Here is a 72,089-nt window from a genome sequence, read left to right as displayed (position 1 = left end):
GTAGACTAAACGGTTCTCTCAAAAATGGCAGATAACCAAAAACAGTCATAAGTGGGTTTTGAGTGAAATGCAAATAAACTGTTCTCGCGTCTTTTTATGGTTTTATTGTGCTGTGAAGTAAATCCATTAATCATCGTGGGTTTATCCTAGGGTTATAATATAATTACGACTATTTCAAATTTCAAGTACCTATTAGTACCTATACCAATGAGTCATCATGGGTTTATTTTATGGCATAATTATCGACCAGTAAAACGACCTTCAGTCAAATTTAAACAATACAATAATTGGGAAACTTAATTAACCCAAATTTAAAAGCACCACTAATATTTTAGCCAAATATTTGTATTGTCCCCGAAAAATTGAGACGAAAAAAGAAGAAACGAGACTGAATAATTGCTGCGAGACACTGAAAGGTCTCTCACTATATCAGCAGAAGAAATTGATACCTACCAAATACTAAAGGCAAAATTTAAAAGTGCCTTGGAGAAAATTGAAGCGAATGGTCCAACATCACAGTTGTGGGTCCAATACTTTCGTATGACCACTTTGATAAAACTATTCATCCAGGCAGAGCGTGCTGGTGATTGGAACCTTCATTTGTACACTGTCCACAAGATGCTCCCTTTTTTCCACGCAGCTGGACATTTTTTGTATGATAAGAGCGCGCACCTCCACCTTCAGGATATGATGGCTCTACAAGATCGGATGGATAAAAGTGAATACGACATGTTCACAAAAGGATCCTTCACCATTCGCCGGTCTGACAAGTTTTGGTCTGGGTTGTGGTCAGACCTAACAATTGAGCAGAAGCTGATGCGATCCATGAAAACCTACGGTGGGTTGGACCCAAGGAAGGGGAATCTCCGAAAGTGTTCTGGCAAGGTGGACAACAGGAATGGTGTTTATGTTGAATATTTGTGAAGAACTGGAAAGTTTTTGCAGCTTATCATGTCCTACTGGAGAGCAGCATGTAGACATGAGACCTTCTCGAATCATCCGAGATAATAGTGATGTGGAAAAACTAAAAAACTGGTTTGCTCTCCACCCTCCATTTCCCAAAACTGACAGTTTAATTTCTATCAGTAGTGATTTACTGGCAGGTCCTGACATTAATTGCCACACAGCCCAGAGAGTTGGAACGGAAGGAGTGATGAAAATTGCGGGGAAAATGTACGACAAGGTAGTAATAAAACGGAAAAATAAAGTTACCACGCTGGCATCAATCACCTCAACCGTTAAACTGCCGGACAAAAATAGAAGAGTGGCTGTGGATCCGCTCACAATTTTTCAGCGAGTATTGCAAAGAAATCTGAACAGGATTTACAGGATGACTTCAAGTATGAGTTGGCCCCGTTCCTGATGTCTCTGTTCAATGAACAAGGGATGCGCAAGGGCACAAAATCTACTCTGTACTCTGCCTTCACTCCTCTTTCCATCCACACGCCGATAGATGCCAGCACTCACGTCATTTTGAATGGTGGCTACCTCTTGCACAAGGTCGTGTGGCAGCGGAAGAGCACGGTTCGAGCACTTTTGGTGCGTTATACCACCTACCTCCGAAACCACTTTGGGAATAACGTCTCCATCGTTTTTGACGGCTACCCCAAAGATGCTACCAAAAAAAACACCAAAACAGCGGAACGACTCCGGCGCTACGACTCAGCTCATTCCAGCTACGAATTGACGTTCGATGAATCCACAGTAATTCAAATTGCTCAAGAGCATGTATTGGGCAATGAAAACAATAACAGACGCCTTATAACTCTTCTCTGTGACGCCTTTCAGAAGGAGGTAGTAGAAGTGGCTGTTGCCGAAGAAGATGCTGATCGAGAGATCGTCATGATGGCGTTATCAAAAAGAGCAGATGCCGATCGGGTCGTCATAGTGGGAGAAGATGTCGACCTGCTAGTTGTTCTCAATGGTTTAGGCGCTGAAGAGACAAACGTCTATTTTCAGAATAGCACGAAGGGTGAAGCTGGTTGCTGTCACTACTCTACGACCCCCTACAACACCCAGGACTCCCGACAATTACCAGGAACGGTACTATTTACCCACGCGTTTGCCGGGTTCGATACCACCTCAGCACTGTTTGGCCAAGGAAAGACCAAAATCAGCACACTTCTGAGCAAGAGTGAACCACTTGCTGAGCAAGTGGAGGTCTTCCTTCGGCCAGACTCTACCCCACAAGCCGTGAGTGAAGCAGGCATCAAATGCTTCGTGGCTCTATATGGGGGTGACATCGCGAGGGATACTTTGGATTTCCTGAGGTATAAGACGTTTGTCACTTCAACAAACATAAACCTCGCCCGTTTGCCACCGACGGAAGATGCTGCAGGCCACCATGCAGCAAGGTGCTACCTCCAAGTGCAGAAGTGGCGGGGAGTCAACTTGAATCCCACTGAATGGGGGTGGAAGCTGTCTTCTCAAGGACTCACCCCCATCCCCACCACGATGGATCCCGCACCTCCTGCCCTTTTGCGAAAAATTTCATGTAAATGCATGAAAGGATACTCTGGGAGCTGCTCGTATAGAAAGGCTGGGCTCCACTGCTCAGTCCTCTGTCAGTCATGCGGTGGCAAATTTTGCATTAACGTCCCGGATGTGGAGCTGAAATGCTCGGACGATAAAGATGACCCGACTACAGACTGGGAGCCTCTCCCAGCTAAGATAAAAAGAAAGACATGATTTGGCAACCAAGACACAATACCTACATGATTTATATTAGTTTTATTTTTTGTGTACATGTAATTTGTCCTTATAGTAGGTACCATGATGTTTGTACAAGCATTTTAGTATGTAGGTATATAAAACAATGTTTGAAGATGACGTAATTCCCGATAGATGTAATATCTTTTCTTTTTTTCATCAAAAATGTGTTAACTGTTTGATAAATAAAACCATAAAAAGACGTGAGAACAGTTTATTTGTATTTCACCCAAAATCCACTTATGACTGTTTTTGGTTATCTGCCTTTTTATAGAGAATCGATACTGATATAAACATGAAATAATTGTGAAATAACTCCTACGCCAAGCTCAAGAGCTAGCACTCTTCATTGAAGTAGAAATTCAAAAACATATGTTTTTCACTATTAACTATTATTACTTACCTAATTTTATGTACAATGTAACAATGTTATAAGTTAAACAATAAAAATAAAAACATTTACACACTTTGACATTTTTTAGATTTACATATTTTTACATTTTACATGAACATTTTTCGGGCAGTTTATTTAATTTTATCACAGACATATGAATATTAATAGACGAGAAGTTAAGACCCGGCATTTTCAATTTCTACCGATTTTATATCAAGTTTCTCGCTAACTCCTTAAGTCTTGGAGTTCCAAAAAAAAAATTTTGTTTTTGAAGATAATATCCATACATTTGTTTTGCCGAAACGTTAATTATTTGAAATTCCCTCGATAGAAAAAAATCGCAAAGTAAGCTCCGAAAATTATTAAAAATACGTTTTGTTCTGTTATTTAATATGTTATAAGCACGAAAAAATTCAGAGTGTATGTTTAAATGCAACTAAAGACATTGGAGAGAGATTTTTGCTTTATTTCAAATGAGTCGTGTTTCATAAAATATTTTCACAGCAGTCGCTTACGTCTGTTCGTTCCAATCCTTTTAAATATTAGCGCGCTCTCTCTAACATTCTGATTTACATAAGACCATTTCAAACATTCATCAGTCCCGCGCAGTCGGCAGGCATAGTGGACGTGTGTCAGAATTTTTGGCATCTAAAATTACGTGATTTACTGTAAATAATATTTAATTTAAAATATTTGAATAGCTTATTTAACGTGAATATTGCATTTATCGGTTAAATAATATTGTTTTTCAAAATTGAAAAATAATTAACAAACATAAATTAAATGTCCCAAAGCCGCGGCTTGTGTACAAAAGTACTATTCGCCAAAAATTCGTTTGCCACAAGGCGATATAAGCTGATTGTTCTAAAACTGTGAGATTATTTCTTGAATGAATTCCGCAGTCGTTTTTTGCCACTCTGGAAATATTAGAGTAAAACACGTCAGGTGTTTAACAAATACTGGTTATTCAGACTTTGCCGAACATTTAATTAATACTAACCATACTTTTGATAAAAATACAGGAGTCAAAATTGTACATAAAAATAAAATAGGAATACGCCTTAATAATATAGAAGCATTAGAAATAGTAGTAGATTGAGATCAAACGAAACCGGTCGACGTGTATAGCAAAATAAAGTGGTTTAAAACAACAACAAAAAATATTTTGAATAACATATTTAATTAAAATGTATCTATCACGTATACTTTTATAAAATTTACAAATATCTTTATGAAATTCAATTTTTATTTAAAAAAGAAAAAAGTGAAGTAAAGCAAAAAATAGAGTATTAGAAATTATCCTCAAGGGACAACTCTGTATTACAAAACATATTCAACTTTTTCAAGTTGTTTTTATAATTTTATACTTTATATTATTTTTTAGATTGCGTCCATTTAGACATATTTAATGCATTGATAACTGTAAAAACCGAGTAAGTTTGTTTTGTATTGGCCATTAAATGATGATGATGTTTTTGTTACGTAACTCCACACAGGATGCAGGTAATTCTGCGTGATTATACAAGTAAAAAATGAAATGTTAATATTTCGAAATTCCAACGCTTTAAGGTCGATTTCAGGTAAGTAAGTTAATAAACTAAAGGATAAATAAATATTTTTCTATTGAAAAATATTGTTCTATAGGAAAAAACACAATGGATTGTTAACCCTAAACGAACTCTATGACAAGTAAAAGTGGTGGGCGTCGCCCATCTACAATTCGAAATGCAGAATGCCGCGTCTTAAGAGGAAGCTACAAGCCAAAAATATGTATATTCTTTGTTTGCCTTATTTCGTGACGTATACACAGGTAATAGGCATTAAAATCGCTTGGAAAACGGATTCAAGAAACACTCGATTTCATGCGCAAAAGTGGTTTTTATTTATTTTGTATAAAAATTTATAAGTACGCAAAAAATTAATCAAAGGAAACTGTCACAAATAATCTTACCCATAATATGTTATTTTTTAAAAGTTGATTCATTTGTGCATTCATACATTTGTATTGAATAAATACATTTTTTAGTAGGTTACATTTATATTTTATATGAAGTAAATAATTTTTTCATTTGAATTCTCCTCAAGAGAAAAGATAAGAAAAGCATCAATTTATATAAAGCATTTTATTTGGTACTCATAATGTAAACAAATTCGTTATAAAGATTAATGGAAAATCACTATTTAGCACTAATTGAGCTTCGCCTTAAGTCTGAGTTCTGTTGATTTTATTTCCGAGTAGAGCCGATTTTCCGTCAGCACATATACGTCGTAATGCGGTAAAATATGGTAGATTGTAGTTCATAATGTTATAATGCAAACTTATTAGATAACTATTTAAAATTATTGTACTGTTTAAATGAATAAATATATAATTACAAAAAGTCTTCTGTTTTACAAGTCCTTAGGAAGAACCTAGAGTTCAAACCCTGTTGATATAAAAAAGCTTAAAACAATTAAAAGTATTTTTAAAATATGTAATTATTTACTTATGTATATACTTTTATAAAAGTATATAAATATGTAATTATTTACTTATGTATATAATTTTATAAAAGTATATACATAAGTTACATTTTAATTTAATATAAAAAAGATTTAATTAATTAAATCTGTAATATCCTTAGTTTGAGAATTGTAGACGTTTTAAGTCCCGCGCGCGTCCAGTTCAAGTAACTTCGCTAGTATTTGTCCACCGAAATAAAAGTTTATTTATCAAGTACCAAATACCTAACGACCGGCGGACTCCTGTCGACCCTTACTACGTGTTGCCGTTAAATGCACGGCGAATTTGGAGAGTATGTCCAACTTTTGGTAAAATTAATTTTAGTTCTCAATAATATCAACAGATGTAGCAAACGCAAGAAGTGAAATATAATAAATTGCTATCTTAGCGACAATCAAAACCCTATGCGCAGTTGTGAAAACTAAAAAAGGAGGGTGTTACCCAAATCGCAATTCCAAACAGCGTATGCTGAGGCTTAAAGGCGAGGGGTTAAACCATGAGTTGCGGGACGCAGAGAAGAAAGCTGACTGTGATTCTTCAATAAATCAATCTGACAGTAAATAGACATCTCGCATTATAATATCACCATTTAGTTCTTAAAAGTAAAATCTGCTTTTGAATGAATAGACATTTTTATATGGGAGCGCAAATTACTCGCCACGTTATGAACAAATTTGCGAAGTCCAAACTCGGCAAAATAAATTTCTTTTATTTTCAGAGTCGAATATATTGTTTACGTATTTAGTTAAGACACTTTTATAAATGTTCATAATTTACTTCCCAGCCACCAACCATGAGCACACTTGAGAATCGCTACATTCGACCAATGTTGGAGGGTTGTCACAACCGCTCTGTTCCTATTAATAATAAAATCTTTAAGAAAATATATAACATTTCACTTTTAAGAAGATAATAGAAATGTAAAACAACTAAAAAAACAAATGAAATTATATACACACAGCTTTTACCAGCGATTCCTAAGAGTATTTGGAGTAAAAATTTGGACATTATTTTGCCGTCCGATGACACTTTTTCAATTAAAAACAAAAACATGTTTTTCTATCACACATTGCCACTCGGTATAACCTGGCGCATTACGTGATATGCACTCCTTCTCGTTCCAGCAGTACCGTACATACGAAACAAGCGCGTACCTAACACGTGGTCCGTTGCGACGTGTGATAGTATAATCCAAAGATAATATATGATCGGTGGTGACGTGCGATAGAAAAATATAATATTTTTTAATTTTAATAGATAAAAAAATATCATCGGACAGCAAAATGACACATACATTTTTCATTCCAAACATGCTCACTGTATCTACATTTTAATTCCAAACATGCCAATTTTTCACAATTGATAACCAACCATTTATCCTATATTAAGTGTTGTTTATGAGTTGTGTAAAATTGAAAACTAGTTTAGTAATAACGCCATTAAAGTGGAATAAATTTAAAAATGATTGGTTTATTATCCTTTATTAATACGACGGAGTTCCAAATGATACTATTATGTATTTTATCAAAGCGCAAAAGGCGAAGGCACATCCCTGATTCTTGTGCACGGCTTTGTGTTTCGCGTCCATCGCGTGATAGTATATGTTTCTAAAACTGATCCATATTATACGATGTGCACAAGCTTAAAATAAAGTAAAATAATGCTTATATATGGAATGTAATACGACAATTGGGTTTATTCTCTTTTTCACATCTATTTTTACAAGTTTTCATAGCACAAGCCACCATTTTGCCGTGTTATTTCGTAAAATGAACCGATGATGCCTCGACCATAATTCGCACAAGAATGATGACGTCACGTTTTCTAAATTCACGGGAGGCCATACGCGAGCACAGCCGGCTCCAATGGAACCGGTATGGGGAGTGGGGAATAATACGCTTTTAATCACTTAGGGCAGGTCTACTAATATTCATATGTCTATGAATTTTAACAACAGATTTTAATATGGGGTGACCACGGCCGAGCCCGGAGCAGTACGTCCGTTACAATAACAAAGAAAATTGTTTTAATTTAATTCTTTAATTTTTCACTCGTCAAAATTTAATACTGTACTATGTATGTGTAAAAAAAACAACTTATCTATTTAAATGGCACTAGTGCCGTAAATTCTAAATAAATAAATAAATAATACAGGATGTAGATTTGATAATCTAGTCTCCTTGAACGGAAGCAAACATTCCAACAAGCCTTACATTGATATGCTTTGTGTAACTTTAAGTGACCAGCTAAAGCGCGGGGGCTCCATCGAAGCCAGTCAAGTTTGCATCGGGTGCTTAAACAGTAAATAGTATAGGTTTTCAGAATTTGCAATACATCTAATAAAACTTAAGTTTTTTTAGGTGTGTTGTTTTTCTAACTATGTATATTGTTTTATTCTAATTGTGTATATTCACAAAGCGTTTGCTACATGTGAAAAATTCATAATTATTACGCTTGTTCAATGCACATAACCTCAAAAACTCGTGCGATGCCTACACTTTTTTTATTTTTTTTTAAATTTAATATATATAAAGCGGGTACAGGATAATATGAGATAATATGAGTACATAAAGAATATATTTACATTACAAAATATATTTATGTTCGCCATCTCACCAATGAAGAAACTGGTTCTTGTGCTTGGTGAGAGAGTTACACTAATTATAAGAAAAATAGAATCATTATGCTATAAGTAAGTATATATATGATAGGAACAATATATAAAGAGACAAAATCTTAATACAGTGGAGATGAGTATAGACTGATAATAAATATCAATGAAGGGAAAAACAGGCAATTATTTAGTTGATTATTTCTGAAAGAGTAACTTCAGTTTTAGTTTAAGCATGTTAATATCCTTCAATTTCTTTATTTCAATCGGAAGGTTGTTGAAATACTTTATTCCTAAATATTTATAGTTATTTTGCATTTGTTTGGTATTACATTTTGGAATTTTAATTTTTTTTTTTTTTTTTTTTAAAAGAAAGACAAACATTCCCGGGTTACGAATAACCCAACAATGTTTGAAAATCTCCTACTACCACCACAGAAAGCCGAAAATGTTGCTTGTGTTGTGATGGAGGACTTAGCCAGCCGAGTATTGTATTGATATCTTTTAGATAAGTGGGTTTCAAATTTTTTGATTATATTATCTTTATAAATTTGGATAATTGCATTTTTCTTGAACATATCTTCTACTCGGGGCACCCCGAAATCTGTAAATAGCGTTTCTGTTGGATACGTGGAGGGTTTCTTAAGAATTACTTTGAGGATTAGCTTCTGGACCACTTTGATCGGGGTAAGATTCTTATTGTATGACCCCCCTCATCCAATAATTCCGTATTGAATTAAAGACTGGATTAGTGCGCAGTATACTCTTTTTAGGTTATTTTTTTTTAAATATTTCTTAATCTTATGAATACACTACTTGTCAATAGTTTTAAATGGGTTTATAGTAATAATTATTACTATACTGGAATTAATACAACCCTGAATAGACAAGCCCTAAAAAATAACCCATACTTCTAAAGTTTTTTTCGCGTATCAAGTAAAAACGCGTGATTTTAACCAACACATCAATGATTATCATGTGCCAGGCTCGTGCCATGTCGTATTGTTTATATGTATTCGTTAAAAGTGTATAACACACTGCACGACGTCATGATTGTGACTAGTTTGAAAGATGACGTCAGAAAATTTACTTGTCAATAGTGAAAATCTATTAATTTCTGATATTCATAATGCTCTGTCTTCAAACTATCTATAAGGTACTTATATTTTATTGTATTCAGATAGCTGATTACATTTTCTAAAATAAAGTCCTCTATAGGTACAATCTAAAATATTTGGAACTGGGTTATTTTTGTGATTGAAAAAATGAACTTGTCAAGCATAGCTGACAAGCAAAATTGCTTAACTCTAGACCAACAAAAGGTAAAACGCAATGCACAGTGCCCATTTCGCGTTGCGACACAATGCGTGCGCCTTTTCATAAATGTGCACGTGAACCAAACCAAAATTGTGTTGTGGGTTATTTTTCAATGGCTATGCCGTGTCAAGTCGTATTTAGTTATGGTGTGAAAGCTATTTATAAATACAAAACATCATTTAAAGAGTAATGGCTCTAAACATTTATTGCATAAAAGTGAAAATATTCATGACAATAATATAAACAGTAAATAGGGCTGAGTGCAGGTCGGTTTAGAAGGGATCAAATAATGGGCTTGACTAAAGAAAACAACAGTCGGAATGGCGAAACCATGGTGAAACTTGGGAAGTGGCGATGTGCGGGTTGGGGTGCGAGGGTAGTGTGTTGATTTTGATTTGACTGAACTGCACGCCTGACCCGGACCCAATACGAACTAGTGGTGAGTCCAAAAACGACAAACACGTTTGCACAACATGTTTGGAGTTAAAAAATGCCCAAACTGTTATTTATAATTCGCACAAACAGTTTGTCCGTTTTGTCGACTCTTCTAACTTATATCAAGAAAGCACGAGTATGAATGAAAAAGAACTATTCCAAACGAATAACATTATCTTACTCTCTTGCACTAACGTCGTAATAATATGTAGGAGTGAGATAGGTCTGTTGCAGGCGAAAAACAGTACCTGTTATTCCGGGAAAAAACACTATCTTAACGTTTCACACTTAAGGCCCATTACGGGTAAAGAGCGAGAAGGCAATCCATAACAGGTAATGGCTGTTTTCTGTAAGGCACCCTGTTTAGCTGTTTTTTCCGGGAAAAAACACTATCTTAACGTCTCACACTTAAGGCCCATTACGGGTAAAGAGCGAGAAGGCAATCCTTAACAGGTAAGGGCTGTTTTCTGTAAGGCACCCTGTTTAGCTGTTTTTTCCAGGAAAAAACACTATCTTAACGTTTCACACTTAACACCCATTACGGGCAAAGAGTGAGAAGGCAATCCTGTTATTTTTAAAACGGGCTGAAATTGAAATCACATAAATAAGAGGCTGTTTTCCATTCAGTTGTTTATTATTACAAAACGAGAACGAGAGTAACGAGAAAAACGAACAGACCTCACCAAACGGCTCGTATACTGAGTGTTGATAGTGTAAAGTTGTTTATTTTCTGAACGACGAATTCTTGGTTTTGTGAATATAACTTAATTTTAATGATACTTAGCTATCTCGCCCCTATAGATAGCAGGGTTTTATTATTTTTATTGTTATGGACTGTAACTTACGGTTACGCTACTAACCCATTACTAATTCACACAAATTACCTCAAAAACGGCTCGTTTTTTTTCAACAGTTTGGGCAAACAGTTGACGTTTTACAAATAACAGTTCGTTTTCGTTTTTTAAAAAGAACAAAAACGCCCACCACTAATACGAACATGTTCGCCTCGTCTATACATCATACTATACCATTGTACCATACAAGTGCCAACGCACCCATTCGCCGGATTAGTTCCTAAATGAGTGGGGGCATTAGATTAACAATATATTGCAGAGGTTCCCAAACTTTGTTGTGCCGTAGACCCCATGCCATGTTTTTCTGTTTTTGGTAGACCCCCTACTTACCTGATATTGATTTTTTGTAAATTTCTAACTGTAGTGAAGTTTTGTGTTAAAAACTTAAAGTAAAAACACATGTTCAGTTTTATACATTTATTAATTGAATTTAAATTAAAACTACTATAAAATTTTGTATCTGTTATATAAAATAAACGTAACATAAAATAAACTAAGCAATAAGTAAATGTTTTAGTGGGAAGGATGAACCTGATGCTTTAATAATAAATTATCAATATTTGGCGTCAATTTTGTAAGGTTTAATCTTAAGTCTCCTCGGCTAATGATGACCAGTCTGTTTCTTTTTTTGTTAGGATATTGGTAACAGCGCTGAACCCCCTTTCCCTAGGTATGAAGATGGAAAGGAAATTAAAAATTTCCTCGCTATATTCCATAATACGGGATAAGTAACGGGTATGTTTTTTTGCAGCCAGAAGTGCTGATATCCGTGCTTAAACTGAACCTTAAGTTCTTCGTTTGTACTTATTTCATTCAGTTCCTCTTGTTTTATGACATTCGTTTCTTCTATGTCACCATATATGGGTTAATTATCCACGGTGGTATTACCATGGTCAAAACATCCTCAAACCTAGTTTCAAAATCTGAATAGAGGGCATTTAAATGTTGAACGTAGGTTGAAACGTCGTCTTCCTGGCAGTTTCTCTGTGACAAATTGGGGAACTGGGAAAATTCGCCCCGTCCAATATTTTGCTTCATTAGTTTAACTCTGGCAAGAAACGCTGATAAGATGGACTTTGTTTTAATTAAATTTAGACTGTCGCCATGTAACTGCAAATTAACCATATTAAATTTTGTAAACAAATCTGTTAAATAGGCGATGTCTGTTTTCCACTTCATTAAATTGTCTTTTCTAATTGTCATTCTAGCCTTTCGACAGCCAGCGTACTTCAGTGTGAAGGAGTAATTGATGAAAGTGTTCGTCATTTTCTTCATGCAACTGCGCAAATAACCGCTTATTCAACGCGTTGCTTCGGATTCGGTTTACTGCATCAATGACTAATTGAATAGATTCATGTAATCTAACACTCAAATTTTTAGCAACTAAATGTTGTCGATGGATGACACAATGTATTGCTATCACCCCTGGCACATTTTGTTAAATAGCTTATAAATCCACGATAGCGTCCAACCATGGCAGGTGCTCCATCGGTAACTACTGACATTACATTTGATAAAGGGATTGCTTTTTCAATGAAGTAATCCTTCAAAACATGAAATATTGATTCACCTTTAGTGTCGGTTAAGTGTAAGTAAATAGGTACATATAAATGTCAGTTGAGATCCACTATCGTGGACCCCCATTTACTTTTCATGGACCCCCAATTTTTTTTTCGCTGACATAGACCCCTTGCAGGTTGTCATAGACCCCTGGGGGGTCGATATAGACCACTTTGGGAATCACTGATATATTGTCACTATGAAAATTTTAATTTTCTTCATTTTACTATGAACCCTTGGAGTGTCTTTTCCAGAACTGTTGATGTTGTTGGGGTCCTGTTTAGTAACCATCATTGTTCTTGTTTTTTGGTTTTCCCCACAGACATAGGAATTAATAGACGAGAAGATAATGGCGAGGGGTAAAATCAACTGTTGACGAACGAAGGGAGTGAAGCTGACTGTGATTCGTCAATAAATCAATCTGACAGTAAATAGGCATCTCGCATTATAATATCACCATTTACTTCTTAAAAGTAAAATCTGCTTTTGAATGAATAGACATTTTTACATGGGAGCGCAAATTACTCGCCACGTTATGAACAAATTCGTCCAAAGTCCAAATTCGGCAAAAAAATTCGGTTCTATTTTCAGAGTCGAATATTTCGTTTAAGTATTTAGTTAAGACACTTTTATAAATGTTCATTATTTACTTCCCAGCAACCAACCAGCTTTGTGTTTCGCGTCCAGACGTTTCTCGATGTGATAGTAACAACTGATTAATATTATACGATGTGAATATGCTTAAAATAAAGTAAAATAATGCTTATATATGGAATGTAATACGACAATTGGGTTTATTCTCTTTTTCACATCTATTTTTACAAGTTTTCATAGTACAAGTCAACATTTTGCCGTGTTATTTCGTAAAATGAACCGATGATGCCTCGACCATAGTTCGCACAAGAATGATGACGTCACGTTTTCAAATTTCACTTGAGGCCATACGCGAGCACAGCCGGCTCCAATGGAACCGGTATGGGGAGTGGGGATAATACGCTTTTAATCACTTAGGGCAGGTCCACTAATATTCATATGTCTATGGTTTTCCCAAACAGAACACCGAGTTGCGCCGCATGCTCCGTTCTAGATGTGCAATGTGCATAGATGTGATTGTTGTGTTGTGTGGGCAGATCTGCAATACTGCTTGCAGATATATACCTATAAGAATACATGCATAATGACATCTTAAATGAATCTTTTACATAAAATATAATACCTAGGACCTGGTGTCAAAGCTGAGAAGTGTATGTGATATCTTAAATGAATCTTTTACATAAAATATAATACCTAGGACCTGGTGTCAAAGCTGAGGAGTGTATGTGATATCTTAAATGAATCTTTTACATAAAATATAATACCTATAACCTGGTGTCAAAGCTGAGGAGTGTATGTGATATCTTAAATGAATCTTTTACATAAAATATAATACCTATAACCTGGTGTCAAAGCTGAGGAGTGTATGTGATATCTTAAATGAATCTTTTACATAAAATATAATATCTATAACCTGGTGTCAAAGCTGAGGAGTGTATGTGATATCTTAAATGAATCTTTTACATAAAATATAATACCTATAACCTGGTGTCAAAGCTGAGGAGTGTATGTGATATCTTAAATGAATCTTTTACATAAACTTGATATAGGGATGATTTCTAAGTAACTTAAAAGAAAATTAAATACAATTGCGAGCTACATGGACATGGAATAAGAAACGCCAATCAAGTTAGAATGCCAACAAGGAATAACACTAGGTAGGTACCATAGAATGCATAGAACATAAATCAATTATCTATAGTGTAGTATAGAATAAACAATATAACACTATGAGTGCCTCCAAAATGAACCAAGTGTTACATGTAGCCCAACCGCCAGCGTTCCGTCTCTCTTACACTAGCCTGACATAGAAGATCTCCATCCATTTAAATTTCGAAAGAGCGGAAACTTTGTACGGAAATATATATAGGCACCGATTAGGCAAATATTTCGATCACGAAACACGCCCACAAGGCACTTCTTTTGTTATTATTTATTCTACGCTGGGTAACATAAAATTCGAAAGAAATTATTGCAATTGACAATATGTTTAATTGTAAAAAAAAAGTAAAAGTTTGGCAGGAGAGCTGTTTAGAGTTTCGTTTCTGCATTTTTAGTGTTTTTGATAATTTATTTCTCCATTTAAATAAATAGTCAATAAATCAAACAACACTATATTTCTTGATTTCAAAAACATTAAAAATGCAGAAATAAAACTTTAAACAGTTCTATTGCAAAAGTACAATTTGCACATCTGACATTGTTTTTCAGCACTGTCGATTTGTTAGGTTTGTTATTTAATATACTCACATTTAAACAAAATGTTTTTTAAACAACGTCAATCGACGAAAAAGATATGGGATAGTAAGTTGCACACAGGTGCCCAGTACAGTATCTTGGATTTGTCTCGTCGAAAGAGAAATGTCTATCTGCAAGTGTCGATACCTGCAAAAAAAACACCAACTACATATTTATATAAAAACGTTGCAAACAATGTTATTTTTTTTTACTGAAACTCGGTTAACAAATGAAAATTAATAATAACCCTTATCAATTCAATAATAAATAAGGAAAAATCATGATACTGTTTTGTTGAGACTTCTTTGGCAGAACTAACCCACAACGTGGGGGTGATTTGATAAGGGTTATAATTAATTAGAATTATATTTTGATTACCAATTATTAAAGAATAGAAAAATCATCAGCTAGGCTTTTGTAACTAGTTCTTGAATGAATGAAAATATGTCAAAGTTGTGGAGTTTATTTATTAAGTGTTAATCTCAAGTGACCTACCAGGTAAGTATTGTACTGTATATTATCTCCATAAATAGTTAAGTAATAACATGGATCACTGTAGAGATCTATTATAAGTTTGTACAGCGCCCTTGAGGTGATTTTGCCCAAAAACGGCGCTATACAAGTCATCCAATTAATATTATTTTTATTTAGGTATTTCATTAATCCATCTTGATGTTTTTGGTATGAAATGATGATATACCGTGTTATTTACGTGTATATCTAATCTGTCCAGAACAAATCTAAATTTCTTGTACATCTCGGTACATCATTAGGGTAAATGTCTATTTCCAGATTTCTTACTTGGATTATGAGAATTCGTTAATAGCACATTGAGGTAGGGGGAGTCCGGGAGAGTTTAGCAGAGGGGAGACAATAGCCACTGCTCAAATAATCTGTGTGAGACTACGTATTGCGACGTTGCCTTGCTTCTTAAATGCCGCGCGCCCCCCCCCGTCCCTCTAACGCACTGTCATTCCTTTCGTCAGTGTGGTTTAAAATTGCCAAGTGATAACGTGTTTTCGTGTCCGGTAAGTGATTTATTTCAATTTCAGATATATCATCGGTGTTGTCTTATATTAATTGATTCAAAAAGGTTATCTATTTAAATGGCAAGTGTATTTATCCTAGTAACACCTACAGTAGATAGCTTTTACGGATGTGGCATAGTTTTTATAAAAAATAAATAATAAACCGATTGGCGTGGGGTGGGAGACATTAACCACGCGTTGGAAGGAGACTTTACCCAAGGTAATCTCTCCCGACACTTCAGGTACACTATAATGTTTTTTTTTTCAGATAAATAAACACCCAAAATGCCCTTCAAATATATAAAAAAAGATTCAACAAGGAACAGAAGTAAATTAGAAATATCAGTAATAAAAAATGCTTTAGATGACATCGTTAAAGGAAAATCCATTAGAGGTGCTGCTTTGGAACATGGAATTGATCGAAACACATTACGGAATTATCTAAGGGACAGGAACAAATTAACTAAAATAAGTGAAAAAGGAAGCCAGTATAAAACATCTCAAATTTTTACAATAGAAGAAGAAAACGCACTTGTTAACTATCTTCTAACTTGTAGCAAAATGAATTATGGCTTGACCAAAAAGGCGGCTATGAAACTAGCATGTGAGTATGCAAAAATCAATTCCAAAAACGTTCCTCAGTCTTGGACCACAAATGACTGCACTGGAAAAGATTGGTTCAGAGGATTTATGCAAAGACATCCTGAACTTAGTTTGAGAACTCCCGAAGCAACCAGTTTGTCCAGATCAACGAGCTTTAACAGAAAAAACCTTACTGATTTCTTCAAAAATCTCGAATACGTTAGGGAGGAATACAAATTTGAAGCTCACAACATCTACAATTGTGATGAAACAGGGTGTACGACCGTACAAGTGTGTCCCAAAGTAATAGCTAGCAAGCATGTGCGTCAAGTAGGACAAGTTACTTCAGCTGAGCGTGGCACTCTTGTGACCGTTTGTTTCGCCGTCAACGCTCTGGGAAATGTTATTCCACCGTTTTTCGTTTTCCCAAGGGTTAAATATAACGAAACTTTTATAAATGGTGGTTCCCCAGGCTCACAGGGCGACTCCTATCCAAGTGGATGGATGACAACCAAAAGTTTCATGAAATATATGCAGCATTTTGTGAAATATTCAAACGCATCTCTTCAGAAGAATTATTGAAGTCGTCCAATATGCAAAATTAAATGGAGTAGTCATGTTGACTTTACCAACCCATTGTAGCAATAAGTTACAGCCTTTAGATGTTGCCATATATTCATCTTTCAAGGCAAGATATAACACAGCCATGAATAACTGGATGCTAAGTAACCCAGGGAGAACAATTACAATTTATAATATACCCAGCTTTGTAAGCACCATTATGTCGCAGGCTTTCAGCCAATCTAATATTTTAAGTGGATTTCGTAAAACCGGAATACATCCCTACAACCCAAATATCTTTACAGATGAACATTTCTTATGCTCAGCAGTAACAGATAAAGAAATGACTGGTGAACTTCAGGATCTGGAAGCTCCTTCGGCTGATTCATCATTAATAGCTCCCCAACTAGACCCAGATGTCACCATGATCGAATCAGCTTCAACATCAACTGTACAACGTCAGTCAGAGCCTTCGACGACTGCTGATGCAGATGTATTCGATATTGCAGAACGATCAGCAGAGATGGCTTCAACGTCTCAACTTCTGGATATTACAACTGTACATTCCGATTCACCAAAAACAAACACTGTTTTGCCTGAAATTATTAGACCTTTTCCTAAATCTGCTCCTAGAAAAAATATTCGTCGTGGTAGACAGCACGGAAAAACAAAAATATTGACTAAAACACCAGAAAAACAAGACTTAGAAAATGAAAGTAACTAAAACAAACCAAAAAGGTAAAGCAAAAAAGAAAACATTTACAAGACAAATTTTACAGTCAAGTGACAGTGAGACCGACTTAGAAGATCCCAGATATGACGATAGCTCAGATGACCCATGCGACGAAAATAATTGGTTTTGTTTCGTATGTGGAACGGACGAAAAGATAGCCATGCGACTGTGTGCCATTTGTGGCAAATATGTCTATGAGATGTGTGTCGGACTAACTAAGGATGACAAGGAAAAGTTTATTTGCCATCGTTGTTCTAATTAAGAAAAGGGAAATTGATCAAGTTTATAATAATTTAAATAATAAATGTTGATTCTCTTACACGTAGTTATAAGGTTTTGAATATTTGTTATAAGGTTTTGAATACTTATTGGGGTCATAATAATTATGTCACAACTCAAAATATTTGTGATATCATTAATTTGTGGCTATTGTCAAATTAAAATTATTAAAATACTCAAAGTTCCTCATTTTCACATTGTATTATGTAATACCAAGTGCCTTATCTTAAAAATTAAATTTTTTTGATAAAATAACAGTTTTTTTTATTTATTATTTCACCTACTTCTAAGTCCGGGTAATGTCTCCCTACTTGGAGGGTAAAGTCTCCCACCCAGGCGGGAGAAATTAGCCAAAATCAATTTTGTGTGAATTCGTTTATAACTGATAAATTATTTAATGTTATATCAAACGTTCTTCAGAGAAAATATAGCTAAATAGTGCAACTTAAGATACAATTCATAAAAAGTAGCAATATGTAGTTATATAGAAAAAAAGTAAAATAAAATAGTTGAGGGCGGGTACACTCTCCCGGACTCCCCCTACCTATATTGCTCTAGAGGTGGGTACTATGAGTACTTTTCGTTACTGGGTACAATGAGTACAGGTACAAAAAAATACCGGTTACAAAACATACAAAAGTACTATATACTCACATAATTGTAATAAATATTTATGATAACCTCTAGCTACAGTCCCACGAATAATAATAATATTGTTAAGTTTTTACCTAATGGCCACAAAATTATACCTACTGTATGAGGGGAAAAAAAATAAAATCTCCCCACAGATTCCCCACAAATTTTCTACGAAAACAAAATTCCCCACATTCTTTTCACAAGTACCCAATAAAACAGTAACAAGTACACATCAAAAAGTACCAACTACAAATATCTGTCAAATATGCCTACTAAAAATACTTATTAAATTGTTTCTTTCACTGGACATGTTAAATAACTTTGTTTTATTCAATTTAAAATACAGCTGTAATAACATCTTGAATTTTTTTATTTCATACTTCGATATGGCGCCAAAAATGGCGAATCGTCCCAATTAAGTATTTTATCACGCACAACATAAAAAAGGCTTCAGTCGTACGTGGTCGGACGCATGTCGGCATAAATATACCACTCTCGTTGGCTTCGTTGGCTCGGTATTGTTTGGCATATTGGTAGTTGGCACCACTCGCGTAGAATAACTGGTAAATTGTGCTAAATATGTCCTGTTTTTAAAAATCACTATTCTTACTTGCGATCGTTCTCATAACCGTTCTTATTTATTTCCGTGATTAATTATCATATGATTAATATGTATTTGATCAATATGCATGTGTTGAAAAATCACAAAATATTTTTTTTTATTTTTTATTATCTGGTCACCGGTGGTCACCGGTAAAGCAAGGTATTTTGACCTCTAAAACATGTTTTTTTGGGATATGGCATCACTGGGCACGCACGTAATTTCACAAAATTTTGCAAATGGCGTCGATACATGCTCAAGCCGCTACGCCTGGTGACGGACGGATACACTAAATTTTCATTCATGGCGAATTTTGGTGGACTTTAGGAGTTGTATCCCGGTATGTCAGTATTTATGTTTTGACATTTTGAAATAACATCAGCCGTTCAGTTTTGTTGACAGATTTTACCAGGTACATATTGTATCGACTATACAATAAAATGTTTGACGTGTACCTGTTAACTAAGTGCAACAAGTGAATTCCTTTCAGCGTATACGTACTCGCGAGTGAAGCTGAAATATTTTTTATTGCTTTCTAGTAATCCACAAGAAATCACCATGAGTAAAGTGCGGAAATCGGCCAGATTATCAAATGGCCCCATCAAAGATGAGATGATAATTATAATAAAAAACCGAGAGGATGGCAGACCTGCCGAACCCATAGCCGACTTGAAGACATCTATTATTCAATACATGTGCAATAAATGTAACAAAAAATACACAACAACGTTGGGGCTCAAACGCCACCTGAAGTTTTGTAATGATTCCTCATCTGACATCAGCCTTACGATGCCCGACATCACCGGAAATAATAATGTCGACTTGTTGGAGAATCACAATGATTTTAGTTCTAAGAACTTCAATATAACAGAACCTGCACACAAACAAGTGTATAGTTTGGAATTGAAAATGGCCCCTAAAAATAATAATCCATATGAGTTTGAAGACGAGTTATCTGATGACACCCCTGATGATTATACTATCAACGAGTTGAACCCAGAATTGTGTGGGTGTTGCGGAGAAAGCATTCTTACAGCACACAAGGTATGTTGGTGTTTATTGTTTTATGGCAGTCTCAGATAAGTGTTAAAACATTCCCTAGATTGGTGACTAAAATCGGTATACGGTCAAATATTTATATATCATAGAATAAAATTCTGCAGCAACCACAGACATAAGAATATATAGACTGGAAATTAAAGGTGAGGGGTATGTAGATTTTCACCTAGAAATTTACCTAACCGTCGTACTTTTATTAGGCACAGATTATGGAAATTACACTCCGTTTCAACATAATGACTACAGTTAATATTTCAATTATTTATTTACATCAGGAGAGATGGTGAAAGATGCATTTCGTTCCATTGTAATTCAAAGTTCACAATTTTCCTTATAAAACAATCTTGTGCCGCCATGTTGGATTTTTTCGTTTCAAACTACGCACAATTATTTATAACCCAAACTATAAAACTTGTTTCTACTATCTTGGTACGAAATCACCCTATGGTAGGCAGGAAAACAATTTCTTCTTCTTCATTTCAGCACAACAGTTTTATTTTTATTCAATACAAACACAAATATTAATGACTATCAGCCGCAGCTGAAGTTTACTGGTAGGTACCAGATTAAGGGTCTAATTTCCCTTAATCATTAGTGGAATTCCACTACCTACCACTTCTGATAGACGACTGTCACAGCCTACTCTCAGTTCCCTTAATCAGGGGGGGGTTTAACGAATCTACGCCGCAAAGCGGGCAATTTTTATCAGGTTCGTGCGCGAAATTAAGTTTCATGTAAAATAGCTATAACTTCTGAACTATTGATCAAATTTAAATAAAATTTTCAGCACTTATTCGAAAACTTTTATTATGATCTGGTAACAAATTTTTATATTTTTGGATAAACAATTATGATAATTATGTTTAAATTTTTGAAAAAACTGCGCTTTTGTCGTATTGTCGACATTTTATACATGTTCAACATAATATATATATTTTGTAAAATATAAAACAATAAACACTACCTAATATTGTTTGAAAGTATGAAATCGTTGGAAACAATTCCCTTTATGTAAAGGTACATCATATCATTAAAGGTACATCAGGGTCTGGCACCGAGGACTTGTCAACAAATTGCCTTCTTACGGACTTCCCGCATCCCTGTGTACGTGGATTGCTGACTTTTTAAGGGATAGGTCGATTCAGGCAGTTGCTGACGGTTTCACCTCATCCTCACACTCTATAAATGCTGGCGTCCCACAGGGATCGGTTCTGTCTCCGACTTTGTTTTTGTTGCACATCAATGACCTTTTGACATGTGCACCGATTCATTGTTACGCGGATGACAGTACAGTTCATGATAGCTTTTTGTTTGACAAGCCCCCAAAGGGCACACAAACTCCAACGGCTCGGAGGGCTTTGAAGCAGAGAATGGACGGTTATCTCGAGAGTATTTCCTCCTGGGGTAAAAATAATCTCGTCGAATTTAATGTTTCAAAGACCCAATCCTGTCTGATTACGTCTAAAAGGGATCTAAATGACAATCTAGTCTCCTTCAACGGAAGCAATCTTCCGAACAGGCCTTAATAATAATAATAATAATAATAACATGGAATTTATAAAGCGCAGTTTAGTGTCATTTCACTTCAAGTGCGCTTAACTACTCGTATAACAAACTTTAAAAAAAAAAAAATGGTAATTCAGTATTAATGGTTCTTAAAATTATTCCTACAGTGTGCCTTACCCAATACAAATCTAATATTATAACACTAAATACACTGTTTATACAAAGTGATGACAAAATTTAGAATAACAATAACAGTAGGACAGGACAAAACACGAATATTAAAACTAAAACATAACATAAAACAGGAGGCAGTTTGTGCTCAGAAATGAGAATTTTCTGAGCAGACACTTTAAAAAGGTACAATAAGGAGACAACCGAAACCAAACAATTACCGGAAGTTTTAGAATATGGCTTATTATAAAATATTGAAAAGAAGTTAAAATTTATAAATGGTAAGATTTTTTAAATAATTTTGTTTTTAAAAGGCCTTCCATTGATATGCTTGGTGTAACTATAAGTGACCAGCTCAGGTATGGGGGCTCCATCGAAGCCAGAGTAAAGCTGGCCTCTCAGAAGCTGGGCGTACTGTACAGGGCCCGCAGATACTTTAATAGTACACAACTGCTGACCCTGTACAAATCGCAAGTGCGCCCTACTGTCGAATTTGGCAGCCATCTCTAGTCTGGAGCCCCTAAATACCTGAAAAAAACCCTTGACTCTGTGCAAAAACGGGCGGTCCGTTTGATAGATTCCCCAATCTTAACAAACGGACTGCAATCTTTAGAGCACAGGCGTCAGGTAGGTATGCTGTCCTTGTTCTATCGGTATTACAATGGAAGATGCTCTGAGGAACTAGCGTCATTGATCCCTTCGGCACCGGTGCGTAGTCGGGATACACGCCAAACGCTCGCCCAACATTTGTACACGGTTGACATTTGTCACATGAGAACTGGTCGCTTCTACGATTCGTTCTTAAGTTCAACAGCTCGGCTGTGGAACGAACTGCCGGCCTCTGTGTTTCCTCCCTCCTACAACATGGGACTCTTCAAGACCCATGTTCACTCCTTCCTCTCCACAAAAAGACCCTCCACACAGCATCTCCAAAGATGACATAGGCCCAGAGGGAAATTATTTTCTTCAGGGCCTCCTGTGTGGAGTTAATATAAAAAATAAAAAAAATTACCGTAGTCCATTTTTATTAAATGTTTGTTATGAAAAAATATCTCTTTATTATGAAAACAATATGTAGCAAATGAATTTTCAAGCACAACAAACAAATAACTTTTCAACACACATTACGAATATATCATACAATAATAGGTATTTTGTATGAAATTTTTAAAGTGGAATGTAGGCAGTAACGAAAATAGAGAATGTCTTGAATGAAACAAGAAGAAAAAAAAAAACAGACAAGCGTACAAAGAAAACATAAAAACTCCGACGGTAAACACTACCTTTGGACAAAGACACCATAAATACCACGCTATTAAAGCATTCAACAGTCTTCCACTTGAAACAAAAATTGAGGAAAATAAAAATAAATTCAATCACAAAATAAAAAAATGGATTAAAGAACAAAAAGACAATATTACCAAAATTCTATAATATAAAAGAATAAAACATATACACGCAACACAAAAAAAAAAATATAAAACACGCAACACGCACAAACACATAAATCATTATAAATGCCGATTTACATTCTCTTTTAATATTTTTCTTTTAGTGTGATAATTATATTTTCATTTTTAATCTTTATTTTTAGTTTAAATTTATCTTTATTTTAATGTTGTTTTTCTTTTTTTTTAAATGTATAAATACTTATATTATAAAATGGGGGCCTCAGCACGGGTAAACAACCCAGTGAGGCCAACATTACTGAATTAGAATATGAAATATTGTAAAATAATGTATCAACAATAAAAAAAAAACAATATCACTATAACACTGAAGAAATGTAAAGATTAAAAAAAAAAGTTTATCTTATAGCTATTGTATTGTAGTACACATCTCACGAGAGCTGATGCCTAATTTTTTTACTTCACAGAGTAACCAACATCATACGTTTCTCGTAATATATTGTTACTCTAAGTGTACAACGCTTTTAAGCGTCTCCCGCTATTTACCAACAGTTTGCAAAAGACGCGTTTAAGCTTCTCCCGCAAACTATGTGTTATTTATTTATTTATTTCACGCCTATTAAGGCTTTTACATACATATATATAAAAAATATTTACGAAATTATACATGAAAATAGTGCAGGAAACGACTATTTAAAACAATTGCAGAAAAATAAATATAAAGTCAAAATATCACTGAATTTGATCTACACAGCATGTAGGCACAAAACATAAAAAATCCAAAATATTTTTTTCTGTTTCAGTTGACAAAATTATTATATGTTAGTCAAATTAAATTAAATACCTTTATTATAATAATATTCCACTACTTGATGAAAAAAACTTCAATAGGGTATGCTTATATATTGAAATTGATGTACATACTAAATATATCAACAACATCGTAGTATTTGTTTCCTAGCTGTTGAATCCGTTGCATAGGAGTGTGATATTGGGACGTTGATATAGAATTGCTACAATAATATGGTAGGTATTGTCTTGTATGTCTGTCTTTATGTTGAAACAACGTATAATTTCCATTATCTGCCTAAAAGTGCGACAGCTTGGTAAATTTTTACTGATTTTCAAAAAAATTTGGTAGATTTCCGAAATTTCGGTAGATTTTCCATAAATATCGGTGAATCGGTAGATTTTAGCTGAAATCAGTAGATCTACCAAAATTTTAGTAGGAATGGCATCACTTACCTGTACCCTAGTATTTCGCACTTGTACTTAAAAAAAAACATGTTTGAAGAGATGGCGCTGTTGTTCAAAAAAGCTTTTGTTATTAAATATATCACAGGTGACATATATAATATAGGTATCTAAAAACACACCATGCATATTTGAATGCAACATTGTGTCAAAATTTCAAAGCAATCGAAAAGATTTTGAACAAACGAACATTTACATTTTTCTTTAGAAGATTATTTTTTTCAGGGTACTCTTTTCAAATGCGAACTATGCAACAAGTCCTATAAGCTCGAGAAAACTTTTGAAGAGCACATGAATAAGTACCATTCTTCAGTTGAGGGGGCCATTAAGTGTGACTTGTGCCAACTGTCTTGCATTAATAAGAAGGTGTTCCAAGAGCACTTGCAGTCGCACAGCAACGACCCCCTACGACACTCGTGCGAATACTGCGGAAAGACATTCTCGAGATTGTACAACCTGAGCAGGCACTTGGAGCAAACTGGCTGTGATGGGAGGGAGAAAACTATTCTGCCTTGTGAGGTAACCAAAATTATGTTTACTAGATAAACTTTCATATAAAAGATTCTCAGAGACCTGATTAATTAAGAATATATCTATATCATTTTTTTTAGGTTTGTGGTATGGAATTCTCACGCAAGGACAATCTGAGAGACCACCTCCGGATGCATATTGGGAAAGGGTTTGCTAAGAAGGTATACCAGTGTGAAATCTGCAGCAAGCAATTCAAGGGGAAAACAATGGTAGCCATCCACATGCGCACCCACACTGGTAATACATTATTAATATCAGATACCCTCAGATCACCCTGGTGAAAGAGGTAGATCTGAATAGTCATCCTTCCCCTCACATCTTTCTTCCTTCATCCTCACAACATATCCCAATTGGAAATGCCATAATCCCATGGGCTTAGGGCAGTTGTAGGGTGGGTAATTATTATTTATAATTTTATTATTAACCTTGGACATCATGAGGGGTCACTGAGATACCCCATACATATTTATAGGTTTTGTAGGGATATAAAAATTATCGATAAATACAATAATTTCCCCTCTTGTGCTGTGTAGAGGGTAAGGAAAAGGGTGGGTAGGGATCTGGGGGTCAGTGTGTCCAGGAGTGACGGACATATGAAACCATCCTTCCCACTCAGGTGCAAGGCGATGGCTCGACAGAGTCCCGCTGGAGAAGTCAAAAGGTCTCCCTCAACCAGTTTTTGCCAATCCAGCCCGCCACGCAGTAGGTGGGCAGACGCACCCACCCTCAAGACCTAGACAAACTTCATCCCTTGAGTCCGGGCACACCTGCTAAGTCAACTTAGCAAACCACTTGGGGGTGACCTATGGCAGATGTGATTGTTGTTAACCAATAAATGTTTCCCGGGGCTCTGAACTCTACTCCAATCTTCCAAATAATTATGAAATTCGCCCATTTAAATAAAATTAATTTGTAAAGTCACCTTCTCTCTCTCCATAATTTGAAATGATGTCCTAGATTGGAGAGTGAAAGCCAGAAACATTTGAAAAAATAAGGATAGTAATTTCAGAGTTTTTGGTTACCCCTGTTGGCAATGCGACGGTTAATCCCTCCTCTTTACTACCACAAGTTTGTTTGATGTTTCTGAAGTATACTGCAGGTATATCTTTTTTTGTTTTTTAAGGCTATTGCTTTTTTCCACTCCGGTTTCAGGGGAAACTCCATTTAAGTGCAAGATTTGTCCGAAAGCCTTCAAATCCAAAGGGGCCCTCGACAAACACGAGCACTGCCACACCGGCGAGAAGCCCTTCAAATGTGATCAGGTAACTAAAAATCTTATTTGTATGTTAATTTTATGTTATCAATACTATTAACCTAAAACTCTTTACTAACCATTCCCTTTATTGTCTGCTTTCATCTTCTGGAATAGTTTTTACAAGGAATTGAAATAGGTAAGACCATCACTTATAATCTTTCTACTATCCATTGCCACGCTGTTGGTATATTTTGTGGAAAAAGAAACACATTAATGGAATTTTTTTCCCGTTCAGCTCTGCCCTCGAATTTTATTTTTTCAACAGTTACAACTTCAAACAATCGTCTCCATTAACTGCCGATTCTCAGCCCGTCGATGTTTGATAAAATTTTGATCAGCCTTCAAGCGTAACAGCATGATGGTTGTGCTTTCACTAAGTCCTATACATATTTCCTTTGCCAAGGAGTGTGAAATGAAGCCTTTATTTGTTAATAATACTAATAGGTTTTAAGAATGAATGCATAGACATATGAATATTAGTAGACCTGCCCTAAGTGATTAAAAGCGTATTATCCCCACTCCCCATACCGGTTCCATTGGAGCCGGCTGTGCTCGCGTATGGCCTCAAGTGAAATTTGAAAATGTGACGTCATCATTCTTGTGCGAACTATGGTCGAGGCATCATCGGTTCATTTTACGAAATAACACGGCAAAATGTTGACTTGTGCTATGAAAACTTGTAAAAATAGATGTGAAAAAGAGAATAAACCCAATTGTTGTATTACATTCCATATATAAGCATTATTTTACTTTATTTTAAGCATATTCACATCGTATAATATGAATCAGTTGTTACTATCACATCGAGAAACGTCTGGACGCGAAACACAAAGCTGGTTGGTTGCTGGGAAGTAAATTATGAACATTTATAAAAGTGTCTTAACTAAATACTTAAACGAAATATTCGACTCTGAAAATAGAACCGAATTTTTTTGCCGAATTTGGACTTCGCAAATTTGTTCATAACGTGGCGAGTAATTTGCGCTCCCATGTAAAAATGTCTATTCATTCAAAAGCAGATTTTACTTTTAAGAAGTAAATGGTGATATTATAATGCGAGATGCCTATTTACTGTCAGATTGATTTATTGACGAATCACAGTCAGCTTCACCCCCTTCGTTCTTCAACAGTTGATTTTACCCCTCGCCATTATCTTCTCGTCTATTAATTCTTATGTCTGTGAATGAATGGTATTTTTTACGTAAGTTTATTTAGGAAACGCACAGTTTATGATTACAGGTTAGGAAGAAAGTAGATATTTAAAGTTATTGGTAAAAAATAATGAAAAGAATAGATGAACAATAAAAAATAATCGTTTTGATTTAGGTACATTGTAAGGTTAATTTGTTTTAAAATTTTTAAGGTACAGAGAAAAAAAAGTTTTTATTTTGATTAAAGAAATAAAGTAATTACGTATAAAATCATATTGAGTGATTTGAATATTACTCTTTCATAGAAGCGTTAGCTTGTGTTTGGAAGAGGAGTGCACAGTACAATATTGTAGTTATTTATAAGTAATTAATAATATGATAGGTATTACATGCTGTAGTAAGTACATTACAGTGAGAAAGTAAAAAATAGTTACATTATATGTTTGGTAGATGTGATGACGTGTAAGTAGTTAGAGTAGCTTGATACAGAAAATAGTAATATACTTGATACAGAAAATAGTAATATACTTGATACTGAAAATGGGTGATATGGGTTATTTTTAAGAGTAATTCATGTGAAATTTTTTTATATTTTTTTTATAAGTTTGTCATTAAAATATTTTTTCAATGTTTTCATGTTAAATCAATATATAATAAATGCAGAATAATAATTATGGAATGCACATAGGTCAAGTCATTTTTCCTCACTGTGTATTTGGGATAACTTAAATTAAATTAACTGATTTTTTTCAATAAGAATTACATTTTTGGGCCCTGATTTCTTTTTATGGGGGGTAAGACAACACAAGGGTTATCGTCTTTTCCCTAAAGACAATCAGCATATTATATATCTGTAATAAACCAACCGCCTTCTGTAAGTTTCAATATTATGTATACACATAAATAAATAATACTCAATGAAAGTGACTAAAATCCTAGTGCGAGCGCAGCTTCGGTGCCAAGGAGACCCTGAAGCGCCACACCATGGTGCACATGGAGGAGAAGCCGTACACTTGCCCTGACTGCGGCAAGTCCTTCATACAGATCACACAGATGAAGGCGCATATGTTCCACCACACCGGGGAGTTCGGCTTCAAGTGCAAATACTGCGATCAGACCTTCAACAGGAAACTCAAGTGCGTTAAGTCATCCTTTTTTTTATTTTAGAAAAAAAGTAAATATTCACAAGAGATAAAAATATATTACATTTCATATCAGACATCACTTTTTTTTGTTTACCCAATTTGTAGAGAAATATTCTCAGGTCAAACTGGGGAGCTAGTCTATGTGCTTATATATATATAGATAATAATATGTATAGTTACAAAAATGGAAAAAGAATATTTTCAAAAATACTACAAAATATTGTACAATAAGAAAATTGCATACAATTATAGAAACAGAATATCAACAAAAATCGACAAAAAAACAACCAAAATATAAGCAACAGAATATATCTGAAAATCATTGATAAAAGTAAGTCAATCTTCTCTGTAAAAATAAAATGAAAGTTTTTTTTTTAAACTAAAAATAATTTTTCTCACTTTTTCTCACTTTTTCCTTGTTTTCCTTACAAATCTAATATACAGGGTGTAACACCAGGTACCTAAGGATTTTTGCAGCAATTCTTGAGCATATTTGGAATAAAAAATGTAGATGTCATTTTGCTGTCTGATGATAATTTTTTCAATTAAATAAAAACAAAAAAAAATTCTATCACACGTCGCCACTGATCACACTGCTACGAGTGCGATGCATTCTCTCTCCTCCGATAACTGGCTGCTGGAACCAGACGGAGTGAGTATCATGTGACCCGCTAGACTTTACCCAACTCAGTTGCGACATGCAATGAAATTTTTTTGTTGTTATTTTTAATTGAAAAAAAATGTCAACGGGCATCAAAATGACATATACATTTTTATTCCCAATAAGCTCAGCTGGTTAAAATCCTTTGGGTAGATGCTGTTACACCCTGTACACAACCTAAAAGAATTTCAAGCATTCACAAAACAAAATGTCCAAACCATCTAAGCGTCTCTTTCTTTGTCTTGTTTATTACGTTTACATTATAGTGTTCCATTCTCTCTGGATCTCCACATTAAATGATTTTACCACGTACACGCCTCAGGGATCTGATTTCTACAGCATTTATAATTTTTGTGTTCTCTGTGTTTCGTCTAGTTGTATCCGATTGTATTATTATATTCACTTTGTACATGAACACATTACAATCTCGGTAGAGTTTTAGAGTTGATACAAACTGATTGATGTTCAGCCTACTTTCATCCTTCCTCTGCCAGATCCACGCCTCACTTACATACATCCGTGTTGGTATCAGCATACCATTATGGACTACATATTAGGATAAGGTGCCTGGGTAGTTATATGCAAAATATGGTTTCTTATTAATTTCAGATTGGTCACACATGAGAAGTATGTTCATGAGGGGGCCGCCAAGTTGGAGTGCTCAGTGAAGGGCTGCGAGAAATCCTTCATGAAGAAAGATGACTTGAACCGGCACATGGTTACACACTCTGAAGATAAACGTAATCCATAATATTGAAAAATATTTTATTACATATTTTTATTTCATACAAATAATTTTAAATATAATTTTTTATTTATTTGATAATGTAACGAGGAGCCGCTTATACAAAAGTATTGCCATCATCGATCACCATTACTACTGCAAATCACATTTAATTTACGGTGGTGCCCCGAATTTGTGTCTACCTACACAACAAACGCATTAGTTTCATTGACTCCGCTGTTGACTTTGATAGTCAACATTTGATCGGCGACAGTCTGCAAGCTTCCATGCCATCTCTACCTTTGTTTCTATTACCTATGGACAGGGCCATGCTAATTTATTAAATGCATTGTTATTTTTCTTGTACCTAGAAATTAATTAGATTAATAAAAAATTGTCCTTAGCCTTCATATGCACTAAGTGCAGTAAGGCGTTCAGGACGCGCGCCCTGCTAGCGACGCACTCGGTCACGCATCGGCGGGAGGCGGCGCGCTCCTGCCCGTTGTGTGTTCGCGCCTTCATCCGCTTCGACTGCCTCCTGCGACACCTGCGCTCCCGCCACAAGGAAAAGTACCAGGAGGCGCTGGCAGAGGCTAGGAAAGTCAAGGTATATCATATTTATATTACTTTTAGTTAGAGATATTTAGTATCGCCTTGGTTATACTGAATATCTCTCTATCATAATGCCATTTTATTTAATACAGGGTTTTCCAATAAGAAGTGTTATTTTGATATTCAATCGTAAAAGATCAATGGTTTCGTTGCTTGTGTGGCACGTAGCGCCGTCTTGTTGAAAGTAAACGTTGTCCAGATCAATACCATCCAATTCCGGCCATAAAAAATCATTAATCATCTCTCGATAGCGCAATCCATTCACCGTAACTGTTGCTCCAGCCCCATTTTCGAAAAAGTAAGGTCCAATCACTCTGCCAGACCATAAACCGCACCAAACAGTCACAAGTTGAGGATAGAGAGGCTTTTCAACAATAACTCTTTGGTTTTCCCAGCCCCAGATGCGACAATTTGGCTTGTTGGCGAAGCCACCGAGCTGGAAATGGGCCTCATCACTCAAGATGATTTGCATTTGATTCACTCAAGTGAATTTTAATAATTTCAGTGCGTTGTTGAAGTGTGTATCGTTCCATTTTTATAAATGGCGTAGTTTCTACTTGTCAAATGTCAAAAAATGACAGCTTCAAAAGTAACATCTACCGATATAGCGGGCTATTCAAAATAACACCTCTTATTGGAAAACCTTGTATTAGCACTCCAGTACACCCAAACGTCACGAGCCGCCACTGCATAAAATTAAATTCTAATATACAAAAATTCAGCCTGCTTCTGTTTGTTGTCGCAAAAGTCAAAAAGTAGTTCACCAATATTGCTGAAAAGGTTTGCTCCTATTAGTGCCAGGAGTGTTTAGAGAGTGGTGTGAAAAATCATCGTTTATAATGTAATCCGAATCCAAAGTTTATTATAATTTAATCCAAACTCCACAAGATAGTAATAGTTTTCTTCTTTTCCTTTAGCTCGATGCAATGAAGTCTAAACTGAATAAAGTTGGTGATGCTGAAGCCAGTGCATGCACTTCAGCTTCTGTAACGGCCAACGCGAACAAGTCTGGTGAAATAACTGAAGACATATTGATGCAGGTCACTGACGCTACGGAGAGCATTCAAGTAAGTACCGTGCTTTTCTGCACTAATTATTTTAATTTGATTTATTACTCGCTATTTCAATTTGCCTGCTAAAAATACAGAGTGGCCCGCAATGTGCTGGCTGACACTATTTTCTTAAAAACTTACTTGTTTTTTAAATTGTACCATCTTGCTAAATAATGGGTTTATATATAATCCTATGTAGTTTCCCCGGGATAGCTTGGTAGCTATCCTGGAAAGTAGGGTTACTTTTATTTTGAGAAATGTTTTTTTTTTCTAAGAAATTATAATATACCTAACGAAGAAAAACGAAAATATTCTTTATTTTTATAATACAGCATAATAAGTGTTCTTCACAATAAATAAATACTGTATGTACTTGATATATGACTTGAAAATGAAACATTTTGACATTTGGCACGAAATTTGTGACATGCTTTTTCACAGATAAAAAATCAATGTTTGCAAGTGACGAAATAATAAGCTATAATTAAATTACATTATTTCCTTTCCAAGAAAATAAAATTTATTTTAGTATGCCAGGACAGGCCAGGCATTTTTTAAGTTTCAAAATATCGTAAAATCGAGTGCAGTGAGTTCCTTACAAATCCGCTATGGATTCGCTGGCATGAAGGTTACTCAAGGGTTGAAGAATACAATATACTATGTATCTCTTTGGACAAAATTCGATTGAAGCTAGTTATATAATTGACTAAGTTTAGCGATGTCCTGTTTTGGACTCGATCCCGTCTAGATGGTAGCCATGTTTGATAGTATGTTTTCATTCTTGCCAGAGTGCATGAGCGTTGCGACTTTTGCAAGCAGTCAAGTCGGAGTAATCAACATTAAGCCAAGTCTACTGTTCACAGAACTACTTGTTTGGTTGGTACGTACAATATTAAATTTCTTTCACAGATTGGCACACTAAAATCTAAGCTAAAAAGCCAGAGCTGTAAGATAGCTGTAAAAGATATTTCCTCAATGATTTCCTGTGATGACAGCTCCATGGACCGCTCTCTCGACACACTGCAGAAGATTGCCGAGTCTTCTGAGGAAGTTGAGGTGAGTTTCTTTGGCGACTGGATAAAATAGAACATTGTAAAACAGAACATGATAGAATAGGTTTGGTTGTTTAAAAAAAATATTTATGACTTTTCTTCAATGTTCTATTTTGTCATGAAACCAGTTTTTATTTAACCCCCGGTATGTACTCAATTCGAATTCGGGATTTTTTTTAACCATTAACTGAAGACGTGGGTAACAGTAGAACCTCGTTAATTCGAAATCCACTGGACATCAAATTTCGAATTAACGAATTCCCACGTAATTCGAAATTTAAAAAAAAAATATGCGCCGAAAATCGATTTTCTCGGCCGCCTCTTCAAATCCGGGTGGTATTTTAGCTGTAAATTCGTATTAATACCAATTATTTCTTTATTTTCGCGGTCGATTACCGTAGCGGTGTGCCCTTTAAATTCAGATATTCGCAGTAAATTCGTAAAAATGCTATATATTTACGCGTAAACCGAGATTTCGCTGCCGATTTCGGTCGCGGCCTACCCTTTAAATTGAGATATTTGTAAAAATACGATATATTTCCGCGTAAATCGAGATTTCGCGGTAATTTTCCATCGCAGCCGGCCCTTTATTTCAAATATGTGAATTTAAAATCGTAAAAATACGATATATTTCCACGTAAAACCAGAATTCGCGGCCGGCTCTTTAAATTCAGATATTCTAAATAAATTCGCAAAAATACGATATATTTCGGTGTAAATCGAGAATGCGCAGCCGATTTCCGTCGCGGCCGACCCTTTAAATTCAGATATTTGATGTAAATTCGTAAAATATGATATACATACTTCCGCGTAAATCGAATTTTATCAGAGGTTTTTCGTCGCGGCCGGCCTATTAAGTTCAGATATTTGAAGTAAATTCGTAAAAATATGTCATATTTCGGCGTGAATCGAAATTTTTCGGCCGATTTCCGTCGCGCCGTAAAGTAAAGTTAGTAAAAATACTATATACTTCCGCGTAAATTGAAATTTTGCGTCCGATTTCCGTCGCGGCGGGCCCTTTAAAATTCAGATATTCTAAATAAATTCGTAAAAATACGATATATTTACGCGTAAATCGAGATGTCGCGGCCGATTTCCGTCGCAGCGGGCCATTTAAATTAAAATATTCGAAATAAATTTGTAATTATACAATATATTTACCAGTGGCGGCCAGCTAATATGTGCTCCCGAGCGCCGAACAACCAACAAGATTTCCGACATGGCTAATCACAATACGAAACTCGGTTCGGTTATAATATCTCATTCAAAAGGTACCTACTTATTAAGCGCGCTTAACTTGCAGACCGACTTTGACTTGTGCCTATGTTCGTAGCAGTTCGTTTTCGATTGCGATCCAAAATTTAACTGCTTTGTCGCATATTCTGTGGAACAGTCGAAAGCGTGGGTCCATACCATTACATACTATTCTTTGCAAATAATACCATATCAAGAACGGCGTTCGGAGTTTTACCACCACATCAGAAGGAACGGTTTATTCAGTAGAAAGTTAAACTAAAACGCGTATGTTTGATATTATTGTCGATATCGTTGTTTCAATTTACCATCTGCTATTTTTCAGCGAATGTTACGCTTCTTCGATACAAGCATACAGGATAAAACTTGTCATTAAGAGATGAGTGATGGTCAGATTACTTATTATCAGTTCAGTCAGTACTCGCCGTTGCCAGGCATTGTCTCTTGAATTTAAAACTTTTCTTACTCTGAGAAAGTTTTGAAGTTTAATTGCAGGTTATATCAATCTTGTATATCAATTATTAATAAGGCATATCAATTGCATGTTATACTAATTTATGATTACTTTTGTGTTTGTTCAACGTATAAATTAAGAATGAGTTTGAATGTGGAATACATTAAGAATAATAGGTCGAGTTTTGAAAACAAAGTGATAATAAAAAATGCCGGTCCACCTAAAACCTGAACTGATAATAAAATAAGAGTGCAAATCTGGATCGAAGAAGTTTACTCGATCATTTAACAAAACAATGTATAACAAAGCTTGTAGCTCTGTGCATGTGATCAATTGAATAGTTTATTTTGTTTTACGTGTTTAATTTACGATGTTGATTCAGTTTGGACAATCAGCGGTGTTACTGATGTAACTCACCTTTCTGAAAAAATCAAAAAACATAATTCTTATCATTTACATTTACAAAAAGTTTTGAGCTTAAAGGTTTTAGGAAAAGTTGACATCAGAATGCAATTGGATTCAGGCTACCGTGCCTAAGGTAAACACCATAATGAGCTATTTAATAAAAATCGATACAGGTCAAATTTCCCAGAACATGATTTCAATGTGACGCTTAAAACGTATGACTTCCTAAATAAAGTTCAGTACCTAAAAGGTAAACTCTGTGCAATTTACGCCCGCGACGATTTTTCAAAAGCTAACGGCGCTTTATCAATTTTACAACTTTTTTATAGTACTTGTTTATTAGAAGACTTTCCCGAGACTGTAAAATTACTAAAACTTTTGTGCACCATTCGTGACCTTTGGGATGACCTCAGTTGAAAGCTAAAGATGTTTCTCAACGTTAAAAAGAATACAATCTTTTAACACGTTGAGCCAGGACAGACTGAACGCACTATCAGTGTTAAGCATTGATAGAGGTCTTTGCTAAACAAAATGAACAGAGAATAGAACTTCTTTATAAATAGGTATGTACCTTTATTTAATTTATTTTATGACTTAATGTTGTAATCCGGTGAACCCCCACATATTTTGACCACCGGCCGCCACTGATATTTACGCGTAAATCGAAATTTCGCGGCCGACCCTTTAAATTCAGATATTTGGTGTAAACTCGTAAAACTACGACATATATCCACGTAAAACGTATTTTCTCGGCCCTTCGAACTCGGATATTCGAAATAAATTTGAAAAATACAACATTCCAGTGTAAATCGATTCAGATTTACAAAATAATAATACTAATTAGGACGATGTATAACCACGTAAAAATACATTTTTCGTCGTTTTACCGCCACGGCCGACTTTTAGATTCAGATTTACGAAATATTATGATTTATTTTCGCAAAAATCAAATTTTTTCGGATTACAGAATTAAGTTGATACGGAAACTTTGATGGCCGATATTACAGCGCTCTTTCGTCATAAATATATTTCTTGCTCACTTGGACATTCGTAGAACTATCACGATGCTGACATCTACAAGAATTTCTCAAAAAAAAAAAATTATTTCATAAAAAAAGATCCATAATCAAGTGCGCCTCTTCGCGCCTTTGAGTGCTTTAGTTTACAATATTGTCAACAGATGGCGTTAGTACTAGTATGTTATCTGCGCTTGCGCGTGCCGAGTTGATTTGTGGAGTCCTCGCCAACATTCTGTGTTCTGCTGTAAGATTAAATTATTACGAAAAATTCAAATTAATTTGTTCACTTCAGAAATCAATAATTTTTTTTTTGATTTCTTGTGTTTCGTCTACCAAATTTAATTTTACTGTATCCACGAGTGACCATATTGTGCCGATTGCGCATATTTTTTAACGTTTTATTGTGTTACAAAACTGAGCTGTTGACTTTACTATATGCTTTATTAATTTTAATATATTTTGTTATATACATTAGTTATATATTACTAAAGTGCGTGTTATTTTCGTGTTTTATATACTATTTCAAAAATTATTAGGAAACGTTCACAAAAAGTTTTTAGTTTTTTAATTCATTTGATTTTTCGGATAAAAAATGGCCCATAGTTTGGAAGATGATGAAATTGAAAATATATTGAATGTTTTGGATTCTGATTATGAAATGTCCGAAGATGAATTTGAACCTTCGGAACTTTCAGATACAGAAACTCAAGCGAATGAGTCTGTAAGTGAAGAAGTGCTACACTCCTGGGTGTCTGGACCTCATATTCCAATAGTACACGAATTTGATGATTTTCAATCCGGCGTTTCTGAACAATTTAACAAAAATTTAACAGAAAGTGATTTTTTTTTAACATTTTTTGAATCGCTCGATTATGAATGAAATTGTTCGAGAAACAAACGACTACCATACTTTTCTTCTCATTTCAAAGGAATTTGATGCGAACCTACGAATTCATAAGTGGAAGGACACAAGTATTGAAGAAATGTATCTATTTTTTGCAATAACCATGCTTATGACAAGAAACGAACACTTGACTATTGAAGAGTATTGGAGTACAAATATATTTCTAAGTTCCCCTATTTTTGGTCAGATCATGAGTAGAGACCGATATCAATTGTTGTTGCAAAATTTACATTTCTGTGACTCAAATTCACTTCCTATAGATTGTCTTTATAAAATAAGGTTCATTTTAAATCACACCCGAACACTATTTAAGGAGTCTGTGATACCTTATGAAGACCTACGTGTAGATGAAAGTATCACTGTTTTCAAGGGTAGGCTTATTTTTAAGCAATATATTCCATCAAAACGACATCGCTTTGGAATCAAAATGTATGTTTTGTGTGATGTGAAAACTGGATACATTCTAGATTTCATAATTTACTGCGGAGAAGGCACGGAAATTACAGATGAATAAAACTTGGGAATAACCGGCGCTGTTGTTACTACACTCCTAACTGATTATTTTGGCAAAGGGCACAATTGGTACTCAAGTCCAAAGTTATTCAATTTTTTGCATTCGAAAAAAACTAATGCCTGTGGGACGGTAAAAAAGAACCGAAAGGAAATGCCAAAATTTATTAAACTGGAAAAAGGCGAATTTGAGTCAAAAAGCCGCGGTCCCCTTTTAGCATTAAAATGGTGTGATAAAAGGGATGTACATATGCTAACTACCTTGCACGATAACTCATTTAAGGAAACCAGTAAAATAAATCACCAAACTAAACAACCCATTCGCAAGCCCGCCTGTGTCATTGATTACTGACATGATGCTGAGCAGTTTATCCTGTATGAGGAAGACCATAAAATGGTATAAAAAACTATTTTTTCACATACTTGACCTGTATTTATTGAATTCATTTATTTTGTACACCCAAGTGACAGGTATAAAAAAATCTCCAGCAGATTTTCAATTGGCCGTTATTATGCAGCTAGTTGAGGAATATAAACCAGAGATTTCTCAAATACCAGAGCCTATTACATCAGCCCACCTCAACCCGTTTCGGGTTTTGCCTAAATATGCCACTAATTGATTCCATCAACCGACAAAATAAAAAAAACTGCATAGACGATGTCGTGTATGCTGATTGAAAAATAAAAAAATGCAGTTAACGAGATACGTATGTAAAGAATGTGGTGTGTCTTTATGTATCGAACCCAGTTTTAAAGTTTACCATAGTTCCAAAAAAATGTGACCGTCAGATATTCCTCTAAAGTGCTTAAAAAACAATATCTATTAAGTGACATAAAAATTATGTGTTATTTTTAACCCCTCCGACTTTTCGCGAACTTGAAGCTAAGATGTCTTTACCGAAATGTCAATTTCACGAAAACGTTGTGTTATTACCGCCTCACAATCAAAGCTCTATAAATGAAACATTACTGAACGGAGCCGAATAGTAAAAACTGTTTTAGAAAGGTTACAAAATAGGCTTTCAAATTGTTGTATCATAAATAAATATTAACATTTGTAAATATTTAAATTTAGAATGGAAACATGAAAAAATTGTAAAAATGACTCACCTGTAATGTTTTATGTAAAAACGATACTAAAATCACGGATAATGTAAAAAAAAAACACTTATTTCATCGTACAAATGTACAATAAACAATTCTGTCACTTCACTTTTTGACCATTTCATACAAAATATATTTTTAAAAAAATAATTAAACTTGCGAGGCGGGTCGGCACGTCAAACGGCTTTCTTGGCGTCGTTTTACGATTTGGCGGGTAAAATTTGCTTCCACTGAGTAGGTCTTTTTACGGGTTTCTATGGATAACTTTGAATAGAGATGTGAAGCTTCATTCAATACGAATATTCTACTTTTTGTTTTAGGGATGTCACTAGAAGAATAACGGAGTTATGACGATTTTTGTGGAAACACACGCGTTGACGTGTAAACACGCTTATTGTACTTGACTGCTATCGTTATTTTATCGTGTATATCTGCTTACGTTGCTGACCGGTTAAGTGTTGAGTTTTAAAAAAAGTTTTCATAACTAAAAATAATAAGTGATCATGGTGTCCCACTTGTGTCTATCAACGCAGTGGCCTAAGTACACACACGCCGAGTGAATGGCGGGACCACATTCAAAAGATACGGTACGTCTTTGTATGAAATTTTATGTTTTTGTTTTTATAAACATCTAAGAGTGTTGACACACGAGAATTTGTTTTCATATTGTGGAGAATAATCTGTTCTGTCTATATAGTCCAAAAAATCATTTTTTTTTTTTTTTTAATATTAACTCCACACAGGAGGCCCTGAAGAAAATAATTTCCCTCAGGGCCTATGTCATCTTTGGGGATGCTGTGTGGAGGGTCTTTTTGTGGAGAGGAAGTAGTGAACATGGGTCTTGAAGAGTCCCATGTTGTAGGAGGGAGGAAACACAGAGGCCGGCAGTTCGTTCCACAGCCGAGCTGTTGAACTTAAGAACGAATCGTTCAAAAAAAAATGCGCCGAAATCGTTCAAATCATGCCAGAATGCTATAATTTGATATTTAATTGCGTGCATAGGTATTTGAAAATATGTACCGTGTACGGGTAAAGATAAAACGGAGCAAATTAACGCGTTCAAAAGGTTAACTTATATGACAAAAATAATTAAATTTAACAAGCTTTTGTTTTTATTAAAAAAATACATACAAAATTAAAAAACACATTTCTTAATTTTTTGCATTTTTTCTTAGTTTTTTGCATGTATGTGAATAAAAATCATCCAATAAATAAATAAATAATAAAACTAAACACTAGGTCCATAAATCTAAATAAAGAAAATCATGCAGGCCTCTCCATGTAGGTGAATTTTAGCACATGTCATATTGCTGCTATGGTGACATGTCATATTCCTGCCACCCATGCATATGGGCTTCTTACATGACCAACAGGCAAAAGTTTTTGAGTTGATATGGATATACCAATCAATTTTCTTGTCAGTCACAGCAGGTTTGTTATGTACTGCTTCTGGTCGAGGTGGTGGAGGTTTGTCTTGACCAACTCTGTGTTTTAATTGAGATAAAAGGCGTTCCCCAGCCAGCGGTTTCATGAAAAGGGACTTTTCCATAGGTTCCGTGTTTTCGCATGACTGAGAGAATATATGTGTTTATTCCACATAAAATTACATATTGTTGTTGACTATAAGTCTGTAATTTTCTATGATAGAATCACACTAATACTGACAACCTGCCTCAGAGACAGCGAGTAAATACTTACATTATTACTGACCACCCGCCTACCAGACAGGTCGCTTTGCATACGACGAACACTGCAACTGTGCCGATGACGCAATGCACACTGATCGGTAGAGCAAGAGATGCTAGGAAGGTACTTGGATCAAGGCTGCCCAACCTTTTTAACGGTTGGGCGAAATTGACGATTTTGAATCACTGGCGGGCCACTGAAAACCTTGCGGTTCCTATTTCCATGAGGGGGGGGGGTTGTTAGAGAATTTCTATAAAACATAATTCCCCACAAGACAAATTCAAAATGAGTGCTCCCACAAAATATTTAAAATCCATGGGGGGGGGGGGGGGGGTTGTTACGGAACTTCGCTGAGAAAAATATCCGCGCACCCAAAAACATCATATGTGATTCCCCACACAAAATTTTTCGAATTCCATGGGGGGGGGGGGGGGGTGGCTACAAGATTCTATTTCGGACGCAAAAAATATTATATCAAAAACCGGTGCATTTTTGTTTAAAAGTAAGTTCAACAGGTTAGATTTTTCGTCGCTGACAACAGCCAGACAAACAAAGACAAAGACAAACAGTGACAGACAAAGCCTTCGTTGGCAACACTGGTGACCGCGCGCAAGCTGCATTGTTTGTTTTACCGCGGGCCCGCGACACTTTTTCAAATTGGCGGATTGGCGGGTTTTTTGAAAATGGTTCACGCGGGCCAATTATAATTCGTTCGCGGGCCACAATGTGGCCCGCGGGCCTGGGGTTGGGCAGCCTTGACTTGGATGGATGGAATGGTAGGACAGAAGGAGAGGGAAATATAGGATTAAATGTATGTGTGCCGTCTAACAGACGCCCACATCAGCAATTAAAGGTTAAGAAAGACAAACATTCCCAGGTTATGAATAACCCAACAATATTTAAAAACTTCTGTATCGTCACACTGAGTAGAAGTTTTGCTTGTGTCGTGATGGAGGACTTAGTAGACAGCAGAGGAATCATACATAAAGATAGCAGACAGTAAAAATGTGCGGGAAGAAAAATGAAGGCAATGTCGGTAGTTCGTATTCGATGTATGATACGGTTAAATATGACCTAAGGAGATAGGTCCCATTAGCTCAGTTGGTAGAGCAGTTTCCCGGCAAGGTAAGGGTCCCGGGTTCGAGTCCTAGATGTAACCGTATCTTTTTCTGATTTTTCTGTATGAAATATTCGTTTAGGAATCGCTAATATTGTCTTCAATAATTGACTATTTTATTCATCGAGGGATGAGGAATGTCGATGTTATTAATTGATAATCACTCCAAAATAGTCTGGTAAGGAATTTTAAAAGTTTCAATGTCAGGACAGTTTGTTTTCAATGATTAGTTAGTCGTAATTTCAAGAAGAGTGACTGACTCCAGCAAAACAAATAATATTTAAAATTAGTATCCTGAGGTGGGGAACTTAATCAAAAATCAACCCCAAATAAACTGCTGTCGTTGACATTTTGAAAGCTCGCGATGACAGTAGAAGTAGAGATGGGTCAATTGATCGTTTTACACAACTCGGGTCTCTCGTGACCCACCAGCGTCGTGAGCAGGTCGTGAAAACCAGCTCTTTCACTTTTGTTTGACTTAGGTAGTTAGTGGGTACTGTATGTGTTGTTACAAATGTGAAATTCTGTAGACCGGGCGTCTCAATTCTCATTATCGTAATGCACAAATAGAGATGGTTAATCTGAAACTGAAATGAATTGTCACTGCCGTTTCAGTTTTAAGTTGCCGGAGTTACGTGCACATGGATTATTATGATTGCTATGTTCAATATAAATATTGTTTGCATGATTTTTGTTTAATTTTAGTGTTTCATCATTTTTACTGTTAGGTTACATGATTTTCTATGAAAGTTATATTTATACTTTGTTTGCAGTGTTCGCATATTAGTGTGAACATCTTCATCATATTACGGAAAAACAATGCGCATACATAATACAAGAAGATTCAAAAGAATTAATGAATCAAATATTACAAAGTATCAGAAGAGAAGACATGAATATAGTAGTTATAAATATAAAAGAATACAATGGAACGGTTAATGAGAAACACCACTATTATTATTAACGTTTTTCCCCAAGTAAATAAATATATTAATTTTAAGAGAGTAATTACACTAATAACAACTGCCCTAGACTCCTAGCGACTTATTTTAAATTCCACAATACCTGGAAAGTAATGGTGCAGACGGCAGACACCAAAATAAAACACCATGAAGCAGTAGCTAGGTATAGAGGACACATCAATTTAATATTATGTTTGTTTTTTCAAAAGTAAAACATTTTAAATTTACCTACATTCTCGAGCAAATAACAAATAATTTTAAATTGATTGTTGCTAAACATATCATAGTAAACTAATATTAGAAATTCCAAATTCATTGCAAAATCAACAAAAAATACAATAACAGAAAGCTGCAAACATTTCCACTATTCAAAAATAAAATTTTCAGTCTTAATTTATTTTATAGTTAAATTATTTCAATTGTTAAAATAATATAAACATTTCCTTAAACACTTAAGTACATAGATTTTTTGCAATGTTATTTTAAAGTAAGAATGAACTTATTTTAATTGTTGTATTACGATTTAAAAACGTCGATCGCCTTGCTACACCGGCACCAGGCATCTGGGTCGCAAGAATAGATCACGAGAGTATGTCGCAAAAGTAGGTCTTGAGACCCGGGTGCTATTTATGTGCACTCGCCTCGCCGCTCTGGCGCCTGGCAACCGGGTCGTGAAAGTAGGTCATGAGAGTGGGTCGTGAGACCCGGGTGTTTGCAACCTATGCGCGTTCGCCTCGCCACTCCGGCAACTGGATCGTGAGAGTAGATAGTAAGAGTGGCCGCGAGATTAAAGTTGGGATAGTAGGTCGCGAGACCTGGGCGCTGACTAAAAAATAACCCGCTCAATTCACGATCGACTAGAAGCATAGATATACCACTCACATAGGCAGTAGTTTAGTTTTACAAAGACAAATGAAACACGTTCCTCTATTAAAATCATATACAATACGTGTAATATTGGTGATATCTAGACTTACGACCTGTACACGGATTATGTCAAGCCTCGCTAAGCTCATCATTCCAACCAAGCCTAGCTTAAAATCAACTGATATACCAACAACATCTGTCTCACTTCTAAACTTAATGCACACAATGTCCTTGCACTCATTTTATGCATACTGTAATAGAATTGTGTTAGGCCAGAGACACATTTCTTTTTCCATGAATGTGATCATTGACCGTTGCTTGATTGCGTTGATTCCGATTGATTCCGATTGACCGATATGTCAGATCCAACTCTCTGGTCGTCATGATGATTGTACGTCTTGTTAATATTGAAAATTGTTTATAAATAAGCCAATATAATTGTTTCCAGGTGGAAATAGTTGATATTCCCCTATCAGAAGAGTATTTGGCATCCAGTGTCCAGGAGTTATTGGACCTGCTGATCGACAAAGAAAACTTTGAAACATTCAACTGGTCCAACCAAACAGTTGATGAAGTAAGTAAACATTTACACAATATGGACCTTACTAATAAATGTGTTTTAAATTTTACACAACTGATAAACCACCATTAATGTATGGTAAATGGTTGTTTATCAGTTGTGTAAAATTTTTATAAAAATATGTTTATTATTAAGGGGATATGTATATTTCTCTTACTCACTTAATTTAAAACATCACGCAGTATTACTATGTAATTACCAGTAATACAAACATTTTCTTAGCATGTCATCATGGAAAAAGAAACGAGGGAGATGTAAGCGCGGGCACCAAAGTGTCGCCAAAATCGTTTACCCATACTTCTACAAATTCCATCCACACACAGCGGCACCCTGTCTTTGTTTCTACCTACAAGCCAAAGTAAAACTTTCATTGGCTCTGTCGCTTAGATAGTCTATGCAGTTTTGTCATACCTCGGTAACAGTCGGCAAACTTCCATGCCATATCTCCCTTTCTTTCTATTATTTATGTAAGTCATTCGGCAAGTTGTATTTCATTATATGTTTGTTTAGATTCTGGAGGGTTTGATAACCAAATGTGGTCATATCCCGGCCGCCGCTGAGATTAAAGACCGCCCCCAGAGGCTCCGGGAGAACGCCAAGCTTCTCTTGACCGTGGTCATTGACGACAGCGCCATGAAACTCCTCTTCGAGACACAAACCGTGGACGAGGTCATCCTCAATGTGCTGAGACTGGGAAGAACCACTTAATTTCATTATCTTGTCATCCTTTTCTTTTGCCTCACAACATTTCCTAAATTGGAGATGCCATAGTGCCACTAGTGCCGGGCAGTTGGAACTCTTGTGCGGTTCTCATATAATCATTTGATAATCATAGGAAGGAAGCCTTTACCAGCAAAAAATCACTGCTAACTTTAGCACATGATGCTTGAATTAACCCTACAAAAATGAATCAAGTGTCAAAATTCAGGGATTTTATTGTTTTCAAATAATATTATGATTTTATTATCCAAATAATATTATGATTTTACGCAAATAATATTATGATTTTACTATCCAAATAATATTATGTTTGTTTTATTTATTTATTTTTTTTTTTGTTTTTTATTTTTTTGTTTTTTTTTTTTAAATATTATTTGTTGATATTTTTCTACCGAATGTGTATATTTTAACACAGCTTTTGTGATCTACAATATAAGGTATTTACGATAAAATGCGTTGAGCTCTGGAGATTTTCGTACATTAGGTTTTGAATTCACCCGCGCTCATTACAAAAAAATCATACTGAAAGAAAACAGATAAACTGTTCACTGTCTTTTAAAGCCAATTAAATTACCCACATTTCGTAATTTAAGTTTATAGGTTTTATAAAAAAATAAATAAATCATTAAATTCACAAACGCATGAAATTCAACTGATTGTTATCAAAATGGTTTAGAATGTTACTTATGTCAGGAAATTTTGCGAACATGTATTTAAAGTTCAATATAACTAAACACAAGGTTTAAAAAGATATATTCATGCACTTATAATGTGCTATACGAACAACCCCAATCTTCATAATCTTGTAGATCACAGTTACTCGACAAGACTAAGATCGTATAATGGGTTAAGCAGCAACGCAGTACGGATAAAATAGACCTCAATAAAAAAAAAATTACCGTCTGGCTGATAGAAGGTGGCAGAACGGAACCGGAAAGCTTCCTGAATTTTAATCATTGTCTGACTGAAGAAAGACACTTAAGGCGTCTTAACCAGCGGACGAGAATTCAAAAGACGGGCTCGCGATCGGACGTTTTTTTAGAACGAGACAGAAATACCCAATTCATTCCACTGCAAGCCGTACATCCGCGCGGCTGACGAAAACTACAGCATGGTTCCGATGAAATAACAATTATTGTTGTTGAATTCTCGGTTGTAGCTTTCTTCCTAATAAGTAGTTACATACATATTTGTAAATTATACGTCGGAGTGCGTAAACATAAATAAATACAAATGCACTGCGTTGACATGGTAGATATAAAATATGTAGGTATATGAATATACATTTATAATTTTTTTTAAATATTTGTTTAATTTGTTTTTTTTTTTAATTTATTTTACATAGATTTCACTGTCATTTATTAGCGTTACGGTGTAACAGAAAAATATCATGTAGAATTGCAGAACACAAGGTGGATGTCACTAATAAACGCTTAACTTCATCCATAGTGCAACATGTCCTTAATGAAGGTCATAAAATGGACTTTAATAGTACCACAACAATAGCTAGCATATACAATGAGCCAAAAAGAATTTACCGCGAAGCAATTGAAATTCATAAACATAAAAATAATATGAATACCAGAAATGACTCAATTAGAATTCCCAACACCTGGAAAGTTATAATTGACCAAAATAACCCAAAACCGGCATTTCCAAAATTCTCAGAAACACTTCCAACAAGTTCAAAGCAACCCAATCAGGTCGCTACACGCATACTGCTTGATATTGCCAACCCCGCCCCCACCCCCTCTACCGTCAAATCACTATCAACACGCATACTTCATCCTAGTATCTTCTTGTATCTTGACTTCTGGACCGAACAGACACGCGAAAGCGTTCAGTTTGAGACGAAATTCAGGACATAAGGCCTCTGAAGATGGACAGTGAGATCTGTCCGAAACGTCATAAATTAAAAAGTCCTTTTAAGGACTACTTTACGCGGGTAAACTGAGAACATTATTCTACATTTATTATTGTTTTTATATTTTCTTATTTATGTTACCACCATAATACGGGCATTTGCCTAGTTTGGGGTATTAATAATTAAATAAATAAATTTATGATAACATTACCCATCACTATTTAAGTTTTTTTTAAAATTTCATGCACTTAAGAAAACCGGCGAAAATCGCTTGTTCGTTTTTCACTTGACAAAATAATTTTTCAATCACAATTTATCCAACTAAAAATTATCCTAGAATAATAATAAAAATTGTATCTATTTCTATGTTATGAATTGCTCATACTAAATTAATAATAAAAAAATACATATGTTATGATATTACACCTCTTATTTAACGTGAATTTAGAAACTGCATTGAAAAATAATACTTATTTTTAATTTTAGGACTTTGTTATAACTTTAAATAAACAGTGAATTCAATAACAAATAAATTTATATACAATTTATAACAGAATTTGTGTAAAATAAACATTCACGGGACTTTTTAAACATGTTTATAATTAATGTATTGTAGAGAAATGAGAGACATCTGTTGAAAAACGATGAAATGTCTAAATGTTTATACTTTTTAAATTTTTTTCTGTAGCATGTAGCAATTATTGATAAGATTTTAAAGATTATAATTTCAGGTATTTACAATTTATTAAAATTATTTTTTATAAGCATGTTAATGATATAAATAGTTTTATATATTGGATTAGTGGTACCTATAACAATAAACTCGCGGACCTAACCATTCATTTTACAAATGGGACTATCAGGCTGATAGTGTTGGTATTTGTTTTTTAATTCTTAGTTTTAATTTTAATAAAAATGCGTAATATTGTAAATGCAATATTTGTATAAAAATTCTTTCACTTTGTGGTGCAAGCATGCTTTTGAATTTGATTTACATTTTAATTATGTCACATGAAATAAAAAAAATGTTGATAGATCATTAGTAAAAAGGAAACCCTTAGCAGGTCTGATTATGAAAAGTATTTTCTTGAAATATTTTCAGTAAATAAATCATATTATATCTTATTTGTATTGTTTGATTTTATATCTAATGCAAATATTAATTGATAATAAAGTTATATTACCAGTATGTTATCTGTGAATCTGACTTTCCTAACGGTAAGAATCAACAGGACTTATTGCTATGTCCTTTGGCCTAGTGATATTTTTTGGGGAGGTGGGGGGATATATTTTTTTAAACTTTCCTTATCTGTTGTGTGTATTTACTACACATTGCTTCTAATAACTTTAAAAACTCTATAAATATAATAAATTCTGGGTTCAGATTTTAGGTATTCCTCTGTTATACATTTATGCACTGAATTATAAAATAATATTTTACATAGTTTTCAAATTCAATTAAAAATCTTTTGTTAAAAATCAGGAACAAATACACCAATACATGAATATGATATGGCTTAATGACAATCATAGTGAAAACTCCTAGTAATATTTCTCTTCAAGCTTCCATAATAATGAATCTATTTGCCTACTTGAACATGTTCCAACTAAACTCGATCCATAACTGTCAAGGTTACTGTTTTTACCTCATCTTTAACACGCCTAGCGTTTGTGTAAGTGAAGCTTCGGAATCATTACTACCAATAGATAAATATCACCCACCACTCGATATCAACTTCACTAATCCTTTCAAAAATTTTACCTTAAAATCAACGGTTACATACCACTACAAATTTAACGAAGGTGACTATACTAGCATGAACAGATATCTCGCCCAAACTGACTGGACATTTCTTGAATCGAACATCAATATTAACGATGCTACATTTAAATTCAACGAATGTATAACTCATGCCATAGACTTATTTGTACCTAAGGGAACTTATTCCCAGCCTAGGTTTCCGATTTGGTTCAGCATGAAACTAAAGAAGTTGATGATCAAGAAAAAGAAAATACACAAATTATTCAAATGTACGAACAACTTAGGACGGGTTGTTTCGGAGAATCTGAACAATTCATCAAATTTCAACGTTCATTTTCAAGTTCTGTGAAAGATTTTTTCAAATTTTGTTTTTATTTCAGTTTTGTCAAGCAACTAGCCTACAATGATATAAAAACAGAACTTGAATAAGTCTTTCACAGAACCCGAAAATGAACGTTGAAATTTGATGAATTATTCAAATTCTCCGAAACAACCCGTCCTTAGTGTATTATCAAAAATTTTCTCAGCTAAGAGAACTATCCAAAATCGAATCTGTTAGGTGCTACAAATCCTACATCGAACTCACTGAGACACAATTAAATCTTAACCCTAAACAATTCTGGAAATTTGTTAAACAAAAACGTACCTACTGATGATAATGATCTCCCTCCAAGTATGTTCTTTAATGAAAAACATGCTACCAACGGTCTCGACATTGCTAACCTTTTCACTGAACACTTCTCCTCCGTCTACTCTGATGCCTCGTGCACTATCCCTCCACTCAACTATACTAATACTATTGATTTCAATAATTGCCAAATCACACTTATAGATGTCTTTAACTCCTTAAAAAATCTCCCCAGCAAAACAAGCACTGGTCCTGATGATATTCCAGAAATATTACTGAAGGAATGTAAATTTACTATATCTAAGCCAATTTGTTTGTTATATAACTTGTCAATATCATCAGCCACTTTTCCGGACTCCTGGAAAGTTTCTTATATCAGACCTATTTTCAAATCAGGCAATAAGTCGAACGTAGAAAACTATAGACCCATATCGATATTATCCCATATTCCTAAAATATTTGAGTCAATAATCATGAAGAAAATCACACCTATCTTTAAAAACGTACTGATCGAGGAACAGCATGGATTTAGATCTGCTAAATCTACTATGTACTACTAACTTACTATCCTTTACCAATTCCATCGTCAATGGCCTAGAACAGTCATACTCAACCTGCGGCCCGCCGAGCTATTTTGTGCGGCCCTCAATACATTTAATATCAGGAACATTTACAAAATCTGGCATTCTATATCACGTTAATTTGAGATTAATTGCGACTTTGATGTACAGACATTGAAACCCGAAGAGGATAGTATAAGTATAATATACTATCTATATAATATTACTGCACACGCTAGATCTCTAAAAAACAAATATTTGACAGACAAATATGCGCGCAAATAATTTTGCTCGTGGCAATACATAAATTTTTGACAGTTAGAAAGCTAAATGGTTATCAGTGTTACTGCAGTGTTTTTGCGGCCAGAAATTTTCGACAATGGAATTCCGTAGCTACCCCCCCCCCCCCAATGGATCTCGAAAAATTGTTGTGGGGAATTACACATGATGTTTTTGGCTGTGCGGAATTTTTTTTCAGCGAAGTTCTGTAACAACCCCTCCCCCCATGGATTTCAAATATTTTGTGGGGAGCACTCATTTTGAACTTTTATCGTGGGGAATTATTATTTTACAGAAATTCTCTAACAACCCCCCCTCCCCCATGGATTTCGAATAATAAAATGGGGAATCAAGTTCACACCGTTTTGGCAACACTGACCAGTAGCGGCCCGCGTAGCTTTACAAACATGAATGTGGCCCGCAGAAGAAAAAGGTTGAGTATCACTGGCCTAGAAGATAACCCACAAATAGATGTTCTATATACCGACTTCTCTAAAGCTTTCGACAAAGTAAACCACTCAATCCTTATGGCCAAACTATATGCTATCGGTATTAGAAACCCCTTGCTATCCTTCTTTAATTCTTATTTAAGCAATAGAAAACAAAGAGTTAAATTAAACAATTTGTGTCTAATATTATTGAAGTAACGTCCGGCGTACCTCAAGTAGCACATCTAGCGCCGCTTCTATTTAACTTATTTATAAACGGCATTATTAGTATTTTCTCTCATACACGCTTTTGGCTTTTTGCGGACGACAATAAGATTCTAAAAATAATAAAAAATCACGATGACTGCCTTCTTTTCCAATCGGATATCGACTCTTTCTATGATTGGTGTAAAATTAATTGTTTGAAACTAAATGTCGATAAATGCAAAATTATGTCCTTCTATAGATCAAAAAAACCGATTGTCTTCGAATACAAACTCAATAATATTTGCTTAACAACTGTTACATCTATTAAAGACCTTGGTGCCTCTCTTGATAGCAAGCTTTCTTTTCGGGATCACATAACTGCAATCGTTAATAAATCCCTCAAACTACTTGGATTCATCACTAGAATCACTTCGGACTTCAAAAACGTAAATACCCTTAGAACTCTTTACTTCTCCTTGGTTCGCCCCCATCTTGAATATGCTTGTGTTATCTGGTCTCCTTTTTATGCTGTCCACATTCGACGCATTGAATCTGTTCAACATCGGTTCTTAAGAGGGATTGCTAGGAGGCTAGGATTAGAAAAAGGCAAATACTCATATGATGAAATTGAACTATCTCTAAACCTCTCTCTTTTGGAAGTCCGTCGAGAAAGAAATGACCTTATTTGCTTCTTCAAAATTATTAATGGTATTATTGATTCACCTACTCTACTGCAACTCATTCCCTTCAATATCCCCTCACACAGACTCAGAAATAATGAACTGCTCTTCCTCAACCATCATTGGACAAATTTTGGATATTATTCACCATTGTCCAGAATGTGTAGACTGGTCAACTCAAGTCAAAACCTTGACTTTTTTGGGATAAGTCTGAATGATTTTTGCCGGTCGCTAAACAAGTGACGGAATATTATAAGTGTCCCCTGGTCCTGACCCACGGCGTAGTCTTGACTTGATTCGACTTGTCACTTTATTTTCTTATATTATATCTGCCTTATGTCTTTGCTTTCATGTACCTTTGTCTACTCCTGTATTCGTGTTATTATTTTGTAATTTGGACGATGTCCGTTAATAAATAAATAAATAAATACAATCAACCATGTGACACTGCAACGCGAAGAGTGTGCGAGGAAATGACACGCTATTGATGTCCCGCTTTAGTTCGCTATGCGGGAACATGAGAAATCAACACGTCCGCAGTTGTATTTCGACCATCGATACCTACGACCGCATAGCTGTGTGTGTGAGTCCAGCGCCCATGGCCCATCCATCCAGCACCTGTAGCCAGTCGGTCGCAGTCCGTCGTTAGATTCAGGATTAGGACTCCTCTCACATTTGTTTTGCATCTGCCGATAGTTTTTTCATGTTTTCAGCAATTAAATTACAATTATTATCACTTATGATATAAAACATAATAAACATAAGCGATTAACTATGAATATTCATATTTTTCTGATATTAAATTAATTATTTTGAGATGTGTATTGACTACACAGCACCGGAACGCGTGGATTTTTTTAACACAGTAAGGGAAAGGTTAATATCCACAGATTAGAAGTCAGAGCATACAGAAATTTTGCTTCACAATGATTAACATAGTATATATGTCTTAAATCTCTGACAGGTAATAAGAAATTCGGATTTCTCATCTTTGAGAAGCTGTATACAGTAGGCGACTTTGTATTTTTATGGATTTACGTATTGTATTACATAGTTATAAAAGGTTGTCTTACATGATACCTCTATCGTCAAAAATATTTACCAAATCAATATTATTTTTTGATAAAATAAGGCCAGGGATCTGAAAAAAATTATGCAAAGGTTTTGAAATGCCAAGGTCCCGCAACCTATCTCTGTAGTGTGCCAAGGGTAATAATTCCACGAACAGAAAGTATTGTTTTCAGATCAATGGATACAAATTTTGGTAATGTTGCAGAATTCCTCCTCACACTTCAGGCGGGTATCTTTTGCGCCGGCGGACCGCTGGCGACGGGCGAAACTAAAGGTGAATTATTTTAATTTGTTTTAAATCACTATATCTTCGAAAATAATGAAAACATTTTGATATTGAAATTTTTTTTTATTTATTTATTTTTTCATGTTCTCCATAAAACGGTTATACACCAATATATCACGGAGAAGATTACAAATTAATAGGTTTACAGAGGCAGTTTTACTATTTTGTGACATGTGTTATAAGATAGTTACTGAATTGTCTGTAGGTGACATTAAAAATGTCGATGGCTAATGCAGAATTGTTAAGCAGTTGAGTCGCTCTGTTTATTGGCGCGTTCTGATAAGCAGAAGTCCTCGCTTTCGGAGCATATAAGAGTGCATGGGATCTCCCTCTAGTATAATTGTTAGGGACATAAAAATTAACCTCTTTCAACATAGGCGGATTGTGTATTGTACCAGAGATTAACTTAAAAAAGTGTTTGCCTAAAAATATTTTTCTGCGGGCTTCTAATGTATTGAAATCGAGCATTCCTGTTAAGAACAAGGATGGATACATGAATGGATAGTATGTATATTCCCTCATATACAGGTAACGCATAAACCTTTTTTGTACTTTTTCTATTTCTAAGATATGGTTTTGTTCAGAAGGGGCCCAAATAATGGAGCTGTATTCCAGGATGCTGCGGACAAGTGCTTCATATGTTCTCCGTATTGCAATTTCATTAGTAAATGATCCCGCATTACGAAGAACAAATCCAAGCATTTTGTTGGCGCGGGAGACAATGTCAGATATGTGGGATTTGAAAGAGAGATTTGCTTCGAAGATCACCCCAAGGTCACGAATCTCGTTTTTGCGTGTTAATATATTTTTATTAATGTGATATGGGAATAGAAATGTATCTTTGGATCTTGTAAATGTAACTTCACTGCATTTCTGGATGCTGAAGGGTAATTTATTTAATTCCGACCATTTGACAAGAGAATCGAGATCATTCTGCAGAAGAATGGAATCGATACAACTTTTGATAGCTCTAAAAAGTTTGATATCGTCAGCAAAGAGGAGATATTTTGAGCGGTTAATGGTCTTGCCTATATCATTAATGAATAAAAGAAACTTATTACAACCAAATTGTATGGCAAATAATTCTTTTTCAATTTGAGCATAATTTTCCTGCGACTGTGTCATTGTTTTTGAACTATATGCAATTGGACAGTTATTTTGCATAATAACTGCACCTATAACTGATTTTGATGCATCGACTGATAAAGTTAGTGGTATTTTTGGATCATAATGACTTAAACTGTTGCATTTGAAATAGCTTCTTTCAAAATTTTAAAATGTTTTTCACAATTTTCATCCCATGACCATATAACAATATTTTTTAATAAATTTCTCAAATATTGTGACTTTTTTGACAAGTTTTCAATGAATGGACCCAAATAATTTACCATTCCCAAAAATCTTTGTAAATCTTTGACATTTTTAGGAGACGGCAACTCTAAAATATCTTTGACTTTCTCTTTGTCAACTTTTACTCCTTCCTTACTAAAAATATAACCTAGGAAACATACTTCCTTGACTAAAAATTTACATTTTGACTTATTTAATTTTAAGTTGACTTCACTAGCCCTTTCCAAGACTTTTCTTAACCTAAAATTATGAATTTCTTCAGTTTCTCCATAAATTAAAAAATCATCGACAAAAATTAATATACCTTCCAGATCTCCAAACAAATCTACCATAATCCTATAAAAAAATTCCGTTGCTGCGTTTATTCCAAACGGTAGTCTTAAATACCTGTACCTTCCAAATGGAGTTTGAAAAGTACATAAATCACTACTTTCTTCATCTAATTTTAATGACCAAAATCCAGAATAAGCATCTAGATGCGAAAAATATGCAGCACCTATAAGTTTTGATCTAATTTCATCAATGTTTTTTAACGGAAAATATTCTCTCACTTTTAGGATCAAGACAAATTCTTAATTTACCTGACTCCTTGACAGTTATGACAACAGAATTTACCCAAGAAGTAGGTTTAGTAACCTTTTCAATGACCTTCATCTTGTCAATGCGATCTAATTCCTCACGAAGTCTGTTTTGTAAGGCAAATGGGACTTTCCTCGGAGGATCAATGCACGGAACGGCATCTTGACGAAGTTTGAGATGAACGACAGGTGGTAAACATCCGAGACCTTGAAAAATGTCATTATATTCAGTAAATAAGGTGTTATGATCATATTGAACATTAAATATTCTTTTTATAATTCCAAGTTTCTGAATAGTTGGAAGACCTAAGACTGATTGACATTCTATATTTGTCACAAAAAATATTATATTACTTATTACTTTCCATTGATTTGACATACAAGATCACAATGACCACAGGTATTTTATTACCTCCAAATCCTGACACTTTTGTAAAAACTTTTTGTAAAATTGTAAAAATAAAATAAAATAAATTTAACTTTTTAAAGTTTGACAATGACATTACATTTATATTAAGCTCCTGTATCCAAGATACAGTCTAATATTTTATTATTAATTATTATATCTATGTGCCATGCTTGACTTGAATAATTGTTATTATTAATATTTCTGATTGTTGCAATAAAATGACCCTCAGTGCAATTAGCACTGTCAACATTGGGTTTTGATGACTCTAAGTTTAAATTTCTGACTTTATTGTGACAATTATTTTTAAAACAATATTTAGCAAAATGACCAAAAGAATTACACGACCTGCATTTGACATTGACTGCTGGGCACTTGTAGCGATGATGCTGACCACATCTTCCACATGGATTGATATGACCGCTTGACCTTGGCTGTGATGATGATGATGATGGTGACCCTCTTAGACTTGACTGACATGATGCTCTCAACTGTCTTGAAGTATTTTTATTATGACTGATTTGAAGAATATTTTCTGTGTGTGTTTGTTGGTTAATTTTCTCTGCATTGCTTTCTGGCATTAAGATGGTTTTTGCAATTTAAATCGTTTTTTGCAATGACAATGTAGAATCTTGTAATAAGCGTTGACGGATATGATTTAAATTTGCACACATATTTGCAATAAATATGTCTCTTACCAGAGATTCTCTTAAATTTCCAAATTCACAATCCAAACTTAAATTTTCCAAGTCCAATAGAAAATTATTGATGTCTTCTGAATTATTTTGTTTTCGTGTAAAAAATGAATTTCTTATCATTGTTAAGTTTTTGTGAGGCGCAAAATATTCATCAAACTTTTTCTTGACTTGTTGTAGCGTGCTTGATTCCTTATTCATGTTAAATGATTTGAAAATTTCCATACCTTTGGAGCCAATTGAATGAAGCAGAATTGCAATTTTTCTTTTTTCGGTAGCTTCTTCCAAACCTGACGCCACCAGGTATATTTCGTAGTCTTGCCACCAATTTTTCCATTTTGAATCATTATTTATATTATTTGACAACACTTGCAGATTTGACAGGGCATGAAAATCATGTTGTATGTGTGACTTTTGCGTGTCCTTCGCCATACAAAATAAAGTGAATAAGAAAATATGACAAAATAACATTATCTTGAGATGTATTCGCGCGAAGGACTGAATAAGGTACCTACTCACACACTTCGGTCGCATCGTAACAACGCAATGGCAGTGTCGTTGCGTTAGTCAGTCGACTAAATGTGGCTAGGCATGGGCTCGCCTCGCTCCGCACGTAGGTAAAGTATATCGCTGTCTCTTTTATTTTCATTTTGCATTGTTTTCTCGTGGGTAGCTAGCCTAGCCAGTACCTACTAGTGTCGACTTGAGTGCACATTTAACTTGTTATGTGGCGATAATAAAAATAACGTAGGGACTTGGACTGAAATTGTGACTTTGTTTTTTATTGACTATTCACTATTATAAATCAGAATGAGTGGGCCATCTAGTTCGAGTGCTAAAAAAAGTAATACTTGCCATTATCACAGTTAGTGGGAAGGGGAATTTTTTTTTGTTATGGTCGAGAACAAATATGTGTGTCTAATTTGCAACTCAAGTGTAGCGTTACCGAAAAGAGCAAATGTTGAAAGGCATTTTAAAACTACACATTCCAAATACGCTACGGATTTTCCATTTTGCAGTGAAAACCGAAAGATAAAAGTATGCGAATTAAAAAGCAAGTTAAGTACACAACAATCTTTTTTTACGAAACCAGACTTGAAATCAAAAGCTGTAACACTGGAAACGTAAGGAACCTTTCGAAGATGGAGAAATGATTAAGGAAGCCATGCAGAGAGCTGGAGAAGCGCTTTTTAATGAATTTAAAAATAAGAAAGAAATTATTTCAGCAATAAATGACATTTCATTGTCACAAAACACAGTAATGCGACGCAGTGAAGCCTTAAGTGAAAATTTGGAACAAAACTTGTAGAAGTATAGTTTCTTGTCACTACAGTTTGATGAATCCACCGATGTAACCGACATTGCTGAATTGTGCGTCTAGTTTTTGAAGACATGACGGTAAAAGAAGAGTTACTAACGATGATTCCATTGAAAGGGCAAACCAGAGGTGAAGATATCTACAGATCGAAGAAGTACTAAGTTTCATGGTATTCCCATTTAATGAAAATATTGATATTGACAGTTTAACCGTTAAAATCGGTAACTTAACCGATACTGAATCTGTTGTGGTCGAAGAAGAAATAATTAAAATAAGAAGCGACATATTTTTGAAAGCTGATTTGCAAAGAATAGTTTCCATGCCTAAGAAAGGTAGCTTTGTATTTGACGTCTACCTATCTTTGCGAATCAACATTTTCAACGATGAATGCAATAAAAACCAAACATCGTTCCCGCATAACAGATGCCCACTTAACTTCGTGTTTGCGAATCACAGTTACTTCGTACACTCCCCAATATGATAAGCTTATGGAGAATATGCAGTGTCAAACATCCACCTTAAAACGTAAAGCTGAATGAAATTTTTTATATGTTACATTGCATTAATAAATTCTTACAAATTTATCACAAAATAGTTTTATTTTGTCACTTTTAAACTCTACCTTGCAGTCGACGGCAAGAAATAATTTTTAACGCAAGTAGACCTAACAGGTCAAAAGATTGGCCACCCCTGCTCTATATCCTGAGGCTAACAGGAGTATGACTGCACACCTTCTAGATGCTTCGAACAAGGTTATAATTTCCGGATTGTTAGTCTGGATCCAATAACATATCTGTCTCGGGTCCCATGTTATATCCCGTTGCATTTTAATCGAGTTGTTTATTATACCCTTCATAATTTGCTTCACCACAAGATGGTTACGTCTATTTGCATTATTTAAAATAGCTGATTTATGCAAAGCTATGTGCAAGGAACTTTGCCAACTGAGTTCCCATTGGATCTCTGTAATTAACATGGTTGGAAGAAAACCATTTACGTCATCTACTCCACGCCTTATAAGAAGATAGCGTTGAAGTTCGCCAGCTGGTCCTTAAAATCTCTCATTTTCTATCGAACCATCCTTACAATGCATCATCCCAGCCCAAATTTTCCACACTTGCAGCTCCAGTTGAAGTATTTGCGGTGGGTGAGAGCTTGTGGTGGTATCTATCAGTATCTCTGGTTTATATTTGATCTGCTGAGGTAGGTTGAAGGCTTTCTATTTTAGGTCTGGTAGTAAATTACTTTCGTCTACGCGTAGGTAAATCCCTCTTGAGTTGTTCAGAAGAGCAAGGACTCGGGGAATTTGATAAGGATGCGGAAACACCTATACCAGAGGAAAGTGTCAAGGTCTGCTGAAAACATTCTGAAATACCACCGCTTTGTCTTTCCTGTCTATGGTTACATATTGCTCCACTACATGAGCTGTCAAAGAGGCGAACATGTCAAAAGTGTTTCTACCCCATTTGTGAAATATCTGTTCTGTTGCGGGAGGCAGAAGGTGCCCCTCTGGAAGTCAAGATCCTCGGAACAGGTGGTTCGCAAGGCCATTTTCCCGATCTGATAAATAGTGAACTTGCAGGGTTTATTGTATTTGTCTGAGACAAATCTGAAAGGTCAAATGAAGGAGATTTCGTCCTTTCTTCATTCCTCAAATAACCGAGAAATGTTCTGTTGTCTGATTCTATCAGAACCGCAGAAGTTGTCAATCCTTTGTTCCGGTATTTTAAGGCATTTAGTATCGGAAACATTTCTTTAAGATTGCTGTGCCAACCCTGTGGTTCCCTGGTCCAATCCCCTGTAATCGGAGTATTGTCCCCCTGAGAGCCCCAGCCATGACCTGCTGCCTCGGTCGAGAGGAAATGAGAGGCATCGGAGAAGTGTATTGGCATAATGACCCATTCTGTGCCCACCATGATACGTCTTTCATTACGGGCTCCTTTATGAGAATTCACGTTTGTATGGGGAGTTTCACCACGGAGTTTATTTGTAGTTAGATTGCACTCAGATACTCCCCTTCTTGTGACGGCTCGCTGACGTATTTGTTCAAATTGACGGTCTACCCTAGGTCGGAGACGGTTTACGTAGTTCCCGTGAGCACTTAGGCCATAGGCCCATTGTGTTATCTCCCACTTTACCTGAATCCTTTAAAAACAACCCAGTCCCTTTAATAAAATTTTCTAATTTGGGAGGTGGTCAATGGGTACCGCCGCCCCGGGAACCATACTCTGGGTTACCAACACCTCTGCCACAGGTCACCTGAAGTAGTTCGCTACGTTTGGTGACTTAGCAGGGGTGCCCGGGCTCATGGAGGGTTGTGCGTTCTGGATCACACTGATGAATGGGTCGGCCTACTCACTGCGGGGCGGGCCGGGCTGGGAGAGGCCGGTTGAGGGAGATCCAGTAAACCGGTTATCGCTGTCCGGGCCGCTGGATAGTACAGGGGCCCGACCCTTGGGCTCACGACCAAGGGTGGGCTGCCCCATCAGCCAGCGAAAAAACCCTGCCGCTGATGTTGTGCCGGTTCGTGACCGGTGAGGACCCAGCATCTAGCGTTTGGGGCGCACTGGGCGACCTCCACAGCCGGACTCTCCTGCCCGTTGCCTAGAACCGCAGTCAGAAGAACATACCTTACATTTGGTGTATCCAGTTGCTCCACTCTCCAACTCCCCACCCAACCTTTTTAACCTAATCCTTCCCAACCCATCCTAAATCCCACAAACAAATAAAACAAACTTAAAAACTATGAACTCACAACAAATTAATATAAACTCAGCGACAGCGAACAGTAGGAGTCCTCAGTGTGGACCGAGGATGAAGGTGAATTTCGCTAACATTCGCGGTCTGCACACCAACCTAACTCCCATCCACCACCACCTTCTCTCACAAAATCCCCATCTCCTCTTCCTTACGGAAACACAGATTGCCGAGCCCCCAGATAACTCCTATCTGAACTGCCCAGGATATCATCTGGAAAGCCTTTTCAGGCCCAAAGGAGGTGTCTGCCTTTACAGCCGTGCTGACATCAGCTGCGCTCGTCTCGCAAATATCGAGAGCGCAAAACACGAAGTGTTATGGGTACGTGTGGATCTCACCGGTATGATGAGAATCTATGCGTGCCTATATCGCTCACCAAACCTTGCCGAATCAGACACTGTTGAGTTGTTTAAATACTTGAGTGACACTGTAGATATTCTCTTGCCCCGTTACCCATCGGCCGAGTTTGTAATCCTGGGGGACTTCAATGTTCATAATGAACAATGGCTGAAGTTCTCGGGCCCAACAAACTCTGCCGGTAGATCTGCGGAATCCTTTGCCCTTATCCATGGACTAAGCCAACTCGTAGAATCTCCGACCAGAATACCAGACATCCCATCACATCGAGCCAACCTACTCGATTTGTTTCTCACTAGTGAGCCACTCGGGTACAGAGTGGAGGTGACAGCGCCCTTAGGATCCTCTGACCACTGCCTGATTACCACCTCTGTCCCATCCTCCATGAACCGTCAACCCGACAAACATGTAAAGAGGAAGGTATGGCACTACAGGGCAGCAAAATGGGACGGCATGCGGTCTTTCTTCGGCGCCTTTCCTTGGAGTACTGTATGCTTTAGCTCCGAGGACCCATCAATTTGTGCACGCGAGGTAGAAGAAGTAATCACATCAGCAATGGATTGCTACATTCCCTTCTCCGTCAAATCCTCTGGAGCGGGCACAAAACCGTTGTTTGACCATCGCTGTGCTGAAGCTGTCAGACTCAAAAATACGGCTTTTAATGCACTCCGGAAGATTAGCTCCATGAATAACCTTTCGGATTACCGAAAACGGGCAAGGGATTGTAAGAGAGTTCTAAATAGAGCTAAGAGCGATCACGACCAGAGAATTGCGAAAAAGCTGGCTGACTGCCCCACTGGTAGCCGTGCTTTCTGGTCACTCGCTAGCTCGATCGGAAGAAATTTCTGCAGAACCACTTTCCCACCTCTGACCAAGCCTGATGGTCGGCTGGCTAACTCGGCCCGCGAGAAAGCTGAATTATTAGGCAAAATTTTCGCGGAAAACTCAACTCTTCAAGATAACGGAGAGACTCCCCCTTCCATTCCGCACTGCGGTTTTCAAATGGAGGAACCGAAGATCCGGAACAGAGAGGTTCTCCGAGTCTTGAACGAGCTGAAAGTCGACAAAGCCAGTGGGCCGGACGGAATACCTGCCTTGGTCCTCAAGAGGTGTTCTGCAGAAATGACTCCAGTGCTCGCGAAATTATTTAGGCTCTCTCTCAAAGGTGGAAAGGTGCCAGATCTTTGGAAAAAGGCAATCGTCCACCCAATACCAAAAAAGGGGGACCGTTCCGACCCTTCTAACTACCGCCCCATAGCCATCACTTCCATACTCTCGAAGGTATTAGAAAGGGTGGTTAACAACAAATTGCTCACATATCTCGAGAATAACAATATCCTAAGCGATCGGCAATATGGATTTCGTCGAAACCGATCGTGTGGCGATCTACTCGGATATGTAACGCATATTTGGGGGCGGTACATGGAACGTTTTGGTGAAACCCAAACCGTTGGGTTGGATATCTCCAAAGCCTTTGACAGAGTGTGGCACCGGGCGCTTATCGGGAAATTACCATCGTATGGGATCCACCCAACCCTGCATAGTTGGATTGCGGACTTTCTGAGGGGAAGAACAATTCAAACCGTGGTTGACGGCTCTTCTTCCTCACCGCACCAAATCAATGCGGGGGTGCCACAAGGATCTGTGCTGTCTCCGACGCTGTTTTTATTGCACATCAACGATCTCGTTGAATGTGCACCAATTCACTGCTACGCTGATGACAGCACCGTTCACGAGGGTTATCTTTTTGACAGGCCCCCTTCCACCTATGATGTCCGAACAGCTCGGGAAGTTTTGAAGCGAAAAATTGACCACCACCTAGAGATGGTTCGTGCCTGGGGTAAGGCCAACTTGGTCAGTTTCAACGTCTCAAAAACCCAAGCGTGTCTGATTTCGGCAAAGAGGGAGATCAATGACTGTCTGGTGCAATTTGATGGGAGCACTCTCCCCAATAAAGACTCCATTGAAATGCTTGGAGTTACTATATCAGACCAGCTCAAGTATCGGGGATCCATAGAAGCCCGAGTAAATCAGGCCTCCAAAAAGTTGGGCGTCTTGTACAGGGCTAGGAGATTCTTCAACAGTGACCAGCTGCTGACCCTGTACAAGTCTCAAGTCCGCCCAACTATTGAATTTGGGAGCCACCTTTGGGCTGGTGCCCCAAAATACTTGATAAACCTGCTTGAGTCTGTGCAAAGGAGAGCGATCCGTCTGATTGACAATCCGTTGCTAACAGACCGATTGCCTTCTCTGATGCATAGACGCAATGTAGGCATGCTGTGTCTGTTCTACAGGTATTTCAATGGAGCCTGCTCCAAGGAGCTAGCAGCATTGATTCCTGATGCACCGGTGCACGTGCGCGAAACTCGACGGACACGAACTGAACACCCGTTCACGGTTGACGTTGGCTTCATGAGAACGGGCCGTTTTTACGACTCGTTTTTGTGTAAGTCGGCTCGTATGTGGAACGAGCTACCGGCATCTGTTTTTCCTCCCTCCTATAATCCGAGCCTCTTCAAGGCCCGCATTAACAAATCCCTTCCTACAGCCCCTACCTTACTCCGCCTCACAACGCCGCCCAACCGGGTGGTGACATAGTTCCCCTGTCTGTACACCGCACAGGCAGGGACACTCTTGTGAGGTGTCACATAAAAAAAAAAAAAAAAAAAAAATTAAAAAAAAGTTCACCGGGGTTGTTATTGGGTATGTGGCTATGTCTTCTGGTTCTACTGTATGTCTCCCCAGGTATCTGAGGCGAGTTCCCACCAGGGAAGGACATTGGCACCATAGGTGAATTGGAGTCTGTTCATCCTCTTCACATTCCCTGCATCTATTGGTGTTTTCCTCTCCCAATATCTGCATGTGTCTCCTGAGATGGCAATGTCCCGTTAGTAGTCCTACCAGTTCCCTCAGCGAGTTTCTGTCCATATTGAGTAGTTTCTTGGTTCGTCTAGGGCAGGGATCATCAAATGGCGGACCGCGGTCCGGATCCGGACCGCCGACCTATTTTGTGCGGACCTAGTGTTAACAATACAAAACATTTTACACATGTAACTTGAGTACGTAATTTGATAATTTTGCGCGCGCTTTGTCTTTTCTGCCATCAATTAGGCAACGGATGGGCGGGCGCAGAACTCAAGATAGTCAGGTGGGTAAGGGTTGCGAAGCGGTATGTGGGTGGGGGGGGTACGCGCCGGCCAACGCCACTGCCAGTGTTTTGGTTGTTATGTTCAGTGACTGACGCGAATACCGCGTGCGCTAAATACGTTTGCCTGGCTATGCCACTGTTTTGTTTCACGCTGCCAAATCGCAGGAGAAATGTGGTGAAGTTTCTTTACGTATTTCTTGGACTCTTGCTAAGCATATTGGTGATGATCTAGCTTGTAAGTAGCAAAGACTATCAGGGAATATTTTAATTCCCTATGAAAAAAATGGATTGATCATTGAATTCACTCTGCAGGAGAAGCAACATTTATAAACCAGCCACCAAAATACATATAAACAGAAAGACTCACCAGAAAATAGCACTCGCAATTGAGTTTCACTCCTTGATCTTCAAATTCGGCAGCAGACGGCAGATCAACACAATAATATATTTGCATTCGCACTGAGATTGATTGATTGATGAGATTATAATATGTCAACCAGCTCTCAAGAGAGTACAATTATTAATAGTGATGAATTAGCACATTTGTAATTCCACACGCACTGCCACATTATTGTGACAAAAATATTTTAATCATTTTAGTCTTAAATAGACCTCTTTTGACAAACGATACAATCCGGATGAATCCAACTGATCAAAGCAAAGGTGACTGGAATTCGTCATCACTCACCTGCAGAGCAAAATCTATCCAAAACTGACCAGAGATGTCTCTTTCGTCCATTATTTTAATTTATATTTTAAAAATTAATTCACACTAATTTTAAATCGACTGCTTCTCCACATATGAAACCATTCACCGATGCTGACATAGTTAAGGAATGCATGCTCGAGGCAGGTAATATTTTGTTTGAGAACAGAAAAGATGTTGAAACTATTCAACGGATTCCGTTATCTGCGAGTACTAACTCAAGAAACACCCACGTTTTGGCAGAAAAAAATCATTGTGATGTGAAACGGCAGTTCAATAACTCTGACATTATGCCTTGGCTATGGACGAATCGTGTGACATTACTGATAAAGCACAATTGGTTATTTTTGTACGTTTCTTGGACAAAATGAGAGTTAACTTAAGATGAGCTGACCGCACAAAATAGGTCGGCAGTCCGGATCCAACCGGTTATTTTGCCGTTAATAGGAAGAATCCGAGGAGAAAACATGATCGACGCGCCGATGGATTACTTCATTAAAAATGAGTTAGACTTAAGGCGAAGCTTAATGCCAAATCACTATTTTGATTAATCTTTATAATGAATTGGTGTACATTAAGAAAATCAAAAAATATACTTTAGTTAAATTGAAGGTTTTCCTATCGTTTCGCTTGAGTAGAATACAAATAAAAAAATAAATTACTCAATAAAAAATATAAATGCGAACTACTACAAAAAATATTTTTTCAATAGAAATGTATGAACGCGTAAAGGAAACAACTTTTTTAAAATACAGTTTTATATCTAAGATTATCTGTGACAGTTTCACTTGATTAACTTTTTTGCTTTCTTATAAAATTATTTACAAATTAAGTAAAAACCAGTTTTTTGCTTGAAATCGAACGTTTCTAGACTCCGTTTGTCAAGCGATTTTAATGCCTATTACCTACGATATAAGGTATACCAAGAATATACACATTTTTGGCTTGTAGCTTCCTCATAAAAAAGCTTTTATCAGTAACCACCGACGGTGCACCAGCAATGGTTGGGGCCAAAAAAGGGCTAGTTCGCCTTTTGAGAACCAATGCTGTATCATTCATCAAACTGTGCTTTGCTGCAAACTCAATCCTAATCTCGAGAGAATAATGCAAGAAGTGATGAAAATAATAAACTTTCTTTCTGCAAAATCAGCACTGAAACATCGTGAATTGAAAATATTTCTTGACGAAGTGGATGCTCAATATGACGATCTGTTGTTACATAATAATGTGAGATGGTTAAGCAAAGGATGCGTTTTACAACGATTTTTCACCAATTTAGAAGACTTGAAGACATTTCTTTTCAACATTGATCAGACGTCAGCAAATGCCTACTTAAGTTTTCTTAGCGATAAAGAAAATGTAACTTCCATTGCTTTTTGTCAGATATTTTTAAACACATCAATTTTTTTTTTTTTTAAAGTCGGAGGCGGTTTACTTACGTTCCCCGCGAGCACTTAGGCCATAGGCCCATTGTACTATCTCCCATTTTACCTCATTCCCTTGCCAGTAACCCGGTCCCTTTTATGAAGTTCACCAGGGCTGTCATTGGATATGTGGCGATGTCTTCTGGTACCACACTGTGTCTTCCCAGGTATCTGAGCCTTATTCCCAGCAGAGCGGGACATTGGCACCATAGGTGAATTGGAGTCTCTTCCTCCTCTTCACATTTCCTACAGATGTTGGTGTTTTCCACTCCCAACAGTTGCATGTGTCTCCTGAGATGGCAGTGTCCTGTTAATAGTCCTACCAGTTCCCTCAGTGAGTTTCTGTCCATATCGAGTAGTTGCCTGGTTCGGTTAGGGTCCGGTCCGTTTATGAGTACTTTAGGTTGCCTCATTCCGGGTGCCTTCTTCCATTCCTTCCAGTGTTGGGATTTGACCCACCTCTTGATATGTAGTTTGGTGTGGCAAGCTGCTACTCCTACGGCCGGCTCGGATCCCGCAAGTGGTGCTTTCGCCCCTTTCCTTGCTAGTTCGTCAGCCCGCTCGTTGCCCTCAATACCTTTATGTCCTGGTACCCAGAGCAGGGTTACTTTATTGATGGTCACCAGTTCTATAAGGATAGTCCTGCATTCCATCACCAGTCTGGAGTCGCATCAGTTACTTTCCAGTGCCATTAAGGCCGCCTGGCTATCCGAACATATATTTATGTTCTTATTTCTGTACCCGATACTCATATTCTCCTGTGCGCAGGCTAATATGGCTTTCATCTCAGCTTGAAACACAGTGCAGTGCATTCCTAGAGGTATACTGTGTTCCCTCTTAGATCCCTGTAGACAGACCCCGGCCCCTGTTCCTTCCTCCATCTTGGACCCGTCTGTGAACCAGATTAGTTCCTGTTTGGAGTTTGGACCTGGGACCGTGTCCCATTCCTCCCTTGTGGGGTACTTCACTTTAAACAGCTGTCCGAAGAAGTATTCGGCTTGTTTGCCGTCCTGCTTCATCCCAGCCGTCTGACTTATTGCCCTCAGTCTTATTCCTATCTCCGTGTGACTGTTTCTGGGCAACTCTCCTCTCCATTGGCCATTGCAATGTAACCTGTAGGCTGCCGCCATCACCGCCCCCTCTATTTCTATGTTTAGTGGGGGTAGGTTCAGCAGCACTCCCATGGCTAGTATTGGAGTGGTTCTCATGGCTCCTGTGATGCTTCTGCATGCAAGTCCCTGTATGTGATTGAGTGTGACCATCACTGTTTTCAGTGTTGTTCTCCTCCACCAGACCAGGGCTGCGTGCATGATCCTTGGTTTTACAACGGCTGTGTAAAGCCATTGCATCATTTTAGGTTTGAGACCCCACGTTCTGCCGCAATTGAATTTTTTTGTACCAGAGTCTCACTCTCGAGGACGTCATCACAATCTTCTATATAGTAGAGCAAGCCGCACTAATTTATTAATGAACTCACCTGTGGGGAGAGCTACGTGCTTTTTGAATGCGGTAGATAAGAAATTAGATTTATTTTTTGTGTCCTATAGCGCATTTGCGAGATTTTTGGCATTGCATATACACTGCATAAATGGTACAATTATAACGTCTTAGGCTTTATTACCTGTCATTGTTATAAATAAATGTACAAATTATATATAAATAAATAAATAAATAAAAAATAAATAAATTCTGCCGTAGATCCGCCTAGTTGCCCACATTAGGGCACAGGCCTTTCTGCCTACAGTTTCCACCTGGTTTTTCCAGCTCAGTTTGGCATCCATGATGACTCCGAGGTACTTAACCGTGTCAGAGGGTTCTAATTCCTTTCCATAGAAGGTTGGATTGCTCCATCCTTCTAGTTTCCTTTTACGTGTAAAGATTACTAGTTCTGTCTTGTCTGGGTTGACTGACAGTCCTGTTTCTTCACACCATTCTTCCACTGTTGCCAGTGTTGACTGTATAAGGCCTCGGGTTGTGTCTGCATCCCAACACCTTATTATGGTTGCAATGTCATCCGCATACCCTTGCGTATATAGGCCCCTGTTGTTGAGTTTCCGGATGAGGTTGTCCACCACCAAGCTCCACAGCAAGGGTGATAAGACCCCTCCCTGGGGACACCCTCGTGTCACCAGCACTCTGATGCTTACCTCACCCCTTGTCACCGTAAGTATCCGGCCTGAGAGCATGTTCCTCAGCCACATTCTAGTGGTTTTGTCGAGTCCATGTCTTTCTGCCGCTTCATCAATGGATTTAATAGTGGTGCAGTTAAATGCTCCCTCTATATCCAGGAATAACCCTACCGCCAGTTCCCCAGTCGCTTGTGCCTGCTCCAGTTTGTACACCAACCTGTGCAGTGCCGCGTCGACTGACTTACCTGCTTGGTAAGCAAACTGTAACTCGTGGAGGGGCTTCTCTTTCAGTGCCCCGTCCCTTATGTGCCTGTCCATTAGCCTCTCCATTGTCTTCAAAAGAAATGAGGTGAGGCTAATTGGGCGGAATGCACCTGGTTGGTCGTAGTCAGCTCTCCCCGGTTTGGGTATGAACACTACCCTTGTCTTCCGCCATGGTATGGGGATGTATCCGAGGGCACAGCATGCCCTCAGGATCTTCGTCACCGGAAGTAGGATTGTATCTAGGCCCCTCTGTAGAAGTGCCGGAAAGATTCCATCCTCTCCTGCGCTTTTAAAAGGGTCAAACCCTCTGATTGCCCATTTAACTCTGGAGGGAGTAACTATTTTAGCTGCAGTGTCCCAGTCCTTACCTTCCCGTGTAACTCGGGCTGGTGGTGGACCGGTGTCATCTGCTTCTAACTTTTTGTAGCCGGGAAAATGTTTCCCCAGCAGTACCTCCAACTCCTCGTCCCAACTATTGGTAAATCCTCCATCAGCTTTTTTGAATGGGCCTTTTGCTGCCCCTGGGTCTTTTGCAAGAGTTTTTTGGATTCTTGCAGTCCTGTGGGATAGTTTCCACCTCCCCACAGTATTTCTCCCAGGAGCATGTTTTGGCTTTCTGGATTGCCACCTTGTACTCTTTCTGGTATTGCTTGTGAGCATTCCAGTTTCCTGACTTTTTGGCCTTGTTGAAAGCTTGCCTTACTATTTTCCGTAGCTCCTGCAGTCTTCTGCTCCACCACGGTGTTTTGTCCCTGGTACTTGTCTTCAGGGGGCAGCTATTTTCGTATGCCCTTATCATTGAGTCCCTCAGTACTTCTACTGCGTCCTCAATTTCTTCGGGGCAGCCGTATTTAGCTGGGAATCTTGTCATTCCTATATTTAGTTCCTCCGAGTATCTAGTCCAGTCAGTTGCTTTTGGGTTCCTATATGTATCGGTCCCCGTTTTGCTTGTTTCTCCCTCTAGTTTAAATTCTATGTGTCGGTGGTCCGACAGGGATGGTTCGTCCGATACTCTCCATCCTGAGACTCTCAATGTTCCTAGGGTCAGGTCTATCACCTCCTGTCTGTTACTTATAACGAAGGTGGGTTCATGGTTCCCTACCTCTATTAAGAATCTCAAGGTTCACTGTCATCAGGTATTCCAGGAGGTCCTGTCCTCGTTTGTTGATGTCCGTACTCCCCCACACAGTGTGGTGCGAGTTAGCATCTGCTCCGAGTATCAGTTCCCTACCCTTCTCCCTGCAGTCCTGGACGAGTCTTTATATTTCCCTTGAGGGTGGTGGTTCCACAGAGTCATAGGGCATGTATGCTGATGCCACAACTAATTCCTTGCTTCTTTGGTCCAGCGTGACCTGTAGCTTCACAGCCACTAAGTCCCTACTGCAGTGTTCGGGTAGCAGTGTGCCAGGTATCCCTCTGATGAGAATACAGGCCCTGGTTCTGTCCCCCGACTCGTTATAATAGATTAGACCTTGGTTCATGTTTAGTCCTCTGACCTTCCCCCTATAAGTCCAGGGTTCTTGGATCAGCGCGACGTCCACACTGTTCCGGGTGACTCTACTGCTAAGCACTGCAGTCGCTGCCGGACTGCGGTGCAAGTTTATTTGAATGAACTGTAAGTTTTTAGCCATTACTGCCTAATCCTTAGGTCATTCCTCATATTTACGCTCCTCGGTGTTAGGAGGGCGCGTAAGGCTCTTCTTTAAGTCCCCCCCTCTCCGCTGGTTCCCCGAGGGCCCCAGTTGGAGTCGGGGGTTCTTAAAGAAGTTATTTTCCAGGTCCAATGATGGTCCCTGCATTTCCATGTCTGGATCCCCTGGGGGATCCCGGCGCGTTGCGTCCGTCGGAGGTCCTTCTTTACGGTTCCCAGAGGGCCCTTCAAGGGAAGAGTCCACCAGGGTGGTCCCATCTCTCCTCTCCACTTCCTCTTGGTTCCTCAAAGGCCCCAAGAGGGATGAGTCCACCGAGGCGGCCTCAACTCCTCCTTCCACTCCCCCTAGGTTCCTTAAAGGTCCCTCGTCAGTGTTGTTTTTGTTTTTATAGTCCATATTTGGTCCCACGAGTATCTAGGGAAATAAAAGGTCCACCCCAGCAGAGCCTCGAATGCCGGGGTAAGGTCTGTATACTCCGAGATGCGACCTTGTGTCTCGGAGGAACCGTTCGTGACACTGTTCCCCAGTGTCATTCAGCCCTGAGCACGGTATCCCACACCTTAGCTTGGGATGGCTATTGCAGGTTGTGTTTCCACTCCCTGAGCGATGGGTTCGCCACACTCCCTACGCTATAAACACATTAATGATCTGAACCTTAAACTTCAAGGCCAAGGAAAGCTAGTATCCTGAGAGAAGTAAAAATCTTTTTGCGAAAACTCGATCTTGATAATGAACGCCTGTACTTTACTAATTTAAAAAAAAAAAAATCTGCAGTGACACCGAGCTTGATGTCGGCCAATACAAGGCGTTCATTAAGGATCTTAAGTCAGAATTTGAAAACAGATTCATAGATTTTAAGAACATTGAGAATGTTGTCGAAATCCTCAGTAACATTTATTTACTCACTGCATCCCGGTGATGAATGGAGCAATGAAGCTGCAAATATTTTCGGGAGTAATAAAGGGGGGAGGTGGGGTTGTTAGGCTTTTTCCCTTCCGGACTGTGACGGTCATGTATTTAAAAAAAACGGACCACTAATGAAAGTAATTGGTGACCCCTGGTTCAGGGGTCTGGTCCTTTTATGAGTACTTTGGATTGTCTCATTCCAGGTGCCCTCCCATTCTTTGCAGTGCTGGGATTTGACCCACCTATCAATTTGTAATTTTTCTGTGGCAAGCTGCTACTCCTACGGCCGATCCTACAAGTGGTGCTTTCGCCCCTTTCCTTGCTAGTTCATCAGCCTGGTACCCAGATTAGGGTTATTTTATTGATGAACAGTCCTGCACTCCATCACCAGTCTGGAGTCGCATCGGTTACTTCCCAGTGCCATTAGGGCTGCCTGGCTATCAGGACATATGCTTATGTTCTTATTCCTGTACCCGATACGTATATTCTCCTGTGCGCAAGATGGCTTCCATCTCAGCTTGAAACACAGTACAGTGTGTTCCTAGAGGTATACTGAGTTCCCCCTTGGATCCCTGCAGACAGAATCCGGCCCCTGTTCCCTCCTCCATCTTGGTCCCATCTGTGAACCAGATTAGTTCCTGTTTGGAGGTAGGACATGGAACCGTGTCCCATTCCTCCCTTGTGGGGTAGGTCACCCCGAACTGCCGTCTGAAGAAGTATTCTGCTTGTTTCCTGTCCTGCTTCATTCCAGCTGTCGGGCTAATTGCAGTCAGTCATGTTCCGATCTCTGAATGACTGTTTTTGGGCAGCTCACCTCTCCATTGACCTTTGCATTGAAGCCTGTAGTTTAGTGGGGGTAGGTTCAAGAGCATTCCCATTGCTAGTATTGGAGTGGTTCGCATAGCTCCTGTGATTCCTCTGCAAGCGAGTTCCTGAATGTGATTGAGTGTGACCATCACTGTTTTCAGTGTTGTTCTCCTCTACCAGACTGGGGCTGCATGCTTGATTCTTGGTTTTACAACGGCTGTGAACAGCCATTGAATCATTTTAGGATTGAGTCCCCTCATTCCCCTCATGTATTTGAATATACAATCAATGAAATTATTCTCCAACACCTAAATCAAATCAAAGATCTAGGAGTTATTTACGACAGCAAACTAACCTTTCACCAACACATCGATGATTTAATAAGCAGAGGATACAGGCTTCTCGGCTTCGTAATTAGAAACTCATATCCGTTTCGCAACACAAAAACACTGACGTTATTATATAACACACTAGTCCTAAGTGTACTTGAATCAAACTCGATCATCTGGGCTCCACATGAATTAACATACACTTTACGCATTGAAAGAGTCCATAAAAAATTTTAAAGGTTTTTATTCTCGCGGCTCTATGGACGTTACCCTTGGCTTTACCCATCGATTTATATATTAGGCATGACCAATTACCACTCCCTAGAGACACGTAGAGGTATTGCTTTGCTTAAATATTTTTTCCAACTAATAAACGGTCACTTATCTAATAATGAGATACTGGCCCAATTGAATTTTTTTGTACCAGAGTCTCACTCTCGAGGACGTCATCACAATCTTCTATATAGTAGAGCAAGCCGCACTAATTTATTAATGAACTCACCTGTGGGGAGAGCTACGTGCTTTTTGAATGCGGTAGATAAGAAATTAGATTTATTTTTTGTGTCCTATAGCGCATTTGCGAGATTTTTGGCATTGCATATACACTGCATAAATGGTACAATTATAACGTCTTAGGCTTTATTACCTGTAATTGTTATAAATAAATGTACAAATTATATATAAATAAATAAATAAATAAAAAATAAATAAATTCTGCCGTAGATCCGCCTAGTTGCCCATATTAGCGAACATGCCTTTCTGCCCTCAGATTCCACCTGGTTTTTCCAGCTCAGTTTGGCATCTATGATGACTCCGAGGTACTTAACCGTGTTAGAGGGTTCTAACTCCTTTCCATTAAAGGTTGGATTGTTCCATCCCTCTAGTTTTCTTTTGCGTGTGAAGATTACTAGTTCTGTCTGGATTGACCGACAGCCCTGTTTCTTCACACCATTTTTCCACTGTTGCCAGTGTAGATTGTATGAGGCCTCTGGTTGTGTCTGCATCCCAACACTTTATTATGGTCGCAATGTCATCCGCATACCCTTGTGTATAGAGGCCCCTGTTGTTGAGTTTCCGGATGAGGTTGTCCACCACTAGGCTCCACGGCAAGGATGATAAGATCCCTCCCTGTGGACACCCCCGTGTCACCAGTGCTCTGATGTTTACCTCACCCCTTGTCACCGTAAGTATCCGGCCTGA

The 72,089-nt window shown here is 37.1% G+C and overlaps 1 protein-coding gene across 1 annotated transcript; it reads left to right on the top strand.

The window, feature by feature from the left end:
• Positions 1 to 19,377: 19,377 nt before the first annotated feature.
• LOC149416784 (uncharacterized) lies at positions 19,378 to 47,231 on the top strand. Its single transcript, XM_089640641.1, has 12 exons — positions 19,378 to 19,474; positions 19,674 to 20,178; positions 24,759 to 25,052; positions 25,145 to 25,301; positions 26,217 to 26,326; positions 28,410 to 28,606; positions 29,886 to 30,016; positions 30,405 to 30,607; positions 31,530 to 31,679; positions 32,574 to 32,720; positions 43,447 to 43,572; positions 44,089 to 47,231. Exons 2-12 carry the CDS (start codon positions 19,693 to 19,695, stop codon positions 44,284 to 44,286), a joined length of 2,199 nt encoding a protein of 732 aa, XP_089496767.1. The 5' UTR covers positions 19,378 to 19,474; positions 19,674 to 19,692; the 3' UTR covers positions 44,287 to 47,231.
• Positions 47,232 to 72,089: the final 24,858 nt, after the last annotated feature.

Source organism: Hesperophylax consimilis, chromosome 16 (genome assembly GCF_061612785.1).
Source record: "Hesperophylax consimilis isolate HC1 chromosome 16, BYU_Hcon_1.0, whole genome shotgun sequence".
Taxonomy (NCBI): domain Eukaryota; kingdom Metazoa; phylum Arthropoda; class Insecta; order Trichoptera; family Limnephilidae; genus Hesperophylax; species Hesperophylax consimilis.
The sequence above is the reverse complement of the archived record's forward strand: the minus strand, read 5'-3'. Positions and strand labels throughout refer to the sequence as shown.

Bases quoted from the DNA above. Each gene is read 5' to 3' on its own strand.
- LOC149416784 (XM_089640641.1), top strand. From the start codon at position 19,693: ATGAGTAAAGTGCGGAAATCGGCCAGATTATCAAATGGCCCCATCAAA. The intron at 26,327-28,409 runs GTAACTAAAAAT...CTAAAATCCTAG, and splicing joins AGCCCTTCAAATGTGATCAG to TGCGAGCGCAGCTTCGGTGC. The intron at 28,607-29,885 runs GTGCGTTAAGTC...TATTAATTTCAG, and splicing joins ACCTTCAACAGGAAACTCAA to ATTGGTCACACATGAGAAGT.